The following is a 71,753-nucleotide window of genomic DNA, read 5'->3' as shown; positions in this document are numbered from 1 at the left end:
TTTTTTTTTTTTCGGTTTTTCGAGACAGGGTTTCTCTGATAGCCCTGACTGTCCTGGAACTCACTTTGTAGACCAGGCTGGCCTCGAACTCAGAAATCCACCTGCCTCTGCCTCCCGAGTGCTGGGATCAAAGGCGTGCGCCACCACGCCCGGCTTTTTTTTTTTTTTTTTTTTTTTTTTACGATGGTTATTTTTTAAGGGGACCTAAGAGCATCAAGTAAATTGTTTTCTTGTGGTATAAACAGATCCAAAGTGAACGATTAGAAGACTTGAAAAGTATGTCCCTTGGGTAGTCATTTTAAACACACCTCTCTTAGTAGGGTTTTGCTACGTGCTTTGATAGTCACTCTGGGATCCTTTAAAACATTGAGTGTGCCTTGGAATATTAGTGTTTTAAAGGAGGAAGCTGTAATTTGGATATATGTCTAACTGTGCTTCAAAACCATACATTCCCTGAGAATCACAAGGAAGCCTTTATTCATCTGTATTTCCCCATGACTTGCACAGTGTTTGAATGTGGCAGGAATAGACACGGAATAAATATTAGTCAACGAGTAAGTGGCAATTATTATTCTATCTCTGAAAGTTGATAGACCACATTGTTGAATGAGGTGGTTCTCAGATGATTCAGAGGCCAAACAAGTAGGTGGTACATCCTGTGATATCCTGTTGCAAATGACAGTGGCTCAGAGAGATGCCTCTGAGGGAGGTGGATGGGCTGCTCTGACAGGATGGAAGCGCAGTCCTTATGAGGTCACCACACTCCAGGTCAACTTTGTTGTGAGTGATACAGTCACTCGACTAGGCGTGTACATGCATGCACCCGACACACGTAATTGAGCATCTCCGTGTACGGCATCAGGGCATCAAGCTTTGTCGCTGTAGATACTTGGGTATGAAAAGAGGCTTGCTTCCTGTCCTCCAAGGGTTCTAGTCTGCTAGAGATGACAGATACTAATGAAACAGTCACCACAACAAATACCTAATTATAATCTCTGACAAGTACTGGGAAGGACAGGGACAGGAAGTAAGGTGAGCATACAACTGGAAGTCTTAACCTATCCTAGAACCGATAACAACAGAAGAAGCAGATTTTAAGTTAAGCGCTGGCAATGTAACAATGTAACCAGGAAAGTGTGCTAAAAGAGGGTCCTCACCCAAGAAGAGACAACTTATAGAAAAGCCTATGGCAGAAGGAACCCCAACCAGAAATGCTGGAGGAACCAAAGAAGTCTCAAGTGGCCCAGAGCATGATGAATTCAGAGAGATAAAGACTAGAAGTTTGTGGTTAGATTTACATGTGAAAAATCTCCTGGCTACACTATGGAGAACAGGTTGGAGGGGATGAGATAAATGTTTAAAGGAGGATATTGAAGCCAGGTGTGGTGGTCTGTAAGTCTACCACTTGGTTGGTGGAGAAAGATCGGGGCTACCCTCTGCTAGGTGGCAAGTTGGAGGCCAACCTGGACTATGAAAAGACTTGGTTTCAAAAACGAGCCCAAATCTCCTTATACCTCTCCTCATCTCTCCCTTTCCACTAATACAGACATGACCTGCAGCTATGGAGAAAAGTAGCTGTCGATGGTGAAGGGAGAGTAGGAGATGGAATCAACAGAGATCCTAGTGAGTCTCAGTGAGGAGTCGATAGTGCATCCAGAGTGGAGGTGATAGTAAGTCCCAGGGTGGAGGTGACAGTGAGTCCCAGTGTGGAGGTGACAGTGAGTCGCAGTGTGGAGGTGACAGTGAGTCCCAGTGTGGAGGTGACAGTGAGTCCCAGTGTGGAGGTGACAGTGAGTCCCAGGGTAGGGGTGACAGTGAGTCCCAGGGTAGGGGTGACAGTGAGTCCCAGTGTGGAGGTGACAGTGAGTCCCAGTGTGGAGGTGACAGTGAGTCCCAGTGTGGAGGTGAGGGGTGGCAGGGTTTACATATTCCTGATTGGCTTTCAATTTTCTCAGAGCTATTTCATGAGAAAGTTTGTATATGTGGGAGCATGCATGAGTGAGTGTGCATGTACCTGTGTGTGTGCACATGACAGTCGCAATACACACGTGGAGTCAGAGGATAGCTTGTGGAAGTCATTTCTCTTCTACCACCTGAGTCTCAGGGGGTTGTCTTGTCAGGTTTAGTGGCAGGTGCCTTTGCCCACTAAGTTATCTCACCAAGCCATTTTTCTTGAGACAGAGTCTCATTAAGTTGCCTGAACTGCCAAGCACAGTGGCTCTCCCTTGTAATCCCAGCACTTGGGGAGCTGAGGCAGGTAGGAGGCTTAGGAAATCAAGACCAGCCTCAGTTACATAGCTAGTTTGGGATCAGTCTTTACTATACGAGACTCTGATTCTAAACAAAACCAAAACTTGTCCAGGCAGGTCCTAAACCCACTCTGCAGTCTAAGTAGGGCTCGAACATATAATATTCCTATCTCTGCCTCCTGAGTATCTGGGGCTACTGTCTGATTTGTTGTCAACTTGACACAATTAGAACCATCAGAGAGGACCGAGACTCACAGTTGAGAAAAATCCCTCCATGACATCTAGCTATAAGGCATTTTTTCAGTGATCAATGGGAGAAGACCCAGCCCCGGGGGATGGGTGGGGCCGTCCCTGGGCTGGTGGTACTGGGTTCTATGAAATAGCAGGCTGAGTAAGCCAGTAAGCAAAATTCCTCTATGGCCTCTGCATCAGCTCCTGACTCGACGTTCCTTGCTTGAGCTCCTGTCCTGACTTCCCCAATGATGAACTATGATCTGGAAGTATAAGATGAATAAACTCTTTCCTCCCCAACCTGCATGTTGGTCATGGTATTTTTGTTGAAGCAATAGAAACCCTCACTAAGACAGAAGCTTAGGCCACAGGCAAAGCTGATTGCCTTTTCCTTTTGAGATTAGGCTTTGCTGTATACCCAATGCTAGCCTAGAACTCACTAACTAGGTGTGGCTAGCTTTGGACTTGAGGCAATTCTTCAGCTACAGATTCTTCAGTAGTGGAGTCACACCAGGCCCAGTTTTTTTTGAAAGCCCTTTCTTTCTCTTAAGATTTATTTATGATTAAAAAAATGCTACAAAACAAAACAAAAACAAAAAAAGATTTATTTATGAAAATGTATCCTATGTGTCCCTGTATCTGACATGTTTGTGTGGGTACTTATGGAAGCTAGAAGAGGAACCTGGGTGCTCTTAACTCCTGTGCCATCTCTCCAGGTCCCATCTATGAATGTTCTTAAGTGAATAAGATAAAATACATTTGACTATAATCAAGGGGTGGTGGCTTATGCCTATAACCCCAGCACTTGAGTCAGAAGGACCTTAAGTTTGAGGCTACACAGATAGATCAGAATATACAGATAGACCCTGTCTCAAACCAGACTGGATGTGGCAGCACACACTTGTAATCCCAGTGCTTGGGAGGTGGAGACAGGTGGACCAAGAGTTCTGGTTCATTCTCAGCTACATAATGAGCTTGAAGCCAGCCTGGGGTACATGAGACCTTGTTTCAAACATTACAAAACAATAGACTGTGAGAATGGAGGAGATGGCTCAGCTGGCAAAAATACTGCAAAAACATGAGGCTCTAAATGTGGATTCTCATCACCCACAAATGAAGCCTGATGTGGCCATCCATGAGCCAGTAACCCTAGTGCTTGAAAGGGGGGTTGGTAGAGACAGGAAAATGGCTGATATTTGCTGGCCACAAGCCTAGCTCCAAGTTCAAAGTGTATGTGCATGAACACACACATACACACATTTTTTTTTCCCAAGACCAACTTTCTCTGTGTAGCCCTGGATGTCCAGGAACTCACTCTGTAGACCAAGCTGGCCTTGAACACAGAGATCCACCTACCTCTGTCTCCCAAGTACTGGGATTAAAGGTGTGTGCCACCACCTCTGGCTAAAAATATTTTAAGATTTATTTTATTTATAGAGTACACAGTCACTGTCTTCAGACATACATACCAGAACAGGGCATCAGATCCCATTAAAGATGGTTGTGAGCCACCATGTGGTTTCTGGGAGTTGAACTCAGGATTTCTGGAAGAGCAGTCAGTGCTCTTAACCACTTCTCCAACCCTAAAAATATTTTTTTTAAAGTTAAATAAAGGGGGCTGGTGAGACGGCTCAGCGAGTAAGAGCACTGACTGCTCTTCAGAAAGTCCTGAGTTCAAATCCCAGTAACCACATGGTGGCTCACAACCACCCATATTGAGATCTGATGCCCTCTTCTGGTGTGTCTGAAGTTAGCTACAGTGAACTTATATATAATAATAAATAAATCTTTAAAAAAATTTAAATAAAGGTGTAAGCAAGGACTACATGGTAATGAAATGCAGGGAGAGTCAGAGAGGAAATACTGATTTTTAAGAGGAATCTAAAGTACTAACGATGTAATAATAAACAGCATAACTTAACTTTTTAAAAAAGATTTATTTATTTTTATTTATATAAGTACATTGCAGTTGTTTTCAGACACACCAGAACAGGGCATCAGATCCCATTACAGATGGTTGTGAGCCACCATGTTGTTGCTGAGAATTGAACTCAGCACCTCTGGAAGAGCAGTCAATGCTCTTAACCACTGAGCCATCTCTCCAGCCCAACTTAAGAACTTTTAATAGCTATACACTGAGCAAAAGACAGCTACATGCAATAAAACATTTTATAAATATATAATAAATATAATAAATACGTAAGATGGCTCAGTGAGTGAGATTGCTTGCTGTGCAAGCCTAATTGTTTGAATTTGATTTCTGGAACCCATGGAGGAAGGAGAGGATGGATTCCTAAAATTTGTCCTCTGACTTCTGCACATGACTGTGGTATGCACTGCATCATCGCTTACAGACACATCATAAACACATATGAGCTCGCACTAATACAGAGAAAGTAACAATGTAAAACAAAAGAAGTAACTGAGGAATACTTGATAAAATACAATTCAAAAGATTTATTACATTAAATTTATTTATTTTTATATTTGTTTATGTAAGTGTGTCAGTGGGCATGTTCATGTCATGTCATAGCAGGTATGTTAAAGTTAGAGGACAGTTTACAGTAGTCAATTTTCTCCTAAATAAATTCGGGTAATCAGGCCCAGTCGCAAGGGTCTTTATTTGCTGAGCCATCTCAATGGTCCAAGCCTGGGATTTCTTGTGAGACAATGGCTCTACTACTGAGCCACATACAGACTTCTATGTCATGTTTGAGGAGGGATAGAGTTAGTAAATGATGATAAATAAAAGAGAGAAAAAAAAAGCAAAAGAAAAATGCAGATTGTTGAATGTCATGGATGTTCCAGAAGCATGGAGCAAATGAATGGCAAAAGCATGGCAGCGTAATGAATGACCTGGTAGTAGTACTCCCTGTTGTCTATAGTTAAAGCCAACACTTCCCAGCACTCAGCTTGGCATAGGAGCGGAGCTTTTCTTAGGCCACCAGAGGTCACTCCATCTCCCTCTGTTACAGGGTACAGAAGCCTAGTATTGGACTAGGTGCCACAGTGCCTTGGGCCTTCCTTCTGTGGCTGCTGAGCTGTTGGGTGCCTCTTCCCTTCTGCTGCTGTTGGTGGCTGCTGGAGTAGTTTTTATCATCACTGGGGACCAAGCTCTCTCCCTTCTGCTAGATTGCCGAGTGATGTAGCTAAAACTCAGATGAAGGGACCAGGCAAGTATTCAAGCCCAGGGCAATCATAACTTGTCTGAGGGGCACTTATAAAATGAACCTAGAACTGGAGAGGTAGCTCACTGGCTGCTCTTCCAGGGGACCGGAGTTCGATTCCCAGCACATAATGGCAGCTGACAAATGTGTATAGCTCCAGTTCCAGGGGATGTGATGTTCTCCTTTGGAACCAAGCACACATATGAACCTCAAACTTACATGTAGGCAAAACACTTATACACACAAAATAATAATAACATTTGAAAAAAAACTAAAATGAGCCTGTATTATCAGTTGAGTATCAGGAATAATTGGATGGTGTATCGCAGATGGTTGGAATGACCCATAATTTGTTTCCTTATTCTGGGGTTGAACCTAGGACCTGTGCACACTGGGCACCTGCTCTACCATTGAACTGTATCCCCATCACCTCTGCTTAGGTTACAAACTGGGCAAGAATGTTTTTGCACAGTGCTGACACTAATATTTGTATAATTTTCTTTTAATTCTCACTCCCCAGCTTTTCTACACTTTTTCTTTTCTTTTTTCTTTCTTTTCTTTCTTTTTTTTTTTTTTAATTTCTTTTTCACTACACAGCCCTCTGTAGTCTGGAACTCACTATGTAGACCAGGCTGGCTTTGAACTCATAGAGCTCCAACTGCCTCTCATTCCAACTGCTAGAATTAAAAGTGTGTGCCACCCAACACATAACTGCATGCTCTTTTATGGAGGACAGAGTTCAACTTCAAGTGTTTTTCCTCAGGTGTCAGCCACCTATCTTTTTTGAAATTAATTTTTTAATTAATTAATTTCCTTTTTATATTTTATTTTATTTTATTTTTTTTTTGACAGAGTTTCTCTGTGTAGCCTTGGCTGGCTATCCTGGAACTTACTCTGTAGACCAGGCTGGCCTTCAACTCAGAAATCCACCTGACTCTGCCTCCTGAGTGCTGAGATTAAGGGTGTACACCACCATGCTTGGCTAAAAACTAATTTGTTTTATATGTATGGATGTTCTGCCCACATTTATGTCTATGCACCATGCATGTGCAGTGCCTGAGGAGACCAGAACAGGTGTCAGGGCTCCTGGGATTGGAGTTACAGGTAGTTCTCATCTGCCATGTAGGTGCTGGAATTAAGTCCTGGTCCTCTGAAAGAGCAGCAAGTGCTCTCAACTGCCACATTATCTCCACAGTCCCCACCTTGTTTTTTGAGACAGGATCTCTCACTGGCTTGGAATTTGCTAAGAAGTCAATGCCGGATGGCCAGTGAGCCCCAGGGAGCGTGTTGTTGCCCCTTTCCCAGCCCTGGGGTTACACGTGCATGCCACTACACCCACCTCACTTTTCTTAAACATGGCTTCTGGGATTGAACTCACAGTCCCATGCTTGTACATGGAACAAGCAATTCTCCCTACTGTGCTATCTCCCAGCCCCTTTCAGATGCTGCTGCTCAGCACACACACAAAAATTGCTGGCTTCTTATTGGTCACTGACTAAGTCTGCCTTGGGCTCGAAAGATGGTTCAGCGCTCTTCCAGAGGACCCATTGTCACTCCCCAGGACCCAAATGGTGTCCCACAACCTTCTATAACTCCAGGTCCAGGAAGTCTGGTACCCTCTTCAGGCCTCCATGGGTACCAGGCATGTGGTGCACATATATATGCAGGCAAACACCCATACTAAAATAAAAATGAATAACTTAAAGACTGCTTCAGTGCCTGTAGGTAACATTAAAGTGCCTCTAGGAGCCTGAGATGCCTGTATGTTGTGGGCAATGTCAGAGAAACACTAACAAGGAAGGAGCCCTAGAAACAGTTGAGTCTGAAGTAGAAACAGTTTGCACAGGGACATACAGCCAGTCAAATGCAAGGAGGCACCTGCAAGTCCACAGAAGCTCAGCGGCTTGACACATGATGATGGTGTGCAGATGGTGGAAGAGACAGGGCTCAATGGAAGGTGATTGGTCACTAAGGTCACCTCAAAAGCCTGGCTAGTGTTCCAGAAAGAAAGCTGTTGTAAACGATAAACCTGGGCCCCAAATCTTCCTCACCTCCTTTTCTTTCTTTTGAAAACTTCTTTGGATTTTCTGTGGGTTTGTTTGTTTGTTTGTTTGTTTGTTTGATTTGTTTTTGTTTTGTGAATGTACACTTGTGCACGAGGTACATACAGAAGACAGTATTGGATTCCCTGGAACTGAAGTTACAGAAGACTGTACAGTCACCACTGTGGGTGAATTGAACCCAGCTCCTCTGAAGAGCAGTGTCATGGTTTGTATATTCTTGGACCAGGGAGTGACACCATTTGGAGGTGTGGCCTTGTTGGAATAGTTGTGTCACTGAGGGTGTGGGCTTAAGACCCTCACCCTAGTTGTCAGTCTTCCACTAGCAGCCTTTGGATGAAGATGTAGAACTCTCAGCTCTGCCTGCGCCATGCCTGCCTGGATACTGCCATGCCCCTGCCTTGATGATAATGTTTTTTATAAGACTTGCCTTGGTCATGGTGTCTGTTCACAGCAGTAAAACCCCTACTAAGACAAGCAGCCAGTGTTCTTAACCACTAAGCCATCTCTCCAGCATCCCGCCCCCCCACTTCTTGTTTTAACATAAGATCTCTCCCTCTTTCATAGGTACCCACCATGACAGCACACATTTTGTGATGTAGCTAAGAAGTACTCATTAGAATACTGGTACCATTCTGTTTAACATGCAAATCTGGGGAACAAATTTTTTTTTGTTTTTATTTTCTTTTGAGACAAGGTTTCGCTGTGTAGCCCTGGCTGGCCTGGAACTCACTCTATAGACCAGGCTGGCCTTGAACTCAGAGATCTGACTGCCTCTGCCTCCTGAGTGCTGGGATTAAAGGCATGAGCCACTTCAGCCTGGAAATAAACCTCTTTTTATTATACCTTAATCAGTCTGGAGCATTTTGTTATAGCAACAACATAAACCTAGCAATATAAAAATTATCTCAACTGAAGTCCCCCCCTGCTTATTTTCTCCTCTTTGAAACAAGGCCTTATGCAGTCCAAGTCAACTGAGGATGGCCTTGAACTCTACCTTCTTTTTTAATCTTAATTTTTACTTTATATATATATATATATATATATATATATGTATGTATTTTGCTTGTATGTATGTATATACACCACATTTGCCTGGTGCCTGGGAGGCAAGAAGACATAGTTGAATCCCCTGGAACTGGAGTTAGAATGTTGTGAGTCATCACACAGGTTCTGGGAATCGAACTTGAGACTTCCAGAAGAGCAACCAGTGCCTTAACCCACTGACCTACCTCTCCAGCCCTAAATTTTACCTTCTAGAGTGTGGAGATTACAGTCTGCACTATCAGGATCAGTCTATGATTTAGGAAGGTTCTGGGAATTGAACTCAGGGCTTTGTGTGTGCTAGGCAAATACTCTATCAACTGAGCTACAGCTCCACACTATTTTTTTTTTTTTCATCATTATTACTGAGACGGGATCTTTCTTATGTAGTGCAGGCTGACTGTGAACCTGTGATCCTTCTAGATCACCCTTCTGAATGCTGGAATTATAGATATGGCATACTAAACCTTACTCTTGTTTGTTTGTTTGTGACAGGGTTTCTCTGGCTGTCCTGGAACTAGCTCCACAGACCAGACTGGCCCTGGAGTCACAGAGATCCATCTGCTTCTGCCTCCTGAGTGTTGGGATTAAAGGTGTGCTCCTCTCCCACCGAGCTGAACCTAAACCTGGCTCTTAATATTTAACATAAGCTCAGCCCTTCAAGGAAGAGTAACTGGGCCTAATTTATCCCAGGGTGTTGAATGATACATTTTAATTCCCTGCTTACTTTCTGAGTTCTATTTTGCAGATATTTTACAAACCATAAATCTAGTAAAAATCTTTGTTAGTTTAATTTTAGTATTTTTTCTTCCTTCAATTATAAGCTTGAAAGATAGCATTTATATTTTCACAACATAGAGTAGACATAGGTTGCTCTTAGTTTGTGAGCAACCTATTGATAGAGGATGAGGCCAGATCCTGCCTTCAGGGAATAACCAATTCAGAACTTAAAATAAAAAATTCTTGAACTAGATTAAGTGTGGTGGCTCATACTATAGCCTCATTACTCTTTAGGCTAATGCAGGAGTTTGAGCCTGTGAGTTCGAGGCTACCCTGGGCTATACAGTGAGTTCTACCCTGGTCTGGACTCTGATGTAAGATGCTGTCTTAGTTAGAGTTTTATAGCTTCGAAGAGACACCATGACCAAGGCAACTTTTATAAAGGACAACATTTAATTGAGGCTGGCTAACAATTTCAGAGGTTCAGTCCATTATCAACACTGTGAGAAGCATGGCAGCATCTAGGCAGACATGGTGCTGGAGAAGGAGCTGAGAGCTCTACATCTTGATCTGAAAGATGGATGTGACTGTCTTCTGCAGGCCACCAGGAGACGGCCCCTTCCACACTGGGTGGAGCTTGAGCATAGGACCACAAAGCCCACCCCACCAGTGACACATTTCCTCCACACTTAGGAAACACCTCCACACTTATTATAACAAGGCCACACTCACCTCCTAATAGTGTAGTGACACTTGGCCCTGTGGGTCAAGCATTTAAACATGTAAGTCTATGGGTGCCAAACCTATTTAAACCACGACATTTATTCAAACCACTACAGATCCTATTTCTTTCTTTCTTTTTTATTTTATTCTATGTATATAATTTTTCGAGACTGAGTCTCACCATGTAGTCTGATTGGCTTGGAACTCAATATGTAGACCAGGGTGGTCTTGAACTCACAGAGGTCTACCTGCCTCTGCCTCTTGAGTGCTGCAATTAAAAGTGTGCATCACCATGCCCAGCTGAAAACCTATTTCAAAAAGAAAAGCCAAATAATACAAGACAAAAAAAAGAGAAGGGCATGTGTGTGTGTGTGGGGGTGTGTGCCAGGGAGGGTGAGGCAGGAGGATTAAGAGTTCAGGACCGGGCTCAGGCCTGTAATCCCAGTATAAGGAGGCAGAAGCAGGAAGATTGCCCACAAATTTGATGACAACTTAATCTATGTTCCAGGCCAGCCTTTGTTGCAAAATGAGGCCCTATCTCCACCAAACAAAACATCACAAAGCAGAATAGCACAGAGCAGAACGAAGCCAAAGAGTCCAGGATGGGACTTGGGAGACATCCCAGTGCTTAAGGACATGTACAACTGTACTGGGGGACTGGAGTTCAGTTCTTAGCATCCAAAGTGGGTGGCTGCCAAAAGCCAGCAGCTCCAGCTCTGTGGGATGTCATGGCTCTTTTGACCTCCTCAGACAGCTATGTTCATGTGCAGGCACTCACCTCACAGACCTTTATGCATACACATGAGTGGAAAAAAGAAAAAAGAATACTAATAACAACAAAAAGGAGTTCAGGGCCACCCTAACCTATATTGTGAGTTCAAGATCTACCTGGGCTCCATGAGACTCCGTGTCAGAATTAGTACAACAATAACAATTCTTTTTAAAAAAATATCCATCTATCTTTATAGCTATCTATATAGATATGAAGATATCTATATAGACATATGCATGTATATATAAGAAAACTTTCAGAAATTATCACAATAGAAACCTTATCAAAAAACATCATAAAGAAGAAAAGTAGCCAGGTGTGGTGACACACGCCTTTAATCCCAGCACTCAGGAGGCAGAGGCAGGCAGATTTCTGAGTTCGAGGCCAGTCTGGGCTACAGAGTGAGTTCCAGGACAGCCAGGACTATACAGAGAAACCCTGTCTTGGAAAACCAAAAAAAGAAAAAAGAAAAAAAAGTTCATTCATACAGCAAAAGCTACAAAGTATTAGCTATAAAAAATAGCAATACTAAGTAAAAAGGAAAAGGCCAGTTAAAGGAACTGGAGAGGCGGTTGCTATGGGGACGGCCTGTGAAGGAAACACTTGGCTGAGCCTTTTCTCCACTCAGTAAGCATCCTCATCCTCAGGAGTGCTGTCCTCCTGCTTAACACACTTTACTTCTATTACTAATCCCTGGTGCATGTCTTTGTCTTGGAACCCCAAACCTGAAAATCTTAGAGGGGGTCCCCAGACGTAAAAGAGCACTTATTGCTCTTCCGTAGGACCTGGGTTCAATTCCCAATATCCATACGCAGCTAACAACTCCCTGCAAGCTCAGCCCCATGGGAGCTGATGCCCTCTTCTGACACACAACAAGAAGGCATTGCCAGTGGTGTGGGATGAGCAGCTGCCTAGCATGACATCACCTGTCAGAGGAGAGAGGTCGAACAAGTTTGGAAAGTGGCTCGTCAAACAAAGTAAACAGACTTGTTGATTCAGGCCTTCTGAGAGCCACGTGACAAGGGAGGTGTAGGATACCCAGCTTTCCCGAAAGGTTTTCAACCATGGAATCCGACGTTCAGGGATAGAGAGTTAAGAGCACTTGCTTCTCTTGCAGAGAAGTGGAGTCTGGTTCTCGGCGCCTGCTTCAGGTGGCTCGCAACCACCTCTAGCTCCAGATCCCAGAGGGCCTTCTGGCTTCTGCAGGCTCAAGGTACACACGGGCTAAATGAAAGTGGGGTAGCTCACATCTCTAATCCCAGGAGTTGGAATGCAAAGGCAGGTGGACCCTTCAACTTGGAGGCCAGTCTGGTCGACACAGACTTCCAGGTGAGCCAGGGCTACATAGCTAAACCCTGTCTTGATTTAACAATAAATAGAAAAGGTAGATGAGGTTTATCTCCAACTTCCACATATATAGGCAAACACACACACACACACACACATACATAGACTTTTTTTTTTAATTGTGAGCCTAGTCTTTAATGTCTGAGCCATGTCTCCAGCCCCGCCCCAACTTCCCAAATTAATTGGCTGTCTTTCCAAATTTTCTTTAATATGTTTTGGTGAAAATTTGTTAGATTTTTTTTCTTTTGTAGGGTCAGGCATAGAACACAAGGCCTCCAATATGCCAAAGAAGGAAGCTACCACTAAGCCACACCTCTGCCCAAAGATGCTAACTTGGGGTGGGGGTGGGGATGTCATGGGACCAGAGTTCCATGTGCTGCCTGAGCCACTTTCAGTTTCCTGAGTTTAGAGGATCCTCCCAACCTCCCCCTCCAAGTGCTGGGATTACAGGCGGTGCCACTATGCTTGGCCTTGAATATAGTAATTTTAATGTGGTTGAAATTTTCAAACTTTTCCTTAATAGTATATATGACATTGAAGTTCTCAGAAGAAGCCAAGTCTGTCTTAAAGATCCCACAGACTGTCCTTGACTGAAGAGTACGTCATGGTGATTGTGGACGGAGGAATGTTTCAGGTTGGAAGCCAAAATTACTTTGGCCAATCTGAGTGCCTCTAATAACCATTTGCTGCAGTTTCTGTAACTGGCCTCACATCCTTATGACTACGAGGAATGTATACTTCAACTCTAAAGACCTCTAGCCTTCATCAACCCTGTATCAAGAATCCTATAAAACAGCATCTGATATTATTAAACCTTATTTTAAATAATAAGGTTTATATATATATATATATATACTATAGGAAATACATATATATTTTGAAACCTATAGTTAAGAGTCTTGCATTGGTCTTGCATAGTCTGCCTACCTACTGCCTCTACCAAGGAGTTTATTGAATTTGCTTGCTTGTTGATTGAGACAGGATCTCGAACTATAGCTCAGGCTGTCCTTGAATTACTAAGGCCAAGGGTGGCCTTGTGACAACCCTCCTGTCTTATCTACCTAATGCTAGGATTACAGGCATACACCACCATACCCAGCTTTATCAAACATATTGATTTGTGGTTTTCTTTTTCTTTTGTTTTTGTTTCCCTCTAGAGACAGAGTCTCACTATGTAGACTATGTAATCCTGTCCTGGAACTCACTGTGTAGACCAGGTTGACCTAGAACTCACAGAGATTCTGCATACTGTGATTAAAGAAAGGTATGTGCCACTACACCTGGCTGATTTGTGGTTTTCTATGCTCTGTGACTACAGAAATGCAGGCTGGGGTATAGCTTAGGGGTATAGTATTTGTCAAAGACTTTGGCAGGAAGGTAGGAAAGGTTCATATAACCTTTCTGTGGCAAAATATGCCACTTAGAATAACTTGAATAGGTGTTCCTGGGTCATGGTAGTTAGTGCAATTAAACACACCTGAAGAACCAGGGACAAAAACTGATGGAAGGAACCGTGTTCATCCAAAGCTGGCCTGCAAGGGAAAGACTGGAAGTCCCACAAGAACAAGTTCTCACCACAAAGGAGATTTATTTGCCCCTAGAGGGACAGAGTGCAGGGAATAAGAGGGACAGAGATGGTAGATAGAGGTCGGAGGGGAAAGGGATATTTGTCCTTGAGAGGAACACTGGGCTGCCTCTGGATAGAGAGGAGACAGACTTGATGCATAGGAAAATGGTGGTTATAAAGGTAAAGGGAAAAAACCCTGGGTTAGGATGAGGTGTGTAATTTTAATTGGGAACGTTTGTTAGGTGAGTCAAAGGAGACTTTAACTGCTGGACTTCAGCACTGGGATAGCTGGACCTTGGTTGTCAGCCTCAGGAGGAGGAAGTGACCAAATAAGGGAATACACCTTGGAGGCCAGCTTTAGGAATGTAATCTAATGGTTTTTAGCAAGGCAGAGGGAATTGGGGAGAAGGGCAAGGCCTGCCCCAGCCATGTTTGCCAGGCTGGCTGGAGTGCCTTCACCTGCAATCCAGGTTGGCTCAGGGGCTAAGAGTGCTTGCTGTTCTAGCAGAGGACCTGGGTTTGGTCCACAGTTCCTGTGTCAGGCAGCTCATGATGACCTGTAACTTCAGCTCCAGGGGACCACTGTCCTTTCCTGGCTTCCATGGACACTGCCAGCACACACACACATATATAGAAACAAAGCCCTGAAGCAGGCTCTAAAGAAGACAGAAGATCTTAATTGCTCCCTCCTCCCTCCCCTCCCCTCCCTTCTCCTCTCTCTCCCCCTCCTACCCTCTCTCCCTCCCTCTTCCTTCCTCTTCTCTCTCTCTCTTTCTCTCTCTCTCTCTTTAAGATGCTGAAGGTCTTGATGGGGGTGAGGCAGTGGGTAGGATCTGCCTCTGGAGTGCACTTTAGATTCCCTTTGTCAGAAAGAATGCAGCTCTCAACCTCCTGGGGCCTGCATCTGCATTTTCCTTCCAGATAAACACACATTTTATTTTATTTTTTGCAAGTTAATTCCTAGGAGCCCGGGAAGGTATAGGAGAGAATTTGGTCAAGATTGAAGCGAAGACTAGGGGGAAGATGCGGAGTGAGGGCGAAAGCAGCCCAAGGCTGCTGAGCTGAGCAGTTTCTGCAACCTGAAACCGTCTTTCTCAACAGTAATTACTTATGTGTTTGACTGCCTGCATGTGCGTGCTCACGTGTGCGAATGTAGAGGCCAAAGGGCAACTTTCAGTAGTCAGTTTTCTCTTTCCACTGTGGATCCCAAGGATCAAACTTGGGTCATTAGATTTGGTGACATGGGTCTTTATCTGTTCAGACATCTTGCCATCCTTCCTACAATGGTGTGTGTGTGTGTGTGTGTGTGTGTGTGTGTGTAATAGGTAAATTTTAACTTATTTCCTTTCGGTAGATCAGACTAGCCTGACAGAGATCTGCCTGCCTCTGCCTTCCAAGTGTCGGAAACAGCCTATGTCATCATATCCAACTGTGCATAATAGCTTCTAAAGCACTAATTCTTTTACATTCCTTTATTTGTTTGATTTGTTTGTTTTTGTAGTGCTGGGGATTAAACCGGGGACTCTTATGCTGGAAGGAAAAGGCTGAGGCACTGTGCTAGCTGGAGGAATAAAGTCCCATGAGAGATTTCACACAGCTTGTCAAGCCACCTTATACCTGAGATGATGATGATGATGGTGATAGTGATGATGATGATGATGATGATGATGGTGGTGGTGATGGATCAGGGAGGGCAGGCAGTGTTTTCTTGATGTTCTTTTCCCCAGTATGGCTACATTTGCTTTCCACTATTGTTACAGGGGCAATCAGTCAGGGTCTCCTTTTAAGAATCTTAGTCCCATTGGTAAAAGAATGATAAGAATGGACTCAAATACAAGCTCAAGGACAATTTTATTACTTTTTAAAAGAAAACCCCAGAGCACATGAACCGTCAGCCACAACAGCTGCCTGGAAAGGAGAGAGATGTCCACAGGTCATGTCACGGCACTGGCAGGAGGGCAGACATAGGCTGGTCAAGCAGCCACATAGCAGGGAGGGAGGCTCTAAAGAAAGGATGATGAAGCCAGAAATGTTGGGTGGGGGAGCCTAAAGTGTTAAGGAGAACATGCTTAGAAAAGAAAGAGGAGGGGAGTCATGTCTTTTTGCATAATTTAGAAAGGGTGTCAGATTTAAGACCCTTACAGGGCTGCCCCCATCCCCCAAGCTTCTGCACTCGGGAAGGGAATCTTGGTAGGAAAAGTACAACATCTCACTGAGGAACTAGTTATCCTGTCTATCTCTGCAGCATCAGCACCGCTTAAGGTGAGCCCACTTTTTTGTCTTGTTTTGTTTTGTTTTTCTACCCTAACACTTGTCTGTTTAGTTGGCCTTTTGAGAATGAGTGGATAAATCTAGTTAGTTGGGGAGTCCAGGCTCTGACCCCAACAACCTTTGTTTTGGGGTTTGATTTTTTTTTTTTTTTTTTGAGACAGGGTTTCTCTGTGTAGCCCTGGCTGTCCTGGAACTTGCTCTGTAGACCATAGCTGGCCTCGAACTCAGAGATCTGCCTGCCTCTGCCTCCTGGGTGCTGGGATTAAAGGAGAGTGCCACCACCCCTTGGCCAGTGTTTCTAGTAGATGTCCTTAGTCAGAATTCTCAGCAGATAAGGATGTTTGTTTTAGTCTATGCTGAGTACTCAGAGTGAGCTAGCCTAGTCAACGGCACTACTCAGTTAGCTTGGACAGAGGGACACTGAGGTAGACCTGTGCCCTTTTACTAAGAGAATAATTTTTTTTTTTCCCCCAGAGCCAGGGTTTCTCTGTACAGCCCTGGCTGTCCTGGAGCTACTAAGAGAATTACTAATGCCACAGAAAGCGTTTCTAAAGGGTTCTAAAGAGAATTTGGACCCAGAAGACAAGCTGGGTTTCCTTTCTTATAAGATTTCTTGGGGAGAGGGAAGGCCTCAGTAAGTATTCCACAGTCCCTGTTTGTCATTGGGGTGGAGTAGGGTTTCAGGGTCATAGCTGGTGTTGCCTGTTATCACCACAGCAACATTTCTCTTAGTAGGGGAGCGTGGGCTTGTGGGGTGCGTAGGGAGAAGGGATGGGCGGATTCCTTCAGGGCAGCAGAGTCTGGAAGGTGTGAGGACCAGTTTTTTGTTTGGTTCATTCATTAGTGATACTAGTTGTTGTGGTGGGGGCTCATGTTTGAGTTCATTGTCTGCTTGGAGCTCTGGAAGACTCCAACTTCACTTCCTGTTCCCCTCTCTCCTCCAACAGTCTGGGTACTTGGGACCCTTATATACTCTTGGGGCAAATTTGGTTCTCAACACTTACTCCTGTTTTTCTGTTATTTCCCAGGATTCTTTATATTCCAGCAAAAATCACTCATAAGTCAAAAGAAAGTGTCTTTACATTTCACCTCTTACCCCCGCCCCCTCACCACCACCTCCTTCTATTGAGACAGGTCTCATACAGCCCAGGCTGGTTTCCAGCTCTCTATACAGTTGTTGATGACCACTATCTCCTTACTCTTCTTTTTCCATCTCCCAAATGCTGGTGTCAATGTGCCAAGTGGCCATCGGTGCCGAGATCGAATCTGAGGCTTCTTTCATACACGAGGCAGAAGGCAGATAATGTTACAGCCCCAGCAAACACTGAGCTACACTCGCTCTTCTCTTGCTTTGTTCTTTTGTACTGGATTTTCCAAGAATTGTTAGCGTATCATGCCTCATAAACATTCTGTCTTTGAATTATGTATATGTATATGTATATATATATATATATATATATATATATATATATATGATGCTACAATTTCTTTGGCAGAAATGGAGACATTCCAAAGAGACACTTGTGTCTCTCAGTTCATGAACTATTAAAACAATGCGCCTCAAGGAAATGGGAATTTCCCCAGGAATCTCATGCTGGAAGAAGGAAAGCCCCCCAGTCAAGGGGAGCTGGTTTCTCAGAGATTTCAAACAGTCCCAACAACTTGTCATATGGTCATACAAGATGCAACCGAAGCCCAGATCATTGTGGGACCATACCTTGACCAGAACTGCTTAGATGTGCACATCCATCCTTGTCTCTCCATTTCAACTTTTATCTCACTGTAGGAGTTTAAAACTTGAGGGGTTTGCTGGATCTCTTTGTCCCTCTTCCCCATGTGTTCACCCAAACCAAATACCAAACAGTGCTGACAGGAGACTTGAAACTTGGGTTTGAAACCATTCCAGCTCCCAGTGTGAACAACTCAGCAGATGGTGCTGTTTGATTTGATCTGGGGTTCAGCTGGCGGGTGGAGAAAGCTTTGCTCTTGAGAAATACATAACCCTTGACAAGGAGAGAGAATGATACAGATGTTTCAAGTCCCTTGATGGTATTATGCAGGTAGAGCGGAGTGGCCTAAGGATGTGTCTCTACTGCATCGGCTCCAGGGTTTCTGCCATTCCAGACTTGCTGCCTTCAGTTTCATCTACAACAAGAGTGCCAATTTCTGTTGTACATTCACATTTTCAGAAAAGGAAAGGGGATTGGTCAAACCTTGGTCAAATGTTCTTTCCCCTGGTCTAGTCTCTGTGAACCGTGCTGGTCATGGAGAATACACAACAGGTGTTGGTGGGGTGGGGAAAGGCAGCAGCTCTTGGAGAAAGGGTTAAGTGGGAGAACCCAGATGGGGCCAGTAAGTAGTACCTCCATCCTTCTCCGGCCTTTGACCTGCAAGCTCGTTGCTGTTGGAGGGTGGCTTTGTTAGGGTTCCTATTGCTGTGAAGAGATACCATGACCACAGCAACTCTTACAAAGGGAAACATTTCATTGGAGACTGGCTTACAGTTCAGAGACTTAGTCCATTATGGCAGGAAGCATAGTGGCCTGCAGTCAGACATGTGCTGGAGAAGGAGCTCAGAGTTCTACATCTGGATCTGCAGACAGCAGGAAGACAATGCTACAGTGGGCATAGCTTGAACATCTGAGACCTCAAAGCCCACCCAGTGACACACTTCCTCCAACAAGGCCACACCCACTCCAACAAGGCCACACCTCCTAATAGTGCCAGCCCCTAACAGCTAAGCATTCAAACACATGAATCTATGGGGGTCATTCCTATTTAAGCCATTTCAGAGGGGAAACCAGTGTGCTTTCCATCTATTTGTAGAAAACACAAAGGGGGATTTCAAATAAGAACAGGCCCTGTGGGTCTCCCTCAGTGTTGGTTGGATGAACAGGGATGGTCCGGCTATCATAGTGTTGCAGTGAAGCCTGGTTCTTTGGTTCCAAAAAGATATGATCTTGTGGAATGTACCGAAGCTCAGAATCAGCCTGTGGCTTTTACAAGCTTGGTCACACAATTCTCATTAGTGAGATTTTAAAGAAATGGATGCAGAAAGCCAGCAAGATGGCTCATCCTGAAGACACTTGCTGCTAAGCCTGATGGCTGGACTGTGATCTCTGGAATCGACAGAAGGAGGAAATCCATTCCTGGAGGTTGTCTTCTGACCTCTACACATATGTTATGCATGGTGTGTGTGTGTGTGTGTGTGTGTGTGTGTGTGACTTTTAAGAAGTGACTGGTATATAAGAGGCTGTGGAAATGGTTCAGTTGGTAAAGTTCTTGCAACAGAAGGACCTGAGTTTGGATCTCCAGCACCCACATGAAAAACCAAGCATTGGGTGCGGCCCTATAATCCCAGCACTAAGGAGCTAGAGATGTGCTGACTCCCAGGGTCACTGTTCAGCCAGTCTAGCAGAATCAGAACCATCAAGCTCAGGCTGGTGAGATAGCTCAGCGGGTAAGAGCACTGACTGCTCTTTTGAAGGTCCTGAGTTCAAGTCCCACCAACCACATGGTTGCTCAAAACCACCCGTAATGAAATCTGACGCCCTCTTCTGGTGCATCTGAAGTCAGCTACAGTGTTCTTATTACCTACCTACCTTATTACCTATTTATTTATAATAAACAAATCTTTGGGCCTGAGAGAGCAGGGCCGACCTGAGTGAGCGGGGGTTGACCAGAGAGAGCAGAGGTCCTAAAATTCAATTCCCAACAACCACATGAAGGCTCACAACCATCTGTACAGCTAGAGTGTGTACTCATATACAATAAATAAATAAATCTTTAACAAAAATCACTAAGCTCCAGGTTCAATAAGAAACACTATAAAACACAATGGAGTACTACTCAGCTATTAAAAAGAATGAATTTATGAAATTCCTAGCCAAATGGATGGACCTGGAGGGCATCATCTTGAGTGAAGTAACACAATCACAAAAGAACTCACACAATATATATTCACTGATAAGTGGATATTAGCCCAAAACTTAGGATACCCAAGATATAAGATACAATTTGATAAACGCATGAAACTCAAGAAGAATGAAGACCAAAGTGTGGACACTGTGCCCCTTCTTAGAATTGGGAACAAAACACCCAGGGAAGGAGTTACAGAGACAAAGTTCGTAGCTGTGATGAAAGGATGGACCATTTAGAGACTGCTGTATCCAGGGATCCGTCCCATAATCAGCTTCTAAACGCTGACACCATTGCATACACTAGCAAGATTTTGCTGAAAGGACCCAAATATAGCTGTCTCTTGTGAGACGATGCCGGGGCCTAGCAAACACAGGAGTGGATGTTCACAGTCAGCTATTGGATGTATCACAGGGCTCCCAATGGAGAAGCTAGAGAAAGTACCCAAGGAGCTAAAGGGATCTGCAACCCTATTGTTGGAACAACATGATGTACTAACCAGAACCCTGGAGCTCTTGTCTCTAGCTGCATATGTATCGAAAGATGGCCTAGTCGGCCATCAATGGAAAGAGAGGCCCATTGGACTTGCAAACTTTATATGCCCCAATATAGGGGAATGCCAGGGCCAAAAGAATGGGAATGGGTGGGTAGGGAAGTGGGGGGCGCTATGGGGGACTTTTGGGATAGTATTGGAAATGTAATTGAGGAAAATATGTAATAAAAATATAAAAAAAAAAAAAAAAAAAAAGAAACACTATAAAAAGCACTAAACCAGCCATGTGGTGGTGCGTGCCTTTAGTCGCCAGCAGAGGCAGGAGGATCTATGTGCTTCCGGGGCAACTAGGGCTGTTATATAAAGAAACCATGTCTTGGAAAAACAACAACAACAACAACAACAACAACAGAGTGATTGAGGAAGATGATTAACATCCATCTCTGGTTTCTTCATGCATCTGTACACATATGCATGTGAATCTACACACACAACGTTCACATGTATGCACGCATACATCACATACATAAAATTAAGTAAACAAAACGGAAACCCTAATCCTAAATGGAAATGTATTGATTTAACATGTTTACCAATGCATTATTAGCCTTTGCTTAAGTCTGTTTTGCAAACACCTTTGAATATCCCAATTCAAGCTGCATGGCCGTGGCACATACCTTTAATCCCAGTACTCAGGAGGCAGAGGCAGGCGGGATCTCTGTGAGTTTAGGGCCATCCTGGTCTACAGAGTGAGTTACAGGACAGCAGAGCTACACAGAGAAACCTTGTCTCAAAAACAAACAAACAAACAAACAAACAGACAAACAAAACACCAAACCCTCCTCCCCCCAAAAAAACCCCAAAAAACAAAAACAAAAGGAGAGGAAAGGAAAAACAGAAAGAAAGAAAATTCCAATTCAGTGACAAGTCCAGTTCTGACCAATGTGGAGAGACAAATAGAACTCAGCATTTGCTCCCTAAGGGCTCCCTGTCTTGTTTTGTTTGTTTGTTTGTTTGTTTGTTTGGTTTCTCTGTGTAGCCCTGGCTGTCCTGGAACTCACTCTGTAGAACTCAGAAATCCGCCTGCCTCTGGCTTCCAAGTGCTGGGATTAAAGGCGTGCGCCACCACTGCCCCGGCTCCCTATCTTGTGTGTGCATTGCCTGTGGAGTAGATGCCCCTCTGAAATTACACAGCTGATTCTCAACCAGGAAGTAGCCTGTTCAGCATGAAATTCTAACAAAGGCTGGTTGCAGGGTCAGGTAGCCAGGACCTCTGTGTACTAGGTTGACGAAACACCCACTGTCCGTGGTACAGTTTTCAGATCCCTTGTCTCCAGGTACCCACAGAGCTTCCGTAGCTGCTGATAGGGTGTGTGCTCCTGAAACCATTTTGCCCAGAGAGGCACTAAGGGGCTTCTCTTCCCCCTTGCTTTTGGTGAATGAGATCTTGGGATGGGTACTAAGGGGCCTTGGATAAGATTAGCGTCTGATAAGGTCACACCACATAGCTCAACGCTTGCACAGGCGGTTAAGGCACGCCTTGAATTGTATGGGCTTGTTTTCGAAATTCCTCAAAAATTGTAAGTTGACATCTGAAAAGGGAGAAAGACTACTGGGAGAAAGGCTATACAGGGAGGAAAAAGCCATACAGCGAGAGGAGAAAGGGTGTACATGCTTGAGCCTTTAGACATGCTTGAACCTTAAGCACGGTTAGTTCTTATTTGAAATGACTATAAGAAGGACTGTTATCTCTCTAGGTAGCCTTCACAGATGTTAACTGTGCTGGAATTCTTGACTCCTATGATGCTGAGGCTTGAACAAGGCTCTGGAGTAAGAATTCCTCTCCCCTCCCCTCCCTCCTCTCCTTGCCTCTCTCCAGTCTCTTTTCTATATATAGCTTCTGCCATATTTAAGAGCTCAATTCCTGGGCTGGTGAGCTGACTCAGCGGGTAAGAGCACTGACTGCTCTTCCAAAGGTTCTGAGTTCAAATCCCAGAAACCACATGGTGGCTGTAATGAGATCTGATGCCCTCGTCTGGTGTGTCTGAAGACAGCTACAGTGTACTTCTTTATAATAATAAGTAAATCTTTGGGCCAGAGCGAGCAGGGACTGAGCAAGCAGGGTTGACTGGAGCGAGCAGAGGTCCTAAAATTCAATTCCAAACAACCACGTGAAGGCTCACTACCATCTGTACAGCTACAGTGTATTCATATACATCAAATAAATAAATAAATCTAAAAAAAAAAAAAAAGAGCCCAGTTCCGAGTCCTGGGAACTGAAGGGTTAGTGGAGCCATCTTGAGTCTCAGCATGCTGTACTGACCATGGATCCCATTCCTTAAGATGGTCCCTGGATTCCTAAGCTCCTCTCTCCAAGGCACCCTGGCTCTTACACCTTGTTGCCCCTCTGACTAGGTTCTTCCCATCTTCATTACCTTGCTCACTTTTCTTACATGTTCATCTGTTTTGACTGTGAAGCTCTCTTCCAGACTTCCAGCCAGCTCTCATCCTCTAATGCCTGGCTAGCAACTTGATAGATAGATAGATAGATAGATAGATAGATAGATAGATAGATAGATAGATAGATGAAAGGGTTGAATGAAATTCCCTCATATTTAGGTATAAGAGCCACAGCCATTTATCTCTAGTAGTCAGAGCAGTCCAATCCACTCTGTGACTCAGTTCTCACCTACTTTCTTTTTTTTTTTTTTTTATGTGTCTGTGTACCACATTCATTCCAGTTACCTCCTGAGGCTCAAAGGATGTTGTATTTTCCTGGGACTGGAGTTTTAGATGCTCACCTACTTTCCTTCTGAGTCTTGCCTGCCTACACATTTCCTGCCGAACTCTGGTCTCTGGCCTCTCTTCTATTTTCCCTGGCCACAGTCATTACATGTTCCTTGTTGAATCGAATTTTAGGACCTCTGCTCGTTCCAGTCAACACCACTTGCTCCAGTTGGCCTTACTTGCTCAGGTCCAAAGATTTATTTATTATTATTCAAAAGTACACTGTAACTGTCTTCTGACATAACACAGAAGAGGGTGTCAGATCTTATTATGTGTGGTTGTGAGCCACCCCATGGTTGGTGGGATTTGAACTCAGGACCTTTGGAAGAGCAGTCAGTGCACTTACTCGCTGAGTCATCTCACCAGTCCTTTCTGTAACTCTTAAGTTTCTATTTTCTCAGCTATTTGCTGTCTCTTGAGACCCCCACCCATTCTTAGGGTGTGCTGTGTCTTGAGGAGCAGGGGCCAACAAGAGAAATGGAGACTAGGAAGGGGAGAGTAAGAAGTGGTCAGGGGGCCAGGCAGTGGTGGCACACGCCTTTAATCCCAGCACTTGGGAGGCAGAGGCAGGTGAATTTCTGAGTTCGAGGCCAGCCTGGTCTACAAAGTGAGTTCTAGGACAGCCAGGGCTACACAGAGAAACCCTGTCTCGGAAAACCAAAAAAAATAAATAAATAAATAAATAAAAAGAAGAAGAAGTGGTCAGGGTACAATTTCCCTGGTCCTGCCTACTCCATCAGTGACCATTTACCTCTGCAGCTCCCCTTACAACCTTGTCTCCAGCTCCACTGCAGTGTAAACACTGCTGTTCCACTTACTGACCCTGGAGACACAGAGGTGGTCCAGGCTTCCCACTGATGGATGCTGCTTCCTGGATCTTCAACAGCTCTTAGCTGCTCACTTTCCCTGATTTCTGTAAATAAACTTGTAAAATGATTTATCTTCTTATCAGGTATGTGTAACTGCATGAGTTTATGTGCACCATGTGCCCTCAGATGCCCTTAAAAGTCAGAGGGCATTGAACCCTTGGAACTGGAGTTATAGGTGGTTGTGTCCTGTCTGGTGTGCCAAGAAGAGACTGGTTCCCCTGCAAGAGCAGTAAACACTCTTACCCACAAGCCATTTCTCCTGCCCCTGCAATAGTCTTGTTCCCTAGTTTCCCTTCTTTCTGACTGAATGTACCCTCTCCTTCCTGTTAGGCCCCTCACGGATGCACGGGTTATCTTTTCATGGAGCAACTGCTTCCCAGACCTTTGTACTTTGTAACAGGTATTTTGGAAACCACCAGTCCAGAACGGAGTCCATTCCCTTCAGTAGTGATTTTCCCATGAGTACCATATAACACGTGCACATACAAACATACATATGTACGTACATACATACATACATACAGACTACAGGGTTATTCAGGTTGGAAATCTGTTGTATTAGTCAGGGTTCTCTAGGTAACAGAACGTATAAGATATATATATATGTGGATTTATTAAAATTATTTACAGGCAATGGTTCAGCTAACCCAACAATTACTAACTATGAACAGAAGGTCCAAGAATCCAGTAGTTGTTCAGTCCACAGGCTGGATGCCTCCACTGGTCTTCAGTATACACTGGAATCCTGAAGACATAGGCTCTAATGCCAGTGGAGGGAATGGATTTGCTAGCAAGGGGCAAGGACAAGCAGACAGAGAGAGAGGCTTCCTTCTTTCATGTCCTTTATACAGGCCTCCAGCAGAAATGACTTAGTGAAGCAAAGGTCTCTCATAGGTAACCGGAGCCATTTTTGGGTTTTAATGATATGTAGTCAAGTTGGCAACCAAAATTGACATCACACCTGGGATTCATCCTAGCAAGCCAGACTCTTCCCTTACACATTAAGTTCATCGGTGCTACAATATTATTTATTTTATGTGTATTGGTGTTTGGCCTGAATGTATGTCTGTGTACTTTGTGCACACCTGGTACCCATGAAGGCCAGAGTAAGGCGTTGAATTCTCTGAAGTGGAGTTTGTTTGTTTGTTTTTAAAGATTTATTTATTTATTTTATGTATATGAGTTGTATTAGTTAGGGTTCTCTAGAGTCACAGAACTTATGGATAGTCTCTATATAGTAAAGGAATTTTTTGATGACTTACAGTCTGCAGTCCAATTCCCAACGATGGTTCAGTAGTGGCTATGAATGGAAGTCCAAGGATCTACAAGTTACTCAGTCCCACAAGGCAAGCAGGAGAAGGAGCGAGAGCAAGACTCCCTTCTTCCAATGTCCTTATATGGTCTCCAGCAGAAGGTGTAGCCCAGATTAAAGATGTGTTCCACCACACTTTTAATCCCAGATGACCTTGAACTCGGAGATTTAATCTTCTTGAATCCATAGCCACTATGCCTCAAGATCTCCATACCAAGATCCAGATCAGAAACTTCTATCTCCCAGCCTCCAGGTAAGGGTCACTGGTGAGCTTTCCAATTCTGGATTGTAGTTCATTCCAAATATAGTCAAGTTGACAACCAGGAATAGCCACTACATGAGTACACTGTAGCTGTACAGATGATTGTGAGCCACCATGTGGGTTGCTGGGACTTGAACTCAGGTCCTCTGGAAAAACAGCCAGTGCTCTTAACCTCTGAGCCGTCTTCTCCAACCCCCAGAGCTACAATTTTAACTTTTTTTGTTGTTGTTTGCTTCTTTTCTTTTTGTTATATTGGTGTGCATTAAATACAGGGCCTCACTTGTGCTCAGCAACTGCTTTACCTCTGAGCTCTATCTCCCAGCTCCTTTTTTCTTTTGAGACAAGCTCTTATTATTTAGTCAAGGCTTGCCTCAAAATTGTTATCCTCTTGCCTCTATATCTTAAGTGTTAGGATAATAGGTGTAAAGGGCCCCAGACCTTAACACAACTGACTCCATGATGGAAATGGCGGTTGGGCCATAAAACTCAGCATGTAGCCAGCACCACTGGCCAAAAAAAAAAAAAAAAAAAAAAAAAAGACCTAGTCCATCAAAGTCCATAGTTGTGGGCAGTCTCTAAATTTTTTTTTTTTTTTTTGCTTCTGTAATTCTACTTTTAGCTTAACTGCTCTTGTTAACTGAAGTATGTCAACCCAGGATATGTTTTTATGAGCTTAACATTTCATCCTGAGAAAGGCTCATTGCTACACTGGGATCCCAAATACCCAGTGTAGTTGCTGGCCAGCTAATAAAGACTTTCCATTGGCTTAAACCCATGTCCAAGCAGTCTTCTCTGGTGGATGCCTCCCGACAATAGGCATGTGCCACCATATTCTACCTTCCTCTTCACAACATCTCTTACTCTGTGACTTCCTTTATGCACACCCTGGTCAGTTCTTTGGATTAGGCACCCATTATCCAGAGAATTTAATAGCTTCCTCCAGCCTCTGGCATTTGCAGGCACATCACACACACACACTCACACACTCACTCACACACACACACACACACACACACACACACACACACAGAGTCCATATACAGGTAAGCAGGTTCAAACCTATACTCATAAATGTCACTTGAAGTTGAGGGTATAGCTCAGTTGCAGGCCTGTGTGAGGCCATAGGTTCTATCCCCAGCACAGAAAATAAACACACTCTGAGTCTGACTTCATGTTTAAGCTCTCTCTGAGTCCTTCCATGTCTATAGTGTAAAGTCTGACTATTTCTTGGCAAGCCTTGTAAGGCCCTTCCTGGCCTGATACTCCTTGCTCAAAGTGCTGAACTTGAGTGCCTTGCTTATCCTCTATGCCATCTCCGAGATTTTTTTTTTTTCCTAGAACTCTCCTAGGCAGGGAAGTCCTCCCTGATCATGCTGCCAGGATCTTAGGCAAACCTTTAGTGGCAGACTTTATTCTTTGGCTTGCCAGGACAGGAGGGTAGGCACCAGGTTAACCTACTTTTCTGCTCTCAGGACCTGGTATACTTTGAATGGATAATCAGAGACTGGCAAACCCATTGTACAGGGGCTAAGGTACATCCAGTTTGTGTGCAGAGCCTAGGAGCTTGTGACCAACCTTCTTCTGCCCAGCGCTATCAAATTACTCAGTTGTTGTAAAGTACCAGGCCTGAGTCACACTAGAGTGTGATCCAGGACAATCCCATGCAAAGTAACCGAGACCTAGCAGAGCAGACCTTTCCCAGAGGCAGACCTGAGAACCAACACAACCCGTGTTGTGTTGTGTTGACTCAGTCACATACAGGACGGCAGGACAAGGAGGAACCATGGATATAGCCCAGGAGAAAGAGCAGGGTGTCTGTCACAGGCTCCCTGGCACAAACCCAAGTAGGAGGAGGCCAGGACTCATTCATCCAGGGCCAACCCAGGGAAGACTGCCTAGCAGGCTGGCCCAGCTTAGGCCAGGCCACCAGGGGAGGGGATTTCCTCTGGCTCCCTCCTCCTTAGGAACCTGTCTGGACAATTTTAGTTCTGGGAGGGCGGGAGGAGAGCCTGGCAGGCTGCGGCTCGGGCCTCCAGGCAGCTCCGTTGGCCGCTTGAAGTGCAAGATCCGACTGCAGTGTGGGACCACTGTGCCTCAGCCTCCCCTCCCCAGGTGAGGTGCAGGGGTGGAAGGGGGATGGGGGGAGGAAGGCGGTGGGAGGCCGAGTGCTGAAGCAGGAAGCTGGTGGCAGAAATTCTTGGTAGCTCCCTAAACCCGCTGACCATCAAAGAGGGGAAGGAAGATTAATGCTTCCAGAATCAACCTTCCGGAAAAACCTAGAATGTCTGCTTCGTGTTCTGAAACTTTTCAAAGTTGGCAGCGCTCTGGAAGTGGCAGGAGAGACGACCTGGGAGTTTAATCCTGCCACCTCGCTGCAAGGTTCAAGCAAGCCCTGCTTCATTACTTTCTCCCCAGCATCCTCAGACTCCCAGGGCTTGTTTTTATTTTTGTTTTGGGCGGGAGGAATGGTGGTGTATGTGTGTGCGTGTGAGTGTGCATGTGCATGTGCGTGTGTGTAAGACATGTCAGCCACACCTATAACTAAACTGGTAATCATCTGTATCACCATCTGAGCCAGAAACTACCTGTGCTTCCCCAGCCTCTACCTCCTCTGCCCTGGAGATTGGCAGGAAGAGGTTTCAGCTCTTCCAACAAGGCAGCTCTGCTGTGACTTCCTCCTTCCTGCTATGGGCACCTAAGGGATTTACCTCAAGCAATCGGTCATTTATTCTTGGCCATTTGTTTACTCATTAGTTGAGCACACACATCAGTTGTCTGAAGGGAGGAACATGTCCTTCCTGCTGTGAATAAAAAAGTTGAAATTTATCCACACGTATCTACAAGCTGACAGGCAGGCAGCGGGGGCATGGCAGGAGTTACAAACCTGGATTGCTGACCCCTCATTTCCTCTTTACTTCCTGGACCTCAGCATCCTCATCTGTAAGGTCCTGGATTTGTTTGTTTGTTTGTTTTTAAAGATAATAAGGAACTATGTGAATCCAGGGCAGGCTGGGTGGTTGGCTCACGGTGGAGCCTGGATGAACATCTGTGCTTTCTTCTTCTTTGCCCCTCCCTAACTGGCACCTTCCTTGCTGTAGGCTTGTAAAGATAGAGAAGACAAACCCTGGCCTTGACAGTGTCGAGGTGGCTTGTAAATTGAACTGAGTAGTGGAGGCAGGTGCTCTAGGGAGTGGGAGGCCAGAGATGTGAAGGAAGAAGACGGGCCTCTGGCTGGATGTACAAACACTGGACCAGGGCTGGGACCAGACCGTGATGCTGTTTCTGACTTGAGATCTGTCAGAGACATTATTCTCCTTCCATACTTAAAGAAAATTCTATTTTATTACTTCTTTTTGGAAGAGGGTCTCACTATGTTATCTGGGCTGGCTTGGAACTCACTGTGTAAACTAGACTAGCCTTGAACTTCCAGAGATCCTCCTGCCTCTGCCTTCCCAATATGCTATCACTCCCAGCCTTCCTTCCCCATTAAATATTTGTTTGACAATTTTGAACATTAATGAAATATATTTTAGCCAGTTTCACACACCGTATCCCCCTTCCTTCCACTGGTATTCTTGTCAGTGAATGTCCCTTTTACATCAAGTGTGTGGCTTCCTGAGTTCAGTTATTTGCTGAGTGGGGGTGGGGCTTATTTAGTGTCAAAACGACCAATTATCTGTGGCACACTACAGAAGAAAGTGACACCCCTTCCCCAACAAGTGGTGATTGCCTCTCATCCCTCGGCCCCAGTTGGATCTGGCACTCAGCCATCTTTAGTGCGTGGTCTTGGGCTTGTGCGTATCTGTAATCTCAGCATTCAGGAGGTGGATGGAGTTCAAGGCCAGTCTGGGCTGCACAGAGAGACGTTGCCTCAGATACCAAACCAACCAAACACAAAGATTCATTGCATCGAAACTCTGCTATATTACTCTCATCCCCATTGGCTTTCCCTAAGACCAATACATAATGGATCCAGGATTCAGGTTTGTGGATCAGAATTCACGCTGTCTGCTCAGTCCCTGATGTCTTTCAAAGTCTCTGTATAGAGGGCAGAGAGGGAGGCGTCATAATCACTTCTGTTCTGAGCTGTTTCACTCAGGTGGGAGGAGACATGCTTGTAGTTGTTCCTCATTCATTCATTCATTCATTCATTCATGTGCTCTATCTGTCCTAGGAAACCTAAAGGTCCCCAAAGGGGGGTTATTAGTCTGACTTGATGATTCATGCCTGTAGTTCCTGCACTGGGAGGTGGCTGCAGGCGGATTTTGTGAGTTTGAGGCTGTTTTGAGGTACATAGTAAATACTAGACCAGCTAGGGCTGCACAGCAAGACCCTGTCTCAAGTGAACAAAACCAAGTGCAGATAGTGTCTGCACTGTTACATAAACAGTGTACCTTCTATGCTCTTGCTATAAAAATGCTCCGTCAGTGAGTCTCTTGTGAGTAGATGAAGCTAAGCAATATCCAATTGTGCATTCCTTAGACTGTGCAATAAGGATGCAAAATGGCTACAACAGAAGTCTTGTACTTAAGGATGCCCACAGTCTGCAAAGAAAGCATCCCAGACACAGCAGAGGTTGGTGAGCCACATTAGAGGGCCCTTCACTTCGGCCATGCCTGTTATGTTCCCTGGTGCAGTGTGGCTCTGACACATCCACAATGAAGGAGAGATGTAAAGGGACTCAAATTGGGACAACAAATTGGGAGGGAAGATGTTCCATGGAGGGCAGAACTCACGAGGAGACCAGCTGGAGAAGGGGAACCTGGCCAGCTCTGGCTCAGTGTGGTCACAGTACAGGGTGTAGTTGAGGGAGGGGAGGGCGAGCAAGAGATGAGAGTGGCTGGAGATATAGAGCAGTTGGTAGAGTGCTTGCCTAGCATGCAGAAGGCCCTGGGTTCCACCCCTAGTGCTGCATAAACCAGGAGCGGTGATGGAGCCAGCAATCCCAACACCCAGGAGGTGGATACAAGACGATCAAAGCCAAGGCCACAGCCTCAGCTGTATACTAAGTTTGAGACCAGCTTCTGGTACACAAGACTGAGAGGCTGTGGAGAAAGTCAGTTGGCAAAGTGTAGGCTGCACACGTGTGAGATTGATCTCCCGGACTCTAAAAGCTTCATGTGATACCACATAATTGTTATCCTAACTCAGCTCTAGTGGGTGGAGACAGGAGGATCCCTGGGGCCCTCTGGGTAGCCAGATAGCTTCAGCAGTGAGTAGCCACAATGTCAGCGTCACTCACTGTTCCCGACTGGAGATTCAGTGTGATCAGGTACTTCTATCTCCTGCTGCCATGGCTTCTGGCCATGAGGGTCTGAACTCTCAGACTATGACAAGAGAAACATTTTCTCCTTTAAGTTGCTTTGCTAGGTATTTTAATCACAGCAAGTCACTAGTACAGGCAGTAAGAATCCTGTCTTAGCTAGGGTTTCTAGTGCTGCAATCAAACACCATCACCAAAAAACAAGTTGGGAAGGAAAGGGTTTATTCGGCTTATATTTCCATAAAGCTGTTCATCACTGAAGGAAGTCAGGACAGGAACTCAAACAGGGCAGGAACCTGGAGGCAGGAGCTGATGCAGAGGCCATGGAGGGGTGCTGCTAACTGGATTGCTCAGCCTGCTTTCTTATAGAACCCAGGACTACCAGCCCAGGGATGGCACCACCCACAATGAGCAGGGCCCTCCCCATCAATCACTAATTAAGGAAATGCCTTACAGCCAGATCTTATGGAGGCATTTTCTGAATTTGGGTTCCCTCCTTTCAGATAACTAGTTTGTGCCAAGTTGACATAAGACTAGCCAGCACAGGTTTGGTCTGAGTATTAAATAAGCTATTTTTCTGTGAAAAATCCTTAGAATGGTGTGCAGCTCATAATTACTATGAATGAATAGGCTTAAGTAAAATCAGTATTATAAATTTGTAGTAAGGTGTGGCCCCTTCCATCTATTCACCAAATCACTCTTGTTTATTCTTACTCGATCTGCAATTATCTCTTCCTCCCTCCCTCCCTCCCTCCTTCCCTTCCTTCCTTGCCTAGTATACACAAGCATGCACATGAAGCCCTGAGTTCAATTCCCAGCACTGCATAAACTGGGCATGGTGGTACATTTGGGGAGTGGAGGCAGGAGGATTGAAAACTCAAGTTCTTAAGAAATTTTAGGCCGGCTTGGTCTAATATGAGCTGCTTTTTAAATTTTGTCTGGAATTCTCGCCAAAGGAATGATGGTACAAAGTCAGGTTGGGTCTTCCTATCTCTATTTACTAAGCAAGAGAATCTCTTACAGGCAAGCCCAGAAGCTTGTCTTTGGTGTCTCTAGGTCCTGTCAAGTTGACAGTATCAACCATCACACAGTCCTCTTTTGGGATATGTGTGTGTGTGGGGGGGAGGGGTTGAAACAGGGTTTCTCTGTGTAACTGCACTGGCTGTCCTGGAACTTGCTCTGTAGACCAGGCTGGCATCAAACTCACAGAGATCTACCTGCCTCAGCCACCAAGTGCTGGGATTAAAGGACTGTGCTATCAATGCTCAATTTCATGTAATTCTTTTACAGATGAAGTTCCTGAAGCACCAAGAGGTTTAATGCAGGTGTGTGGGGGGGTGTAGCTCAGTGATAGGATGCTTGTCTACCATTTGAAAAGCCCTGGGTTCCATCCCTATAACTGAAAGAGAGAGAGAGAGAGAGAGAGAGATTACAAGAAAGGGCATAACATTTCAGAGTTCCTATAGGATTCAGTGACAAAACAGTTGGTAAACAGCAGACATGGGCTTTGTTTGGTGGGGGCTAGTGGGGGTTAGCTCCTGGTCTGAATTAAGAGAAGTGACTTTTCTATAGCCAAGCAGGGACTACACTGGAGCAGGAGCCAGGGTTTTCTCACTCCTTTTCCTCTCTTCATTTACTTGATTGGCCCATTCAGGGTTCACTGAGTGCCTTTTACTGTGGTAGATGCTACGGTGCAGATGGAATAGGAAATGAACAATCCCGACTTTCCTGCAACTAGAACAGACAGACAATAAATATGCCAGATATTTTTAGGTATGGTAAGTGTTTGGAGCCAGGAAGTAAGAAAATGTACTAGAGTATTGGAGTGGAGGAAGGTGTGGGCAGGGAGACTTCCTAAGGAGGTGCCAGCCCTGGGGGGGGGGTGAGGGGTGGGAGTCAGGGTTGCTGTGTTGGGGTTGGAGAGCTGGTTAGAAGAAACAGCAAGTGCAAGGACTCTGAGGCAGGAGGATGTCTGACGAGTATCACAGATAGGAAGAAGTCCCCATCGCCGCAGCATATTGTTGGGAGAGATTGAGGGAAGCTGGATTCTAGAAAAAGTCAGGAGCTAAGTCATGTAGCTGCTGTGTTTATCCTGAAGACAATGCAAACAGTAAAGGCTTTTTTTCCCCCTCCTCCTTTGGAGTGTTAGCAATGGAATCCAAGGTCTTGTACCTTAGGCAAGTGCTCTACCGGCTGGGATACACCCTAGCCTTGCCATGGCTTTTGAGCAAGTTGATATACTACAATGTATTGTTTTAAAGAGCAGGTGGAAATAGGGATGGAGGTGGAGGCTAATTTTGGAGGCTGCTTCAGTTGAGTCATCTGCAATCTACTATATAGAGGGATACAGAGATGACCAATGCCAGTGGGAAGACTCAGTGAGATGTCCTCTTGTCATCTGGTGTCTCAAGTAGCTTTTGTTACCACGCCTAAGCTCCGGGAATGGGCCGTGCTACCAGCCCCCTCCCAGATTCTCTTGAATCCATGGATAAAAACCACAGACATACACACACACACTGCTCAATTTCAACTTGCCTTATTGGCTCAATTGTTGGGCATTATTAAACTACCTCGGCTAACATGGCTAGAGTGCCCTCCCCAGTACTCTTAGCTCAACACCCTGAATCTGTTCAACTTTAGTTGCTCAGTTACCTTTAGTCCCAGCTCCACATCCCCAACCTCCCTGCCTGTAAAAGTGGCCTGTGGTTGCTCCACCTGAGATTTCACATGGCTGCTTGGCTTTATTCTCTCTAAAGCATGGTAAATTCTCCCTTCCTCTCTTTCCTACATTTGCTCATTTGCTTCCCGGCAGGGACCCGGAAGCCCCACCTATTCCTTCCACCCAGCAATTTACCCACGGCTTCTTTACTGATAGATCAGGAATCAATTGGGGAACAGGACCTTAGCATCAGAACCGCCCCTACAATCTGGCTCTGTATGTTGATAGCTAATACTGTATTACAGGTAACTCCAAAATTAAGTGTCATGAGTCAGTGGGTCAGGAATTTAGGGAGGTTGCACACTTTTTCTGTTCTCTGCCAACTCATGTCATCTCGTTGTTGTGCTCTTGGCTGGGAAGACCAAGGAGGTGTCATTATTGGTCTGGTGCCTTGTTGCTCTACATGGTCCCAGCCTCCATGCTGGAGTATGGCCTTCTGCAGAGCATGGTGGCCTAAGGGTAGTCAACACATCTCTTAAAGCCTGGTCTTCATAGTCCCCAGTACTCCTTCTGCCACAGGCACAGGGTTGGCCCTGTGACTCAAGAAGAGAAAAAACTAGTTCCATCTCCTAGTGGGAGGAATGACAACTAGTGTGCTCATCTTCAGTGTCCCACAATAGGCTCTGGAAACCGAATGGCTTGCCCCACTGTGCCCAGGCTGACCCACTTTTCATCTGAATCACTGGCTACTGCTGTGCAGCAATTCTTAGGACTTTCTATTTCCCTCTGAATAGGAGAGGAGCAGACTCTCGTTGTTGTTTGGTTGCTTTGCTTTCTTTTCTTCCTTCTTCTATGTCTTTCTAGAGTCTAACACACACCAGGCGTCTAGGGATTGTTTGCCAAAACACACACTCACCACATGAGCTTTGGTGATCACCAGAGAATGGTGGTGTATGTAAGGATACCCAGGAGGAGTGGTTAAAAACATATGCTGGCTCTCAATCTCTCTCCCTCTTCCTCCCTTCTCACCTTCCCACCTCTGCCTCTCTCTCCTCTCCCTTTTCCTCTTCCCACCCCCTCCCTCTCTACACTGTCCCCTCTCTGTTTCTCCCCTTTCCTTCTCCTCTCTCCCTCCTTTCTGTCTTCCTCTCTGTCTCTTTGATTCTCTGTGTCTCTGTCTCCGGCTCTCCTGAAAGCTGGGATTAGAGATATGCACTGCCATGCCCACTTGAGATCCGGCTCAGTGAACACTTCACCTTTTGAGCTACTTTCCCAAGCCTGAAAACAAACCTCTAAGGCAGCAGCTGCTTCCACCGCCACCTCTTCTCTCTCTGTCTCTATTTCTCTACCCCTCCTTGGTTTTGCTGTGGGGGATTCACCAGAGAAGACTGCTTGGACACGGATTTAAGCCAATAAAAGTCTTTATTAGCCAGTCAACAATTACACTCAGTGTTCAGGATTCCAATGTAGCACTGAGCCTTTCTCAGGGAGAGCTTTTAGGCATAAAATTGTCTTCTGGATTGACATATTTTGGCCGACAATAACTGTTAGCTAGAAGCAGAACTACAGAAACCAGAAAGCAAGACTAGTACATTTAGGGACTTTTCTGTAATTTACAGACTTTGATGGATTAGGCATTTGTTTTCATTTGGTAGGTGGTGCTGTCTACATGCTGAGTTTTATGGCCTGAATGGCACTTTTATCCTAGAATCAGTTTTGCTAAGGTCTGGGGCCCAGGGGCTCATCCGTTAAGAGCACCCATGTTCAGTTCCCAGAACCTACATTGGGAAGCTGCAGTTCTAGCTGCAGGAAATTTAGTGCATATGGCCTTTCTAAGACACTGCACTCATGTGCACATATCTACTCCTAACCACACTGTTGAAAATAAAAATAAATCCTTAGGGGATGGAGAGATGGCTCAGAGGTTAAGAGCACTGAGTGCTCTTCTAGAGGACCCAGGTTAGACTCTTAGCACCCACATAAGAACTGTGTAACGCTAAGATTCGACACTCACACACATATACATGTAGGCAAAACACCAATGCACATAAAATAGAAATAAACAAATTGAAAATAAAAATAAATCTTAACAAAAGAAACTGGGTGTGGTTGTCCCTAAGGGTTTGTAGGCAGCCTAGTCTACAATGTGATTTCCAGGTCAGCCAGTGCTATATAGAAAGACTTAGCCTCAAAAAAACAAAATAAAAATAAATAAATAAATCCACGAAAGGCATGTCAGTAGGATGTGGTGGTGCATGCCTGCAATCCCAGCATTTGGGAAGTGGAAACAGGAGGAACAGAGTTCAAGATCATCTTTGGCTCCACAGAGGGGAGGAGCATGATCTACATGAGATCCTGTTTTTAAGAACAGGGGGTGAGAGTGGTGGTGGTGGTGGAGAGAAATCGTAGCCCTGAGGAGGCAGACAGGAAATCCCTGGGGCTAGTTAGCCAGCCAGTCTAATCTACCATCAAGCATCCCAGTGAGAGACCCTAACCCAAAAAACCAACAAAGGTGGACAGCTCCTGGGATGGACCTCTGGTCTCCACACACAAACACATGTGTGCTCCCTGTATGTACCAGCACATACTTCAATATACATACATACACACAGGTGAAAATAGTTTGGAAGAACACTTATAGATTTTCTTTCTTTCTTTCTCTTTTCAAGACATGGTTTCTCTGTGTAGCCCTGGCTGTCTTGGAGCTTGCTCTGTAGACCAGGTTGGCCTTGGATTCAGAGGTGCCTCTCAAGTGCTGGGGTCAAAGGTATTATGCCAACGCCGGACTACAGATTTCTAACAAAAGCAACGATTTTACATTCTTACAGTACTGACATGGTATCAGGGTTCCTTTAGTCCTGGGCTCTGGAATGTGAGCTAGGTCAAGTCACTTAAATAATGTTATCTAATTTTGGAAAAAATTCTGGACTGTCTTTCTCGGTGTACATGAGACAGCTTTGAAAGCTCAGTCACGATCAATAAAAATGGTGATATGTTGAAGATAATATAAAGTCCTGTCTATAACAGTGAGTACTTTTTTTTGGGGGAGGGGGCAGGGTTTCTCTGTGTAGCCCTGGCTGTCCTGAAACTCACTTTGTAGACCAGGCTGGCCTCAAACTCAGAAATCCGCCTGTTTCTGCCTCCCAAGTTCTGGGATTAAAGGTGTGCGCCACCACAGCCTGGCTAACAGTGGGTACTTTTAAAAAAGATTCATTTAGGAGCTCAGTGGTTAAAGGCACTTGTTGTTCTCTTAGAGGACCTAGGTTTGTTTCTCAGCACCCACATGGTGGTTTATAGACATCCATCACTTTAGCTCTAGAAGATCATATGCCCTCATCAGACCATGTGGGTGCTCAGAACCAAACCCTATCTTCTGTAAGAGCAGCCAGTCCTCTTAACTGCCGAGCCATCTCCACAGCCCCTCCCTCCCTTCACCCTTTTTCTGAGACATGGTCCCTGTGCAGTCCTGGCTGACTTGAAATGCACTACGTAGGTCTGGCTGGCTTTGAACATCCGTTGACTCGCCCACCTGTGCCTCACAGGTGCTGGGATCACAGTGTGTCTCACCCACGTGCAGCTCAGCAGTGCGTGCTAGTGTCACCATCACTAATTTCCTGGGGTGTGTGCACCTACATGATGTGTTAAGTAGCTCTTGGGGGAGCAATGTGATGTAGCCTAGAGCCCCAGGGAGTTGGCTTTGCAGTCACCCGGAATGCAAGCTTTGGTGCCTCCTTTGCTTTATCTGTAAGTGGAAACAACATCTTCAGCACAGGGTGAATGGGAGCATCTCCCAAACTAACATGAGTAGGAGAGACTCTGAAGACTGGATAAGGGAGGAATTATGATAGCCTTTCAGTGGAAGTAATACAAACATACGATTGAGCACACCACCCAAGCTATGGTAATATGAACATACTATTGAGCACACCACCCAAGCTATGGTAATATGAACATACTATTGAGCACACCACCCAAGCTATGGTAATATGAACATACTATTGAGCACACCACTCAAGCTATGGTTCCTAAGCCTGAACCACAGCCAGGGTGGTGGAGTTCAAGGAAGGAGCTTTGAATGCACAGTGGAGAGGCCTGGGGAGGCAGAGCTCCTTACCTTAGCTGCCCTCTCTACGGTGGGCCAGTGGGTTTCCCCTCCAGAACGGAAACTTTTAGAGATGGGGTTTCTGAAGGCATTTTTGTTTTTTTTTTTAATCCTTTGTCTATTTATTTCAAGTTGTGTGCTCATACATGGAGCAAAAAGAAAATGGCCACAGCCACAGCCACAAACCTATAATACTGAAAAACCAGTTCTTAATTTTAGTCGCTAAAAAAGCATCCTTTCAGGCCATGGCCACAGAGAGATCCCTGCAGGCGCTGGACCAAGACATAATGATGGTTTACAGTGTGATGAAGGAGGCTGTTAATCTCTGTGGCTCAGAAGCCCAATCCCTGGCCTCACCAATTACCCAGGTTGCTTAGCAACGCCACCAAAAACCTCCCACTAGGCCCAGCTGGGCGGCAAGTGGGTGCGCTCAGTACAGACTGCTTGGCTCTCTGGCCACATCAAGGCTGGACTCAGCCCCGGGGAGGGACTTGCCTGGTACTGATGAATGGGTGGGACCAGCTGCATGGAGAAAGAAAAACAATTCAGCTGTTTGAAGCCTCCTTGTTTCACTGCAGTTAGCAAACAACATAAGCAGATGGCCAAGGTGTCTTCCATTAATGAAGAGCTGTCCAAAGGGTGCTATCCCAGCAACCCTCCTGAACTAGATGAAGAAGAGAAGGTGAGCCTGACTTAGTCTTTCCAGTTTTGAGAGAGGTGAACCCTGTTCTTGTGTGGGCACTTGTGCCCATTTGCTTTCCCCCTGGTAGCAATGGCAGTGTTAGGAATTTCCAGCTCTAGCCTGCCCTGCATGGTGACCTGAAGATCAGCTTCCATTTAGAATTCTCTGAGTTTGGGCTGGGTCTGTGAGGGAGGAAATAAGGTGAGGTGTGTGTGTGTGTGTGTGTGTGTGTGTGTACATAATCAAAATGAAGATGTGCACTTCGATAATGTGTGGTTCTTAGAAAACACAGAAGAAGGAGCTGGAGAGGTGGCTTAGTGGCTAAGAGCACTGGCTGCTCTTCTGAAGGACCTGGGTTCAATTCCCAGCACCCACATGGTGGCTCACAGCCATCTGTAGCTCCACTTCCAGGGGATCTGATGCCCTCTTCTGTCTCCCACAGGTATCAGGCATGCACATAGTATTCAGAGATAGATCCAGGCAAAACACCTGCACATATAAAATACATTTAAAAGAAAGGAAGAGAGAATGAAAGAAAGAAAAAAGAAAGAAAATATGGAGAAAGGGAAATATCCAGGAAGTTTGGAGTCAGAGGTTCCAGGCTCTCTCCCAGCCTTGCTGGGTGTAGGACCTTGATAAAGTTGTTGTGGGAGCCCAAGTTTCCTTATCCATGAGATGGGGTAAAGTGCCTCACTTTACAAGGATGCTCACAAGCTGGGCAAGGTAGCTCACATCTATAATCCCAGCATTTGGAGGCTGAGTTAGAAATGCTACTGTGAGTGCGAGGTCAGCCTCAGCAACAGAATGAGGTTCTCGTCTCAAAAACACAAAACAACACAGAAAAGCAGCCAGGGAAATAGCTCAATCCTCAAAGTGGTTGTTGAACAACCATGAAGACGTGAGTTCAGATCCCCCAGAACCTATGTAAAAAGTTTAGTGCACACCTGGAATCCCAGTGCCAGGAGGTCAGAGACAGGGATCCCTGGAGCTTACTGGCCAACCAGTCCTGCTGAGACTCCAAATAATGATAATAATAATATTAATAGCAACAATAAGAACAATAATAATAGCCAGAAAAGATACCATATGTTGACTCTTGCCTCTACATACATCTTGCTATGCATACACATCTCTCTCTCTCTCTCTCTCACACACACAGACACACACACACACACACACACACACACACACACAAAAGAGTGCTCAAAGCTAATGAAACCAAGGCTCATTGGAACTAAACACTGATGTTGGGCATATTGATGCCCTAGGCCCTCCAGCAACCATCACAGCATGGTGGCTCGCTCTATAGATCTCAGCGGACAACTCTGTCATGGCAGAGCAGTGATGGTCGGTGAGTGTGCAGAGGATATCAATATGGTGACCTAAGACAAGGCCTTTAATCCCAGCACTTGGGAGGCAGAGGCAGGCAGATTTCTGAGTTTGATGCCAGCCTGGTCTACAGAGTAAGTTCCAGGACAACCACGGATATACAGAGAAACCCCGTCTCAAAAAACAAAAAACAAAAAACAAAAAACAAAAAACAAAAAACAAAAAACAAAACAAAACAAAACAAAAACCAACCCCAAAACAAGAATACCACCTTTCATGTCTGGGAAGGCATGGCCTCAGGACCATGAGGCATTTGGTCAGTTCCTCAGTCAGAAATGGAGAATGGACAGGAAGTGGGGCCAGACTATAATTCCTCAAGACTCCCCCATCCTAAGCATGGTGGTGCATGACTTTAATCTCAATGCTTGCAGAGCAGAGGTAGTCAGATCTCTGTGAGATCAAAGCTAGCCTGGTCTCTAGAGCAACTGCCAGGCCAGTCAGAGGTAAATGGTAAGGCATTGGGTTTTTGTTTGTTTGTTTGTTTGTTTTGTTTTTGTTATTTTAAATTTAAGCAAATACAGTTGACTGCCCAAATTTAGGTCATACCTCTGCCCTAGGTAGCTAGGGCAGGGGAAATGGAGAAATCAGGCATGCCTGGCTTCTATAATAGAAGGTGGTCCCTGCTGCCCATTAAGAAGAGATTTGTGGGGCTGGAGAGATGGCTCAGTGGTAAAGAGCACTGGCTGCTCTTCCAGATGACCCAGGTTCAATCCCCAGCACCCACATGGCAGCTCACACTTGTCTGTACCTCCAGTTCCAGGGGACCTGCTGTTACAAAGACATGCATGCAGGAAAAAACACCAATGCACATAAAATAAAAATAAATTATATATATATATATATATATATCAAAAAGAGATTTGGAATTCCCCAAGAAAGTGGACAATTGGCCAGTGTTATCAAAGGAATTTACTGGCTGGAAGTCCTTGATTTTGAGAGACTGAACACTTACAGTTTGGTATTTTATTGACTATTGCCTGTTAGCCTGCACCTGTGTGAATGAATGTGAGTTGAAAGACTGGTTTTGCCGGATAAACTTTTTTGTATTATGTATTTTCTGTGATTTCAGTGGTTATAGCCTTTGCTTCTTGTTTGAGGAGCAGAAAAGACTCACAGTAGCTGGGGACACATCTTAGTTGGTGGCATGCTTAAGTAACATGCAGAGTCCCAGAGTTTGAGTCCCAGCATATCATATTCAAGGCCATCTCTGCTTACATAGGGGGTTCAGGACCAGCTTTGGCAAGGCTAGTGATAGAAAAGAAGAAAGTTAAGGAGGCCCGAGAAAGTGAGGTTTGTTTTTGGTGTTTGTTTGTTGATGCTGTTGTTGTTGTTGGTAGTGGGTTTTCTTCAGTTTCTTTTTTTTTTTTTTTTTGGTTTTGTTTTGTTTTTTCAAGACAGAGTTTCTCTGTGTAGCCCTGGCTGTCCTGAAACTCACTTTGTGGACCAGGCTGGCCTCGAACTCAGAAGTCAGCCTGCCTCTGCCTCCCGAGTGCTGGGATTAAAGGCATGGGCCACCACGCCAGGCTTTCTTCAGTCTCAAATAAAAGTTTTGGATGGAGTGGGGTGGAATGTCAAATTTAGTGATGTTTTAGATGTCTGATATTCATAGGTCCACTCTGTGTGTCTCTTAGGTATAGGAAGAGCTTCGGAAGTTGTGTCATCAAGTTTAGGAATTACTCTTCAAGAGGGAGATGGCATAGTCAGTAAAGGGCTTGCTGTACACACTAAAAAGCCGGGTGCAGTGGAGACACTTTGTACTCCCAGCATCAGGAAGGGGTAAGTTAATCTCTGCCGATCATGGCCAGCCAGGCGAGCCAAACCAGGTTCAGTGGGAGATGGTTCAGCAGGTAGAAGGGATCGCCATAACAGCCTCACCAGCTGAGTTCAGGTCCTTGGAACCCAAGAAAAGCCGGATGAGCTGGTAGGTGTCTGTAATCCCAGCAGTCTCTTGGAAGCTGGAGTTGGCTGCACAGCGGTAAACAGGAAACACTGCCTCAAAAAACAAGGTGGAAACAGAGAATCAACACTCACGGTTGTCTCCCTACCTCTGCATGCACACTATAGCATGTCACACACAAGCAAGTACACACAGAGACAGGCACACACATGGACACGCACTAAATAAAAAAATGTAAGTGCAATTTTCAAAAATGCAAATTAGTAGGATCAGGTGTGGTGGTGCGTGCCTTTAATCCCAGCATTTAGGGAGGCAGAGGCAGGCAAATCTCTGAGAGTTTGAGACCAGCCTGGTCTACATAGGGATTTCCAGAACAGCCAGAGCAGAGAAGCCACCTCAAAAACCAAAACAACAAAATTAAAAATCAGCAAGCGAAAAAGATGTCTAGAGACATAGCTCAGTGAGAGAGTACTGGTCTATGTAAAGCCCTGGAGGGAAAGAAAGGAAAAGGGAAGGAGGAGTTTCATAAGAGACCCTGGGTGTCAGCAAGGGATTTTCTTCCCTAGCCACCTTTCAGCTGCCTCAGCTCACCGTGAGTTACATAGTATCTCCTGAAGTTACAGGTTAAATTATGGCCAGAACATTTTAAGCGACTCCATTTCAGTCCCTATACGAGTAAAAGCAGAGGTAAAGTTGTTTCTGAAATAAGTTGTCTGAGAAGAATTAATACTCAGGTGTAACAATGTTCAGCAGCAATACTGCTCACCTTTCTAACCCTCAAGAGCATTAACACTCAGCAGTACTAGTAACACTCGACCGTGCTGATAGCCGCACCTGAAGTCCCAAGGGATAAAAGAAACACGTGGTTGCTTGGATATGCCTGGGTTTATCTTCTAGTAAAGTTTTATTTCCTTTTTCTATTTGTTTGTTTGAGACAAGGTGACCTTGAACTCCTGCCTGACACATAGGCAAGTGCATTTGTGGAGGTCAGAAGACAAAATTTAGAGTTGGTTCTCTCCTTCCACCCTCTGGGTTCCAAGGATTAAACTGAGTTCTTCAGGCTTGGCAGCAAGGGTAATTAGTCTGAGGAAGCCTACTGATTTTTTTTTTTTTGGTTATTGTTCTTATTTATTTTATTATTTTGTTCTATGGATCTGGGTGTTCTGCCTGCACATACATATCATGTGTTTGGTGCTGGCCTCAGAGGACACGAGAAAGTGCCAGACTGGAGCTCCAGATGCTGTGAGCCTCTCTGTGGTGCTCAGAATCAAACCTGAGTCCTTTGAAAGAGCAGCCAGTGCTCTTAAACACCGAGCCTCTCTCCGGCCTTATTTAGTTATTTATCTTTAAGGCAGCTGCTTTGGGTAAACAAGGAGAGTCCTACCTTTTCAGGGTGAGGTCCTAAAGGAAGAAAGTGCTGACCATATTTTAATTCTTTTTTAAAACATTGTTTTACTTTTGAGACAGTCTTAACAGAACATATCCCAGACATTGAAGTTGTATCCCTTCAGCCTCAGCCTCCTAAGTGCCTGGGCCACCACATCTGACTCAGGCTTCCTTCTTCTCTCCCCACCCCCCCCCCCTTTTAAGGGTGGGGTTCCAGGAATCAACCCCCCGCCCCCACCCCTCCTTAATTAGGCTTGCCCTGAAAGTGAGTTCACCCAAGGAACCATCTTGCTGGCTCTTTATTTTTGAGACAGTCTTGCTACGTAGATCAGGTTGGTCCTAGCTTTCAATCTTCCTTGTCAGCCTCCAGAGAACTGGGATTAGAGGCATTTGTTACCAGCAGTGTTTATATTTTTATTAGAGAATGTTGCTAGCTGGGAACCTTGGTGTGTGCCTATAATCCCATATTTAGAAGGCCGAGGCAGAAGATTTCCTGGAGAACAGCTCCATTGTAAACCAAAAGGCTGGAGGCATCCTAACTGCCCACCCAGCTGTTCCCATGGGCAGGCAGGGTGAGAACATTTCTCAGCAGTGCCATCCCATCCGGTTTTGATCTGTGTGTGTGTGTGTGTGTGTAGTGGGTGGGCATTTCAACAAAGTCTAGGCAGCAGAACCTGGCAGCACATTAGGAGGTGTATCATGCCGGCATGAAAGGAAATGCCAGGAACCCTCGTGATCTTTGCTTAGTGACTAATGCTACAGTCAGAGCAGTAAATATCCACTTGAGTGACGCGGTCATGGAGTGGACAGGCAACTGGATAGCTGTGGGTGCTTTTGTATCTCAGAGAAACGACAGAATGCTGAGGTCATTGCCACCTGCTTTGCCTTGAGGGCCTTGCTGGGTTTTGATTGGCCTCTGGAAATATGTTGCTCATCTAAAAGGGCCTTCCAGCTAGCTGCGGTGGCCTGTGCCCGCGATCCCTGCATTTGGGAGGCAGAGGCAAGAAGAGGGTCAGGAGTTTAAGACTAGCCTTGGATATATATCAAATTAATGGCAACAGGAGACCCTGGGCTATACGATACTTTGTCTCATAAAACCAAAGTTAACTAATTAATAATTGTGCTTCTACAAGTTGTCCAGACCCCATGGAATCTATATACAACCTGCACTCAAGCAAGGGCAAATTGAACCACTTTAGATTGGATTTGCTTTCTGAGGCCCTATATAGGGAAAAATTGATAGGATGTATGCTGTAAAACAAACAAAACCTAAAAGCCTGACATGGTATCACAAGCCTTTAATCCCAGCCCTTGGGAGGCAGAGAAGGCAGATCAAATTAGTTCAAGGCCAGCCTGGTCTACATAGTGAGTTCCAGGACAGCCAGGGCTACATAGCAGGATTCTGTCAAAAACCAAAACCATCACTACCCCCTCAAAGTTAGAGCTGTCATAAAATGCACTATCCAGGACTGGAGAAATTGCTCAGTGGTTAGAGCACTGGCTGCTGCTCTTGCAGAGGACCCAGCTTTTCTTTCCAGCACCCACACAATGGCTCACAACCATCTGTAACCCAATCCCAGAGGACCCGATGTCTTTGTCTGGCCTCTATGGGCACCAGTCACGTTTATGGTGCACATAGATATATGCAGGCAGACACTCATACTAATTCCTAAAGAAGAAAAAAAAAGAAAGCAGCATCCCCATGGGAGGACATTTGGGTTGCTTATGCCTTTTGAGTATTGTAAATACTTCTGCATTTACATCCTTGGAACAGAGTGGAATAACTCAGATAATCTTTGCTGGGTAGAATTCTAGAAGTATCTTCTTTAAAGGTTTAAAAACCAACACCAACCCAGATAAACACTCTGTAGACCAGGTTAGCCTTACAGTCACAGAGATCCACCTCCCTGACTCTCAAGTTCTGGGATTCAAAGTGTATGCCACCACACACACTTGGCTTGACTTACACTTTAATATTTTAAATCTTATGTTACCATTGTGTGTGTGCCATGATGTGCATAGGGAGGTCAGAGGACAACTCTATAAGTCAGTTCTCTCCTTTCTCCTCTGTGTGCTCTAGGGGTTGAACTCAGATAGCCAGGCTTGTGTGGGCAAACTCCTTTATCCACCAAACCTTTATCTCAATAGCTGATTTTATGTCTCAAGAGGCCACCTGATTGCCTTGCAAAGGCTGCCTCAGCTTGCACCTCACATGCTGCTTCATCTCCGTATAGCCTCCTGGGTATGGCGTTCTCAGTCTTTTTCCACAGTTGCCGATGTGGTTGCTAAGATTTCCAAGGTACTTGACCGCACTGAGAAATTCAGGCGTGGGAGAGATCAAAAGGAACAGTAAGATGGCAGAGATTCGGAAAGGACACCGGTGAGTGTCACAGGTTCAGGTGATGGAGATCAGATGAATCAGGGAGAGGCAGACAGGTAGGGAGGTCTAAGCAGGATAGCCACGAAGAGAGGTGAACACAAATGGCTTTGGTCTGTAGCTAGGATCCTGTATCAGATGTCTTCGCTGCAATGCCAGGGAAGATGGCAGACATGCATCACAGTCTTGGGTCTTCCACATGGGCTGGTATCTTTTCATCACAGGGCATAAGTACCATGCACAGTCTTGGCTCCTCCATGTGGGATGGTATCTTCTCATCACAGGGCGTACGTGTTTCTATTTCTGTGATAAAACTCCATGACCAAAAGCAAACTGGGGAGGAAAAGGTTTCTTTCAGCTTACAGCTTACAGTCCTTCATGAAGGGAAGTCAGGATAGGAACTTCAAGTCAGGACCGAAGCATAGACCATAAAGGAAACCTGCTTACTGGCCTTTTCCTCAAAGCTCATTCAACTGGCTTTTTTATACCTCCCAGGACCACCTGCCTGGGAGTGGTAACCCCCCCCATGGGCGGGGCTTACCCATGTCAGTCATCAATCAAGAAAATGCCCCCACAGACTTGCCCACAGGCTAATCTTATGGAGGCATCTTCTCTTTTGAAGTTGCTCTCCCCAGATATTCTAGCTTGTGTCAAGATGGCAGAGAATCTAATGGAAACACACATCATCTTTATTTTTCTGGCTCCTTTTATAAATGTAAAATTGCACTGTCAACAATGTGGAATTTTCTTCCCTCATTCAATGATCATCTATGGTATTTAAATTTATAATGGGGCTGCTTCCTAGTCCTAATTAAACTTGTTTGCATTGCTGGGGATCCACCCCACAACACGCACATGCGTGTAAGCACTTCACTTCCTAACCCCAAGCTTATTTAAATTCATTAATACTAGGCCCCTACTTATGGTTAAACACTGCTGTTCTCAAGTCCCTGCTGCTGTTTTGTCAGTTTTAAGAAGCAGCTGAGGCAAAAGGGCAGAAGGATTGTGAATTCAAGGCTAGCCTGGGTTACAATGATTTCAGTCTAGCCTGGCCTACCTAGCAAGACCCCCCCCCCCATCTCAGTACTTTCCCAATCTCCATCCTGCTGTTCTCAAAGTGGCAAGAATTAAAAGAAAAAATGTATCAATTTTTAAGAAAAATAATAGACCAGCTACTCCGTTTATGAATTTAGTGTCTGACTCTGGGTCATCTGTGCGAGGCTGGAGTAGGAAAGAGACTTTACTTTCAGAAAAGAAAGGTGAAAGAATTTGCTTTCTTCCTGAATTCACCAAATGTAGCACTATTGTAGCATGGAGTTGGGCTTTGAAAGATTACATCTAGAAATAAGATGGATTTGATCTGATTCCCAATAAGATGTTTGTGAAAATAGGCCCTGTGTTCAACCTTTCCACTCACCCACCCACCCATCCATCCGTCCATCCATCCACACAATGCCAGTAGTAATGAATGATTATGGAATGCCTGCTGTGTGCCAGATATTGTTCAGCTGTCTTTTATACGTTAGCCAAAATCATACCCCCAATCTTCTCTCATCATCTCTACTTCCTCAGAATGGATTCTGAGGGCCGTGTAATAAGTCAAACCTAGAATTACCTCCACTTAGCACATAGATTATATGTACCAAAGAACTAAAGACAGGTGTTCAAACAAATCCTTGTACAGGGCTGTTCCTGGCTTACTCACAATAGGTCCAAAGTGGATATAACTTACCTATCACTAGATGCCTGGATATCCCAAGTGTGAGGTACCTATACAATGCAATATATTCATTCACATAAGAAAGAAAATTGTAGTTCATGCTAAAACAGATGCACCTTGAAAACGTGGTAAAATCACAAACTGTCCAGACATTGTCCGTTCACAGAAGCAGATTAGAGGTTTCAAGAGACTAGCGTGAGACTATATGGGGGAGTGACTGCTTAGTGGGCTTGTTATTGGTGGAGGGTGACAAAAACCTTTTGGAACCAGATCCCAGATGGTGCTTAGGATTGTACAACATTGTAACCACGCTCAGTATCACCAAATTGTATGCTTTAAATGGTTAAAATAGGGCTGGAGAGATGGCTCAGCAGTTAAGAACATTGGCTGCTCTTCCAGAGGTTCTGAGTTCAATTCCCATCAACCACACAGTGGCTCACAACCATCTATGATGGGATCTGATGCCCTCTTCTGGCATGCAGGTGCATATGCAGATAGAGCACTCATACTTAAAATACAAAAAAATTGGTTAAAATAAAAGCTGGGTGGTGGAAGTGCATGCCTCTAATCCTAGCACTCCAGAGGATCTCTGTGAGTTCGAGGCCAGCTCTGTCCTACAGAGCAAGTTCCATGCCAGTCAGGGCTACACAGAAAAACCCTGTCTAGAAAAACAAAAGAAAAAATTGGTTAAAATAGGTTCATGCTACTAATTTCTCATTTATTTATTTATTTATTCATTTATTTATTTATTTATTTATTTATTTATTTATTTAGTGGGTAGTTGGGGTGGGGTGGGGTGGGGTGGGGTGGGGTGGGGTGGGGTCAATTCTCTCTTCTACTATGCTGGTTCTAGGAACTGATCTAAGGTTTTCAGGCTTGATGCTAAGCCATCATACCAGCCCACGTTTTGAGTTATTTACCACAGCTTTTTTTTTTTAAAAAAGATTTATTTATTATTATACATAAGTACACTGTAGCTGTCTTCAAACACCAGAAGAAGGCATCAGATCTCCTTATGGGTAGTTGTGAGCCACCATGTGGTTGCTGGGAGTTGAACTCAGGACCTTTGGAAGAGCAGTCAGTGCTCTTACCCGCTGAGTCATCTCTCCAGCCCTACCATAGTTTTTAAAAAGTACTTTGGGGCTCAGTGTGAACAATTTTCTCGTGGTGTCATGTATCAGCCCGTTCAGCTCCAGTGCTTTTCCCACCTCAGGCTGCTGAGTGTGAGACCTACCGGTCACGTTGCCACACAGGGCTGGGACTACACTTCTTCACTTTTGTTTTGGGACTGGTCTTGCGTATCTCAGGGTGACCTCCAGTCCACTATGGAGCAGAGAAAGAGACTGAACATCTCCTGCGACTACCATCCAAGTGCTGGGATGAAGGGCAACCACACCTAGCTTAGATGGTGTCAGGGATCAAACCCAAAGGCTTGCATGTGCTACACAAACCCTTTCCCAATTGATGTACTTCTTTATCCCCAAACTGTGTTTTAATTTTGGTTGCCCAACTTCACAGATATGCATTTTTTTAAAAATTTAAATGGATGTATTCAATTATTCATCTGCTCTGTCACTTACTTGTGTAGATAAGGTCTCTTGTAGCCCAGGCAGGCTTGGACCTCACACTACTGCTGAAGATGTCCTTGGCCTCTTGCCTCTGCCTCTCAACCACATTCAGATTATTTCTTTATTGGAAATTACATTTAAAAATTTTTATTCTCTGTGTGTTGGGTGGAAGTCAGAAGACCCCTCTCAAGAGTCAGTTATCTGCTTCTACGATGTGGGTCTAGAGGACGGAACTCGGGCCATCCAACATGGTGGCAGCAGCAGACCCCTTTACCTACTGAATTAGCTAACTGTCTCAGAGCTTCTTATTGTTGATTTTATAAAGAAAAGAACACACAGAGTTTACTACATCCCTAAGGTCTGTGAGCATTGTGGTGGCGCACACCTTTAATCCCAGCACTTGGGAGGCAGAGGCAGGCAGATTTCTGAGTTGGAGGCCAGTTTGATCTACAAAGTGAGTTCCAGGACAGCCAGAGCTATACAGAGAAACCCTGTCTCAAACAAAACAAAAAACAAAACAAAACAAAACAAAAAAAGCTAAAACAAAAAAAAAATTAATTATTTTTATTTTTTGTATAGGTGTGTACTACAATGAATGACGTGTAGGATGTGTGTGTGTGTGTGTGTGTGTGTGTGTGTGTGTGAGAGAGAGAGAGAGAGAGAGAGAGAGAGAGAGAGAGAGAGAGAGTGTCTCATCTGCCCCGAATCCCTGCATTTTAAAACAGTTAAAAAATATGGTGAAAACCCGATCCGATTTGGGGCCACATGGGAGGTTTAGGCCATTTTGGTGATCTTTCGCTGCCTCCTAGCTATAAATTGGAAGGACCAGGAAAACAAAGTTTTCCAAAGAGTCCAGGAAAGAACCACAGCCTGCAGACCAAAGACTCACCCGTCCCGCGCCCCTGCCCTCCACCCCCCACATTCACATTCATGTCTGTTTTAGGCGGAGGGAGGACCCGGACAATGGCTGTTGCTCACGAGATGGAAATGGAGAGTGTGAATCTGAACATGGAGAGAGAGGGAAAGGAAGAACTGGAGGAGGAGAAAATGAAAGGGAATGGGGAAGGCAACGACTTCCCCAGGAGCAGAAAGGTCCACAAGATCGTCTCCAAGTGGATGCTTCCTGAGCCAGTCCGAAGAACATACTTAGAGAGAGCCAACTGCCTCCCGCCGCCCCTGTTCATTATCCTCATCAGTCTGGCTGAGGTAAACGCCGCCCTGCTGAGGGGCCTCACATCACTTCAGCCTGGAGGCTGCGAAGTCGGGACAAAACATACCTAGAGAAGAAACCGTGTAGGAAGAGAGCACAGAGGGACGGGAGTTGCGCATATGAAGCCTCCACCCCCTCCCAGCTCCTGAGCTGATTTGCCCAGTCACTGCCCACCCAGGGGTTGGTTTCATCCACATCGAAAATCCACTGCCAGGGTTGACTTAGGGAGCTTCATTTCGTTTTAGCTAGTGCGGTCTTTAGAAACCTTGGGCCTGATAATTAGCCTTTTTATTTTTAATTTATTTTATTCTTTTGAGATGGGATTTGACATTATCACCCAGGCTGACCTCTCACTCACTATGTAGCTCAGGCTGGCCACACACTCACTATAATCCTTTCGTCATAATCACCTGGGTGTTGCGATTCTAGGCATGCACCACCACGTTCAGCTTGCAAATTGACTTTATCTCATGAAACAAAATAGACTGGTTGGTCAGGTCAGTCTGGGGTATATATTTAGAACAGTCACCAGCTGCCTGAGCGTTCAGAGGGAAAATGTGGCATTTGCTGTGGGTGTCTACTTTGGGTGGATGGGATATATTCTCAGACTATGACCTGCTTAGCTTTCTTGGTTTCCTGAAGGAGGGCAAAGCTCAGAGAGGTGGGATGAGTCACCCAAGGGTGCGTCTCTGTGACTGGGAAGGGCCAGGTTCCTCCTGTGCTTTGTGATACGAAGGTTTTTCTTGGAGACTGCTGTCTTAGGAGAGATTGCTGCCTGGAGGGCATGACTTCAGGGGCATTAGGATGTCCCTAGTACAATCAAGCCTCTTAATTCTCTCTAATGCCTGGCTTTGGTGTCAGGGACTGCAGTAGTTGGAGCTCCCCAGCAGAATAGAATCAATTGGCTGAGGGAGGTTTCAGCTCCACAGTCTTCAGGGTAAGCTGGAGACCCCCCCCCCTCCATGTGATGAGTTCAAGGTCGCTTACTAGTATAATTCTTTTCCTCATCAAAGGCAGTCTTTTTCTATTAAGGCTTTCGCCTGATTGGATGGAACTCAGCCACGAGATGGAAAGTGGTGCCAACTTAAATGTCATCCTCACTTCAACAAATGATCTCAGATGAGCATGGTGGCATGGCCTTGTCATCTCAGAACTTGGAAACTGAAGCAGGAGGATCTTGAGTTTAAGGGAGCCTGGACTACAGTAAATTTGAGGCTAGCCTAGGCTATATAGTGAGATGCTATAACTAAGTAATTTACTAACTAGTGAATAACCAACTAACTTACTTACTTAGTAGATAGGCAATATACAAAAAGCAAAGAAAATGTTCATAGAAACATGTGGAATAATGCTCGGAGATATATTCAAGTCTATCTGAACCTTGACAAATTAAACATAAAACTAACTTTTGTAGGAACCAAACATTTTATGGCAAATGTGCAAGCATTTCTAGAAGATTATTTTGTCAAGTCTGATTGGGTTTGAAGAACATAGCTCTCCACTTTTTTTTTTTTTTTTAATGGGGCTCTACGGCACGACTGGGAAGCATTAGGCTGTGTCTGGAGTCACTGTATATCTGGATTACCTGGATACTGGTACATCTGGATATACCATTCTGAGTATATGTGAGAAAGAGGGAGACACTGGAGAATACTGGGAGATGTTCACATGTTTAAGAATAAGGCAGCACAGCTCTGACAGCTGTAAATTCTGTGAGCTTTGAGAGCACAGTACCCCACAGTGAGGTCCTGGAGCAGGTGCCAGGGTAGCTGGCTCTTACAGGAGGACCATTTGTAGACATTGCCTTGTTGATAGAGGGCTTGCCCAGCACACTCACTCTCCAAGGTCTTGTAAAACCAGGCACAGTGGGACACACCTGTAATCCCAGCACTTGAAAAATGGAGATAGGAGAAGTTCAAGAAGAGTCACCCTCACCTGAATAGCAAGTTCAAGGCTAGCCTGGGATTCATGAAACTATGTTAAAAAAAAAAAAGTAAGAAGAAAGAAAGAAAGAATGAAAGAAAGAAAGGAAGGAAGGAAGAAAGAAAGAGAGAAAGAAAAGACAAAGAAAAGAAAGAAAAGAAAAGAAAAGAACAGAAAGGTTGCAAAAAAATAGAATAGAATCCCCAATTCTTCCATTGTTAATATTACCTAGCTCCAAAGTACCTTAGTTAGATCTGAAACACTGATGTTGATATATCACTGGCTGAGGAACCCTTAACAGAAATGCTCACATCAGAAGTGGTTCGTGTTTCTGAATATTTCTTTTTTTTTCCTTTTTTATATTTATTATTTAATTGTGTGTAAGTGCAGGTGCCTGCAGAAGCCTGAGTTATTGGATCCCTCCTGGAGCTGAAGTTACAAATGGTTGTGAGCTACCTGATATGTGTACTGAACTCTGGTCCTTTGGAAGAGCAGTGCATGTTTTTATTCACTGAGTCATCTCTTCAGCATCCATGTTTCAGAATATTTCTGAGTTGCTTTTTAATTATGTGTATGTGTGTGTGGGAATGGGGGCGGGTTGGGCATGTGAGTGCAAGTACCCTTGGGTGTCAGAAGAGGGCGCTGGATTCCCTGGAGCTGGAGTTAAGCAGTTGTAAGCTGTATGATGTAGATGCCAGGAACTGAACTCAGGCCCTTCCCAGTTGCAGTGTATGTACCCTTGATGGCTTAGCCATATTTCCAGTTCCAATTTTGGAATATTTGTATAGACTTTAGCGCTCCCAAATCTAAAATGTTAGGTGTAAGGAGATAGTTCAGTCAGTAAAGTACTTCTCATGCAGGCATGTGGACACGAAGTCGATCCTCAGAGCCCATGTAAAGGAGCCAGGAGTGGTGGTTCGTGCTTGAATCCTAGCACTGGGGAGGTGGGGACAGGTGGATAGACCCCCGAGGCTTGCTAGCTAGCCAGCCTAGCCTACTGTTTGAACTTCAGGTCACTGAGAGTCTCTGTCTCCAAAAGCAAAGTGTGTGGCACCCGAGGAAGGACACCTGAGGTTGACCTCTGGGTTCCACATGTATGTGCACACACATGAGCACTGGCACACACACACGAACTAAAACTTGCTTTTAACATTTTTATTTTTTTATGTATATGGTGTTTTGCCTGCATATACAGAGCTATGCACCACGTGTGTGCCTCATGCCCTCAGAGGCCAGAAGAAGGCCATAGAGTCATTGTCACTGGAGTTAGAGATGGTTGTGAGCCACTGTGTCGGTGCTGGGAATCAAACCTGGAAGGTCAGCCAGTGCTCTTAACCCTGAGCCATCTCTCTAGATTTCTAAAACTTTTTGAAGTGTCATGTTGATGCTCAAACACTGAAAAATTTGGAGCATTTGGATATCATATTTTGTACCCAGGAGGCTGAAGTTGCACTCTTAACTGAACTCCAGACTTAGATTTGATCCTTTTTCTCACTAATGTCCTCTCTCTCGTCCTCTGGTCATTTCCAATACAGGGTTTCACACTGCGTTAAGTTGTCCTGCCTCCTCAGGCTCCTATGATTCATGGCAACTTCTCAGTGGTCTATGAAGACCCTGATAAAGATGAAGTATATTGGCCAGGTACCTTGTAGAGTGTCCTCATCTGGGGTTGTCTGAGGTTTTTTTTCTTTTCATGCTTAGAATAGAGTTGGGAGTGTAGAGGAAGAAAGGCACAGGTAAGGTGCTTTTCCATGACATCATGAGGTAAATGACGTCACTGGGATGCTAGTCATCATCACTGTAGTAAGCCAGACTCTGTCTGCCAGGCTTCTGGGCTGTGAAGATAAAGTGAAGGAAGGTGAGGGACAGGGGCTATGTAATTAGGGAGGGCGCTAGGGAGCACAGTGACAGACAGCAAAGTGTCAGAGAAGCCAGGAGAAGAGGACTCAGAAAGTCATCATTACCATCCGGTCTATCTCCTGCTCATCATGAGGACATATGACCACGGTGGGCATGGTGGAGAGATCCAGTTTCAACATCTTCTGAGCCCACAAAGAGCTAACCATTCAGACACAATTACTGTTTGTGGGTTTTAATGGGGCCCAGCTTCTGAGAGAGCTTGGTTAACATGCATGATCGCTCCTCCCTGACAGCTGGCTGTGTTTATTTATTATGCGGTGTGGAAGCCACAGAAGCAGTGGATCACCCTGGACACAGGGATCTTGGAAAGTCCCTTGACGTACTGCCCTGAGAAGAGGGAGGAAGCCTGGAGGTTTATCTCATACATGCTGGTCCATGCCGGGTAAGGAATGATGGCCCAGTCAATGCTGTCTAAAGAGTTCCTAAGTAATAGGCTGGTCAAGGTGGTGCATGCCTGACATTCCGCACTAGGGAGCCAGAGAGAGATCATGGCAAACTTGAGGTCAACATGACCTAGATATAGAATTTCAGGCCAGCCAACCACATAGCCGGATTCTGTCTTAAAACATAAACAAAAACAGGGTGTGTGTAAGAGATGACTCAGAGGGTAAAGACACCGTCCAGACCCAACAGCTTGAGTTCGAGCCCCAGAGCTCATATAGAGGAAGGAGAGAGCTGAATCCTGCAAGTCGTCTTTTGACATTTACACACACACACACACACACACACACACACACACACACACACACGATTTTAAAATTAAAAGAAAAAAAGAACACAGCAGAGAGAAGTGGGGCACTTCTTGAATCCCAGCACTGTGGAGGCAGAGGCTGGTGGATCTCTGAATTGAAGGCTAGCCTGATTTACACAGAATTCCAGGTCAGCCATGTCTACCTAGTGAAACGCTGTCAGGGGACAGGGGAATGAAGGAAGAAACCCAAGTCACCACTAATCTGTTTGGAACTTTTGTTATGATTATTATTATTTTTATTTGTGTGTCTGCCACATGTGCAATGGTCCCCTTGGAAGCTAGACATGCTGTGCTCTGCATAACCGTCTAATTCTGGTATGGATATATGAATATTAATGAGACAAGACCAGATCACTATCAAACCAAGAGTTATCAAACCCTACTTATTGGATGTTGTCCAGTGCTCCATTTAGGTGATGAATGAGTTGAACTGAATCACCAGACTGCCTCTCCCAGATATATTCTGTAAAAAATTAACCTGTGAGCACTTGGACTGATGTATGGGACTTGCTGTGTATCAGTTAAATAGCAGCATATGGAGGTATGTACAGGATAGAGAAGCAGTACAGGTGGAGCTGGAGAGAAGGCACAGGGAAGTGTGCCCACCCTGTGGGCATGGTCTCAAGTGTCTGCAGCCCCAGCACTGAACAAGTGGAGACAGGAAGAAGGCTGTGCTTGCCAGCTGCTACAACACCTGCACATGCAACACACACACACACACACACACACACACACACACACACACACACAATCACAAAAACAGGAAGGGAGCGAAGTAAGAAAAATAAGTAACGAACAGGAGAGGCTATTGTTGCCCTTCCAATTTTCTTTACTTTTTTTTCAAGACTGGGTTTCTCTGTGTAGCCCTGGGTGTCCTGGAACTCACTCTGTAGACCAGGCTAGCCTTGAATTCACAGGGACCCGACTCCCTTTGCCTCCTGAGTGCTGGGACTAAACATGTGTCCTACTACCTTCCGGCTTTGTTTCCAGCTTCCCAAAAGTGAGAGCCTTTTCGGACCTTGCTTAGCACCAGTTTGGTGGTAGCTATCTTCAGTCTCAGTATGTGGGAGGTAGGCTCAGGAGTTCAAGGCCAGCATAGATTGTGAGCCTCGAAAGTCAGTCGGCATCTGTGACCCCTCCATGTCCACTGTGGTCGGTAAACAGCTTGTGGCTATCTCACTTCTTTGGGGGGAGCCCTGTGGTATCAGGTGAGTTGAGCTTCACCTGTGTGACTCACTCCACCCAGGGTAAATCACATTTTTGGTCAGTGGATAATTAGACGTTCAGGACAGCGTGCAAGGACTTGGTGCTGAGCACAGAACTCAGAGCGTCATGTGTACTAAGCCACCAAGGCCTATGCCTTCCTTCTGATCTTTCATCCCCAGCCCAAGTTCTTTATTATTATTATTATTATTATTATTATTATTATTTTAAAGAGTGTGTTTTTGAGACAGAGTTTTACTATATAGCCTAGGTAGCCTGGAACTAAGTATGTAGACCAGGCTGGCTTCAAACTCACAGAAATTCATCTGCCTCTGCTTCCCAGGAAATGGGATTAAAGTTGTGCACCACCACACCTGACTTCATTCTTTGTTTTTTTTTTTTTTTTTTTTTCGAGACAGGGTTTCTCTGTATAGCTCTGGCTGTCCTGGAACTCACTCTGTAGACCAGGCTGGCCTCGAACTCAGAAATCCGCCTGCCTCTGCCTCCCGAGTGCTGGGATTAAAGGCGTGCGCCACCACGCCCGGCCTGACTTCATTCTTTAAATCAGCTTTGCTGGTCTTTGTTCATGTTGTAATCACTGTTGTAAAGTAGAAATTACAGCACACATTTCTTTCTTCCTTCCTTCCTTCCTTCCTTCCTTTCTTTCTTTCTTTCTTTCTTTCTTTCTTTCTTTCTTTCTTTCTTTCTTTCTCTTTCTTTCTTTCTTTCTTTCTTTCTTTCTTTCTTTCTTTCTTTCTTTCTTTCTTTCTTTCAATAGCAAAATAGATAAAAGAGTCGCCTTCTTTGAAAAACTAGAATATAGGAGTTGGAGAGATAGCTCCATGGTTAGGAGTGCTTGCTGCTCAATCCTGAGGACTGCAGCTTTGATCCTAAGACTCACACAGAGTGACTTGCAGCTCTAAAGGCTCCCATAGGGGCATTCTCTCCCCTCTCCCCTCCCCCTCTCCCTCTCTCCCTCCCTCCCCACTCCCTAACAAATAAATTTTTAGCAAGTTTCTAACCAGAGATATCAAGTTGACATGCAAGTCTTCCATGACAACTGCTTGCTGCTTAGATATTTGACCTGTGTTTGTCTCTGCAGAGTCCAGCACATCGTGGGGAATCTTTTTATGCAGATCGTCCTGGGTATTCCTTTGGAAATGGTCCACAAAGGCCTCCGAGTGGGGCTGGTGTACCTGGCAGGAGTGCTTGCAGGTCAGTGTTCTGAGGGTAACACGGAACAAACACTTTTGGGCTCTTAGGATGGAAACCAAAGGTAACAGATGTTTGTTGTGTTAGAATGGTGGCTCGTTGGACAGATCATACCAGGCCAACACAGTTCCATGGGAGAGGTTTATTGGGGTGGGGTGGGGATGGATGAAGGAGAGCGACAAAGAAGAATAAGGAAAAGAGAGAGAAGGTTAAGGGGCTCTGCCTCTTTTTTGGGGGTGGGGAGGCTGTGATATAACTGCACTCGAAGGTGAGGGCAGGTGGACACTGGGAATGTATGGCGATTGCCATGGCAACAGGAACCCAAAGAACCCAGAGGCAGAGCTGATGCAGAGGCCATGGAGGGTGCTGCTTACTGACTTGCTCATCATGGCTTTCTCAGCCTGCTTTCTTATAACAGCCCAGGGATGGCCCAACCCACAATGGCTGGGCCCTTCTAAATCGATCACTAAGGAAATGCCCTACATGGTTACCTACAGCCCAACCCTAGGGAACATTTTCTTAACTGAGGCTCCCTCTTCTCAGGTGATTTTAACTTGTGTCAAGTTGACATAAAATTATCCAACACAGGCCACCACATCTGACGCTGACATTCCTTTCCTGTGAAGCCTTATTTTCAAACAAGATCTCCTGATTTCAAATATTGTTCCCGGGAATTGGATGTCAACATGTATGTGGTTTAGGGATTACAGTTCAACTCAATTATGTTTACTCTTCTTCCTCCTCCTCCTCTTCTTTTCCTCTTGTTCTTGTTTGTTCTTGTTTTTCTTGTCCTTCCTTCCTTCCTTCCTTCCTTCCTTCCTTCCTTCCTTCCTTCCTTCCTTCCTTCCTTCCTTCCTTCCTCCTCCTCCTCCTCCTCCTTCTTCTTCTTCTTCTTCTTCTTCTTCTTCTTCTTCTCTCTCTCTCTCTCTCTCTCTCTCTCTCTCTCTCTCTCTCTCTCTCTCTCTCTCTCTCTCTCTCCTTCTCTCTTTCTCTCTCTTTTTCCTGGCTGGCTGATGGGAGGTATTTGTCAGCTACTGTCTGAGAGAATTCCTGGAGGGCCTGGTTTGTAGGGTGCAGTGGCAGTAGTGTGGACAGCAGGGAGCAGTCTTGAGCTACAGGAAACAGGGCTTTGAAAGGGCTTAGTGACAAAGCTTAGTTCCTTATTAGACACCTACCTACTGTTTGGGATCCCATTTCTCCATCTTCTCTGTTTCTTTGTGCATCTTTTTGTCCTGCTCATGAATGCAGAGGTGTGGACTTGCATGCCTCCTGCATCAATTACACATTCGCCCTCTGCTCACAGCTTGATGTCAGTGTGTGGCCTCAGCTCTGGCCAGCACCAGAGCAGAAGCCCTGAGGGAGAGAATGTGAACAATTGGTTCGCATCCTCTAGTGATTTCGGACAGCGCTTTTTGGCAGCTTTCTCTTACTATTCAGGTCGATGCTTCCCACTGCTGTTGGGATCATCTTCAGCAAACAGACTAGTTCCTAGCAATTCACAGTGGTCAAAAGAAAGCCAAGACCCCAAGAAGGCTGAAACCCTTGTCTATCTGGCAGTGTTGCCTTCCCTGGTTTGCCTTTTCTCTCTACTCTTCCGTAGGCAATGTCACCCTACGGTTCTTAACTCTGGCCACCTGTGAGGTGTGCCCACTGACCCACAGTGTCAGCATCAGAAGAAACTGCTCAGACAGGGTGTTGGAGCCAGACCAGATCTGACCATTAGAATTCTTTTTATAAATTCACAGGAGCACATGAAAGACCAAGATGTCTGCTCCAGATCAGCATCCCAAAGCTGACTGGTGCTCAGAATCTCCCGGAGAGCTCAGGACACCTCAAGCCTCTCACCAGACCTTCTGACCCAGAGTTTCTGCGGACATGGCCCTGGAATCTACATTATGTAGGGCATAGGACAGTAAAAGCAGAGCATTTTGTGTCCTCTGCTCTTTCATAGACTCGTAGTTTAGCATAGCTGGTCAGTCTTCCTTGTAGTACCCTGCCTAGCAATGACTCTGGGTTAAATGTGCAGTCCTAGTAGTGGCTCCCTCCTGCCATTATATTGTTTCTACTAAAGGTTTGTTTAAATCACCTGCTCACTTACATTTTTGGTTCACTTTTGGTTTTTCAAGACAGGGTTTCTCTGTGTAGCCCTGGCTGTCCTGGAACTCACTTTGTAGACCAGGCTGGCCTTGAACTCAGAAATCTGCCTGCCTCTGCCTCCCGAGTGCTGGGATTAAAGGTGCGCCACCATGCCCGGCCTTGGTTCACATTCTTAATTGAATGTACCTATATAAGACATGCAGGTATTTCCTCCCTCTGTGTATCTGGCCTTTCATTCTCTTCTTGGCTTTTGGTTTAGTGGGGACTGGGCCACTACATACATGTGTGCTGGGCAAGACTGTCCAGCTGAGCTGCGCCCGAGCTCCCTGCCCCCACCCCCCATCTCTCTCTTCCTATTAATTTATTTCATCTCTCTGTATAATTTCTCTATTTTGATTTGTGATGTAGAGAATGACATTGACTGACTTTCCAGTGCAGGGAGGACACTTGGTCACGGTCTATTATGATTTTAACAGATGATTAGATTAGATTTGTTAAATTTTTAAAAAAGATTTATTTATTTTAATTATATGAGCACACTGTAGCTGTCTTCAGGCACACAGAAGAGGGCATCAGATCCCATTACAGATGGTTGTGAGTCACCATGTGGTTGCTGGGAATTGAACTCAGGATCTCTGGAAGAGCAGTCAGTGCTCTAACTGCTGAGCCATCTCTCCAACCCGATTTGTTAAAAATTTAAAAGATTTGTTTTTAATTTTTCATATGTGTGCTGGAATGCACATGAGTGCAGTACCAGCCATGGTGGCCAGAAACGTGGTTCTCTCTCCTTTTCCTCTTCCTTTTCCTCTTCCTCTTCCTTCTTTCCCATTTCCATTCTTCCCTCCATCCCTCTTTCTCTCCTTCCCTTCCTCCATCCCTCCTTCTCTCTCTCTCTCTCTCTCCCTCCCTCCCTCCCTCCCTCCCTCCCTCCCTCCCTCCCTCCCTCCCTCCTACCCACCCTTCCTTCCTTTGCTGGAGATTGAACCCAGGGCATTCATCAGCTTGCTCTCTCCCATTGAGTCACATAGTCATAGAGGGAGGTTCTCTATAACTCTAAGGTCTTTGCTCATTTAACACTAAGGTGGCGCTCTCCCCTCATACAGCAAGTAGGAAAGGGTCTTAGTCCTGTCAGGTTTATGGCAAGGATTAGGCAGAATTGTTATCACTTGGAAGGAGGCAGCAGTGCTGGGAATCAAACAGCCTTGCACACAGTAGGCAGCCACTCTACATGAGCCACATGCTCAGCCCTGGCTATTACTTCTGATTTAGATGACTGTTAGGATCCAGCAGTGAAGCAGGGTGTATGCTGCTTATAATCCTAACACTCAGGAGATGGGGCAAGAGGATCAGGAGTTCAGGGCCATCCTCTACTCCACAGCAGGCTTGTAAATAGTTTGTTCTATGTGAGATACTGAGTCAAAAACCAAAACTAAAACAAACAAACACCCCAGCGATAAAGCCATCATAGCCTGTTATTTGCTTTGTGGAAAGATTTTAAACTTTAATTCAATTTTAAAAATAGTTATCAGGAAGAGCACAACTTCAGTCCCAATAACTCAGGGGCCGGAGGCAGGCAGATCTATGGGTGGCTGTGAGCCACTGTGTCCATGCTGGGAACCAAACTTCGGTTCTCTGGAAGAGTAGCCCATGTTTGTAATAGCTGAGCCATCTCTCCAGACCCAAGACATTTTCTTTTTACACATAATAAAGACTGTATCACATCCTAAGGAATGAAAAGTCATGAGAGGAAGATACCATGTAGGAATAGTAAGAAGTTTTGAGGAGACCTCTTAAAATGCTTAAGGTGTGTTCTTTGGCTCAGGTATCTATCACTGGGTTAAGAAATGAATTTCATAGCCGGGCGTGGTGGCACACGCCTTTAATCCCAGCACTTGGGAGGCAGAGGCAGGTGAATTTCTGAGTTCTAGGCCAGCCTGATCTACAGAGTGAGTTCCAGGACAGCCAGGGCTACACAGAGAAACCCTGTCTCGAAAAACAAAACAAACAAACAAACAAAAAGAAATGAATTTCATTTTGCTTCCAGAATGTGATTGGACTTTGTGCTAAGAAGGATTCTGAGGCTACTTCCAGACCATGGGATAGCTCAGTAGTGCATCAGTTCTTTTACTTCCCCTCTTAGTCTATTGGGAACTGCTTAGTTAATATTTCCACGTTACAGACAAGGGAGGTTAATTAAATAGTGTCCAAAAGTCACTCTTAGGGATTCTGGCTCCAGGATCTGAGCTTCTGTCTCTGTTTTATTGCTTTACTTTCTCCTCTTCTTCCTCTTCCTCCTCTTCTTCTTCCTCTTTCTCTTCCTCCTCTTCTTTTCCGTTCCCCCCCCCCCCCCCCCGAGACAGGGTTTCTTTGGGTAGTCCTGGCTGTCCTAGGACTAACTAGCCCTGTAGTCCAGGCTGCCCTTGAACTCACAGAGATCCACTTGCTTTGGCCTCCTGAGTGTTGGGATTAAAGGCATGCACCACTACTGCCTGGCTTTTACTGCATTTCTAATAAACATTTAATGTTTCAGAGATATGCGTGCAGTTAACCTACATGCCTGAATCTACACAGCACACAGGGCAAGGTGGAGTTGTTGCTTGCTAATATGAAAATGGTCAAAACTTCCCATGTGTTTACTTTAGATGTGTTTTTTTTTTTTTAAAATCCTACTTCATTCATAAATCTTACAGCTCTGTCTGATCGTTTGTATTTTATGTTTCCAGGTTCCCTGGCCAGCTCCATCTTTGATCCCCTCAAGTCTCTTGTAGGAGCTTCAGGAGGAGTCTATGCATTGATGGGAGGATATTTTATGAATGTTATAGTGGTAAGAATTTGAGGAATAGAAGTTTTAAAGATAGGCCTCTCATGTAGCCCAGGCTAGCCTGGGACCTAATAAATAGCAGAGGATGGCCTTGACTGTATCCTCACCTGGATTTGGATCTTCGTCCCTGTACCTTCCCAAATTACAAGCGTGCACCACTATTTCCCATTTCTGGACTTAAAAAAAATTTTTTTTTTTGGTTTTTCAAGAGAGGGTTTCTCTGTATAGCCCTGGCTGTCCTGGAACTCACTCTGTAGACCAGGCTGGAGGCTGGCCTCGAACTCAGAAATCTGCCTGTCTCTGCCTCCCGAGTGCTGGGATTAAAGGCATGCGCCACCATGCCCGGCTATGTTTGTTTATTTTATGTGAGCATTTTCTGCATGTGCATATATATGTGTATCATTGGCCTGCCTGGAGTCTGTGGCAGTAAAAAAAAAAGGGGGGGGAGGGGTGTCAAATCCCCTGGAACTAGAGTTATAGATGTTTGTGAGCCATTGTGTGGGTGTTAGACTCAAACCCAGATCCTCTGGAGCTACCTCTTTAGCTCCTAAACTTTTTTTGTTCTTGTTTTCTGATTTATCAACATTTACTGAGTTCTTATGAATTAAGAATTTTTTGGTCACTGGAAAAAGAAAACCCTCCACCCAGCTGTCATAACCTCTTTGTGCCATGATGTGACCAGGATACTGTGTAGTCAGTCTGCATTTCCATTCCCACCTCTTTCAATCAATAAAATTTCTTCCCAGGGAACTAAAGTCTGATTAAAAATAACATCCTAGAGCTCCAGAGATGGCTCAGCGGTTAAGAGCACTGACTGCTCTTCCAGAGGTCCTGAGTTCAATTCCCAGCAACCACATGGTGGCTCACAACCATCTGTAATGGGATCCAATGCCCTCTTCTGATGTGTCTGAAGACAGTGACAGTGTGTACACACACACCCACACCCACACCCACACACACACACACACACATACATACATGTTTGTGTGTGTATCATCCTAAACATATATATATGTATATATATAAATAAATATAAAATCATATATATATATATATATATATATATATGATATATATATAAAATCATCCTAAAGCCAGTGAGATGACTCAACAGCTCTTGCCACTAACCCTGAACATGAGTTCAATCTCCTGGACCCACATGGTGGAAGGAGAGAAACTTTCCTATGATTTCCACATGCAAGGAATGTGCCCACACACACAGATGCACACACATGCATGCAAGCATGTATATACATACAGAATACTACAATTATGAAAATATAATTTAAAAATAATAGACTGTTCCTGGCATTTCCAGTTATTGTAGAAAATGGAAGAGATGCTCAGACATTAGTTAAATCTTTCTGAACTACTACTGGGAAAGAGAATGAAATATCAAGAGAATATTAACCAGAAAGGCTTAGATGAATTTTACAGACTTACTTCCTCATTTATTGACATGTTAGATGTTGATTTTTATATTACTTGTATTTAATTACTGGCAAATGAAATTGTGTCATTAATAAAATGAAACACTACGTTTTATTTTGTGGTCCAAAGTAGAGCAGCAATGGCCTTCCCTGATGCATTTTAAAAGTTGGCTGTTGCATCTATGGTTTACTTTGTAAATATCTGGCACATTAACATTGCTTTAAACTGGGAGTCTTTAATCCCAGCACTCAGGAGGCAGAGGCGGACAGATCTCTGTGAGTTTGAGGCCAGCCTGGTCTACAGAGTGAGTTCTAGGATAGCTGGGGCTACAGAGAAACCTAGTCTTGAAAAATAAAACAAACAAAAAACCCAAAACCAAACAACAACAACAACAACAGAAAGAAAGAAAGAAAGAAAGAAAGAAAGAAAGAAAGAAAGAAAGAAAGAAAGAAAGGGAGGAAGGGAGGGAGGGAGGGAAGGAGGGAGGGAGGGAGGGAAGGAGGGAGGGAGGGAGGGAGGGAGGGAGGAAGGAAGGAAGGAAGGAAGGAAGGAAGGAAGGAAGGAAGGAAGGAAAAAGAAAAAAGAAAGGAAGAAAGGAAAAGCCTACAGCTTGTATTCTTCTTCTTATCACTTTCCCAGAACTTTCGAGAAATGATTCCTGCCTTTGGAATCGTCAGACTACTCGTTATCATTCTGATAGGTAAGTGCACTTTTCAAACATTTTACACCCTCAGTCTTATCTTCAGCCTTCACCAGAAGGGATGCTGGATAGTCTAGCCTTGGGAAGAACTGTCCGCTGGTAGAGGTACCTCAGTGACGTGCCAGGACAAGTTCTGGATGTGCTTGCTCTGTGCGTCTTGCCTCTCACAATAGCTTCACTTAAGTTTTCTGTTCCAGTCTCTTGTTTCACATGTCGGGCCATATATGACTTCTGTCTGCAAATGAACAGCTTAAAAACTGCTAAGATAATCTATCTTTTTCCTAAAGTTCTCGATTTTCAACTCTTGGGGTAGTGCTCCTGCCCCACCTCCTGAGCACTAAGATAACAGACTTGTGCTCTCATACCTATACCTGGTTTTGTACAGTGCCAGCAATCTAACCCAGGGTTCCTCACACTGCAGGCCAGCGTCCACTGATTGAGTTATAGCCACAATCTCTGTCCCGGTTTCCTTGTGCATAAGGTGGTACCATTATTCTCACTTGGCTTGCTAAGGCAGCCCTCTATCGGGTCTCTGTTCCTGTTCTTGCTTCCTCTTTCCTCCTAACCAGAATGATTCTTCCCCAGCACCATAAAAGCAAAGCAACCCCAAAATCTCATCAGATTCATGTCATCCAGGCCCCAAACCCCCAAAGCCTTCCTGTCACCCAGATGCCAAAACGCCTGGGTGAGAAGGCCTCTGAGTATCGATCACTCCCTAGCTCCTTGCCTGGTCCTACCAGAATTGCTGGAAGTCTCTTTTAAACAGGAGGCTCACCCTTGGCCTTTATTTTTTAACAAGTTCCTGGTGCCAAGTATCATGGTTCCTGCCTATAATTCCAGTACTCCAGAGGCCAAGGCAGGAAGGTGCCCTCAAGTTTGGGCCCACTTGGGTTAGATAATAAGTTTAAGACTAGCCTGAGATGTATAGTGAAACCTCATCTCAAGCAAAATAAAACAGACATTCCTAAGTGCTTTTGATATTGCTGGTTTGAGGGGGATGTTTCTGCCTCAGGGACTTCATGCTTGTTTCCCTTTACATATCAGCATGGCTTGCTCCATCTAGTGAAGGATTCTTAGAGAGCTCCCCAATCCTCCTATTAAAAACAGTAGCTTAGCTGATAAAACTTCTTAGTTGGTAAAAGTGCCCGACGCCAAGCCAGGTCCCAGGTCCCACATGGTAGAAGCAGAGGAGTGACTTCTGCAAGCTGTCCTCCTATCTCCACACAGGCACTGTGGCACGTAAACACACACACACACACACACACACACACACACACACACACACACACACGAGAGAGAGAGAGAGAACTAATTAAAAATAGTATTTTAAAGGATAGTCTATTCTCAACACCCCCAATTCTTTGTATTTTCATTGTGGTACTCAGCACAACGAGGACACTATTGTCTTTTGTTTGTTTGTTTGATTGGTTTTTTAAACTGTGTGTGTGTGTGGGTCTCACTCTGTAGCCCTGGCTGGCCTGGAACTTGGTAGTGAACGAGGTTGGCCTCGAACTAACAGAGATCTGCCTGCCTCTACTTTTTGAGTTCTGGGATTACAGGCATCAGCCAACAAACCTGGCAATGCACACACTCCCTCTTCCACCAGGACAGTAACCTCCATAAGTCAGGGCCATGTCTGGTCTGCTCTTTGCTTTATGTCTACCATGAGGGTAGCGCTGTTGCTTGTTTGACTGATACATCCATAAACAGGTTACTGATAATGTCCACTTCATTAAGCTCTTATGAGAACTAATGAATCGATGGAGGGAAAACTCGGAGACCAGCAACTGGTACAGCAACAGAGTAAAGCAAGACATGGTTAAAGGGAACAAAACTCTGCTCACTTGGGAGATCCTGAGCTTCATTGGGTGTCTTCTCTTCTAGTTGCGTCAGACATGGGATTTGCTCTCTACAGAAGATTCTTTGTCCCTGCAAATGGGTCTCCGGTGAGTTTACTTTCTTTCCCCTCCCCTCCTTCTTTCTGTATTTGTCTCTGTGTGTTTGTGTATATTTGCGTGCTCTCACATGTGCATGCACACATAAGTTCATGCTGTGGAGGGCAGAAGACAACTTGCAGAATAGGTTTCTGCCTTTCATCCTGTCTCTGCCTCCAGTCTCATTATAGAAATTCTGGAATTGCAGATATCCATTCCTGTATCCAGCTTCCTTACATGGGTTCCAGGCTCAGTCGTAGGTTATCAGGCTTTTGAGGCAAGAACTTTTACCTGCTGAGACATCTCTCCAGCCTCAATCCCGCCCCCCCACAACTCTTTTCTTTTTTAAAAAAGAAAAACATATTTTTTCCATCAAAAAGAGTCATCATGTAATCTCCGCATTCAGGAGGCTGATGTAGAAGGATCTGGTGCTCTGGGCCATCCTCGGCTACATAGCAAGTTCAAGGGTAGCCCAGGCTAAATGAGACTGTTTCAAAACAGCAACAACAATAACAATAGAATAAAACAAACAAACAAAAAAAAGGGGGATATCAAATAGAGATTACAACTCCAATCTAATTAAAGTGCTCAAATTTCCCTTTGGAAGTTAAAAAAAAAAAACAAAACAAAACAATTCCTAAGATAGATCTGGGGAGATGCCTCAATGGATGCAAATTCCTAACACTCAGTCCATGATGGACAGCCTGGAGTCCCAGCCCTTGATAAGTGGAGACTGGGATCCCCAGGGCAAGTTGGCCAGCTAGGCAACCCAAATCACTGAGCTTTTATTCCAGCACTGCGAGGCAGAAGCAGGAAGATCTCTGTGAGCTACATAGTGAGTTTCAGAACTAAGTATCTCTCTCTCTCTCTCTCTCTCTCTCTCTCTCTCTCTCTCTCTCTCTCTCTCTCTCTATCTCATCTATATCTCTATCTCTATCTCTATCTCATCTATATCTACCTACCTACCTATCTATCTGTATATAGAGAGACCTACCTCAATATATAATAAAGTGGATGGATGGAGAGCCATTTGAGAACAGTTAGCCTCTGGCCTCCACATACATACATGCACATGCACTTGCACATTCATGTGTACCCATGGACATCCAAACACACATATGCACGACCACAACCAAAACAAACAATAAAAAAATTTAAAAGTTCTGAGGAAATCAGAGTTCAGATTGCCATTTGGCTCTCATACTTGTCTGCCATGCTGGTAGCTATTCAAAAGTAGGTGATGAAGGCTTCCCCTGCCCACAGAGAATTTAACGTATAGTGGTAAACTGAATGTAGTGGTGCGTGCCTATAATCTCAGCACTTGTGAGGACTGAAGATCATCCTCAACTGCTTTCATCATTAGTTCAGGGCCATAATGAGACATATGAGGTTCTGTCTTTAAAAACAGCAACAACAAAAACACGGATCAGAATATAGCAATGAGCTGGGCAGGCGCTTGTGACTTCAAGGCCAGCCTGGTCTACAGAGCAAGTTCCAGGACAACCCGTGCTACACAGAGAAACTCTGTCTAGGGGTGGGAAGGAGGATATAGCATTTTGTCCAAGTGCTAAAATTTTGTGTCCAAGTATACTATAAAATAAACTGACAAAAGTAATTTTCAGGTTTTTCTGGGGTTAGTCTTTGAATGTGATAGTTTGTTTTTAATTGTTATTTAGTGTTATTTAATTCTGCATCTCACTTCAATGGTTTAATGGTTTTTGACAACAGAGATACCTCATGGCTAGCCCCATTGTGGTCTCTTGGCTAACTTTGTGTAGAGAGAGAGACATCAGAAATGCAAAGCTGACCAAGAGGATAAGACTAACAGTGGTTCTGTCTTGTGTGCTTAGCGTGGGTGGGTAACATATTTTATATTAGGGTTGGTTGTACACACCTATAATCCTACCACTGAGGAGACTGAGGCAGGAGACTTTCTGTGAGTTCCAGTCCAGCCAGGGTTATATAGTAAGACCTTGTCTCAACGGAAAGAAAGAACGGAAGGAAGGTAGGAAGGGAGGGAGGGAGGGAGGGAAAGGAAGGAAAGGAAAGAAAAGAAAAAAGAAAAGGAAGGAAGGGAGGGGGGAAGAAAAAGAGGAGAAAGAGAAGAGAGGGGAAGAAAAAGAGAGAAAGACTTGGGTTGGTGAAGTGGCTCAAGTGTCCAGCACTTCCCCTGCAAGCCTGGAAACCTGTGTTCAGTCCTGGAAGCCATGTGTGGGTGGAAGGAGAGACTTGACCTCACAGTTACCCTCTGCCTTGCACATGTGCTTGGTGGCACGTGTACCCTATATAACACATATACACAATAATAACAAGTTACATAAACAGAAAAGAAAAGGATTGTTTTGTTTTTTGAGACAAGGTCTCTTTGTGTAACCCTGGCTGTCATGGAACTTACTCTGTAGTCCAGACTGGCCTTGAACTCACGGAGATCTGCCTGCCTCTGAGTGCTGGGGCTAAAGGCATGCGCCACCCACCACACATGGCCACAGTTTTTGAGCTTTATGTGATTTACAACATCATCTTGTCTCAAGGGACAAAGGAGTTTGTGTCTCCTCCATCTTAGCCTCAAGACCCAGACTTTAAGATGACGATGATATTTGCGCTGGAGTAGGAGATCCACAGCTAAAATATACAATTAGCATTTTCTCCATCCATTTCTAATTTTTTCCCTTTCTCCAAGGTGTCCTTTGCTGCTCACATTGCAGGCGGATTTGCTGGGATGTCCATAGGTTACACTGTGTTCAGCTGCTTTGACAAGACCCTGCTCAAAGACCCCAGGTTCTGGATCGCAATTGCTGCATATGTAGCTTGTCTCTTATTTGCTGTGTTTTTTAACATCTTTCTGTCCCCAGCAAACTGACTTGCCTCTATGATAAGCCAGTTAATATAAAAGTGTCACGTGGGACCGGGTGTGGTGGCGCACGTCTTTAATCCCAGCACTCGTGAGGCAGAGGCAGGCGGATTTCTGAGCTTGAGGCCAGACTGGTCTATAAAGTGAGTTCCAGGACAGCCAGGGCTACACAGAAAAACCCTGTCTCAAAAAACAAAAAACAAAAAACAAAAAAAAGTGTCACATGGGGGGAAATTGTAGACTCTGATATTCCAGCAAATGCTAAGAACATTATAAAGAAGACAGGACAGCGACTGAGCTTCCAATAGGAAGCAAGAAGATAAGAAGCAAAGACCGGGTCGTTCATGCACAGAACATGTGTGTATTATCCTGTGAAGGAGACTTGATATCCTTGGGGGATGTAACTTGGAGGTTGTTTATAGGCTCCGTGAGAACTGTACTATAATAATAAACATTTTTTTTTCACATCTGTGCTGGACTCTTGCTTCCTGTTGCGTTGAGGCAAAGCCTTGTGTATCATAGAGTGGCTAAGAACTTTGCTGAATCCAAGGAAGTCCTTCTTGATCTCTGCTTATATCTCTGCAGCTGGAATGACAGGCTTGTGTGATACCAACCTGGGGTCTCCATCCTTTAAGGCTGGCTCTGCTGAGCTACGCTTCCCATGTAAAACTCTCGACAATCACTTTTCAGTAGACAGAGCACAACTGCTGTTGTTGTCTAAAGATTTATGTGTTTGGTTTTTGAGACAGGGATTCTCTGTGTAACAGCCCTGGCTGTTGTGGAACTTGCTTTGTAGACCAAGATGGCCCTGAAATCACAGAGGTCCTTGTGCTTCTGCCTCAGGAGTGCCGGGATTAGGCATGGGCCACTATGACTGGCAAGACTTACTTTACTCCTATGTGTATGAATGTTTTGCCTGTGTGCATGTGTGTGTACCGTATGCATGTACTGGATCCCCTGGAACTGGAGTTACAAATGGCTGTGAGCTACCATAACGGGTGTTAGGAATCAAACCTGGGTCCTCTTCAGTAGCAACAAGAACTTCCAAACACTGAGCCATTTGTTGAGCCCCAAGCAAGACTGTTGTGTTTTGTATATATAGCTGCTAATTTTTTTCAACTCAGAAATGTAGATAATTAAATATTATTCTGTATCTTAGAGATGAGAATATGGGAATGCCTAAAACACCAAAGTACAATTGCATACTTGTGGGTTTACAGCCACAGATTCAACTGACCTAGACTACAAATATTTTAAAATAATACATCTGTACTGAATACTTACAGATGTGCACATGCGTGCATGCGCACGTGCATGTATGTGCACGTGTGTGTGTGTGTGTGTTTGTATGTGTGTATGTGTAGGCATGTGCACCATAGCATACAAGTAAAGTAAGTGGAGGTCAGAGGGCAGCCTTTAGAAGGGAATCAGTTGTCTTATTATTATTATTATTATTATTATTATTATTATTATTACTATTGGACATTTTCTTTATTTACATTTCAAATGTTATCCCCTCTCCCAGTTTTCCCCCCTCCCAGAAACCCCCTATCCCATCCACCCTCCCCCTGCTTCTCTAAGGGTGTTCCTCCACTCACTCACCCACTCCCACCTCCCTACCCTCAATTCCCCTACACTGGGGCATCTATCAAGCCTTCATAGGACCAAAGACCTCTCCTATTCCATCTTGGGACCAGCTTCCATCTTAAAGAAAAAAAGCCTGAGAACTTGACCTGCAGCAGAACTCAACCTGCACCCAGTTACCAGGAAGGACCCCATGGCTTGTCCGTAGCTACTTCCTAGCAACAGTCAATCAAAGATTAGTCTGTTTCAGATGAACTTTCAGACTGTATGTGATTGTATACGGCCTTGCTTCAGAGCACCCGTCGGCTTATAGTTATCCTATTAGATGCTTGCCAGACTGGACACCCCTCCCTCACCCCATCACTTGCTCCCATTTTCCTATAAAAACTTGTCCTGCCGAGGGATCGAAGCTGCTCCACCTTCCCTTCCCGTCCTGCTGTGTCAGGGTTGGGTTGGAGGAGAGCCCAAGCCTGAGCTTGTAATGAAGAGAGCCTAATGCTATTGCACCAGAAACAGCTCCTTGCTGGTCTTTTGGGGTTCACAAACTCTTCCTGGCACAACACTTCCACCACGTGGGCCCCAGGGATCAAACATACATTACCAAGCTTACCAGGGAGCACCATTACCCACTGGGACATTTTGCCAGCTCATCTACCTTTATTTTTTTATTTTATTTTTACAGAGGATATAATTTATTTTTGCTTACAGTTGCACAGGGGTAAAAGTCCATTATGGTGGCTTCTCAGTGGTGCTTTGTGTTGTAAAAAGTATGGTTTTGTTTTACTTTCCAAAGACTCTTGGTTATGCTCATCCTTTTCAACCCCAACATTGCTTCCTGTATTTCATTTAGTTCATTGGATATAATATATATTCTTTTATCTTTAATATTTTACAGTCTAATCGTTGTTCCCTCTCTGTCTGCCCACTGACAGTTCCTCCTCCCATTCCTCCTCTGCCCCCCCCCACGTGCCCCCCAGTCCTGGTCTCAAAGAGGATGTCCCCACCTCTCACCCCCCATCCCACCATTCCCTGGGGGTTAGGTGCATCTTCTCTCACTGAGGTCAGACCAGGCAGTCCTCTGCTGTATATGTGTCGGGAGGGCCTCATATGACATGGTGTACGCTGCCTGGTTCATGGCTCAGTGAAAGATCTCGGGGCTCCAGGTTAGTTGAGACTGTTGGTCTTTCTTTGGGGTCGCCCTTCTCCTCAGCTTCTTCCATCCTTTCCCTAATTCAACCACAGGGGTCCCCGGCTTCTGTCCATTACTTTTTTTTTTTTTGA

General features: G+C 44.9%; 1 protein-coding gene across 3 annotated transcripts; it reads left to right on the top strand.

Moving 5' to 3' along the window:
• The first annotated feature begins 27,795 nt into the window (after positions 1–27,795).
• Positions 27,796–69,322, top strand: Rhbdl2 (rhomboid like 2). 3 transcript variants are annotated; one of them, XM_085838396.1, is made up of 8 exons: positions 27,796–27,904; positions 49,779–50,041; positions 54,122–54,270; positions 56,945–57,057; positions 61,875–61,975; positions 64,043–64,103; positions 65,988–66,049; positions 68,718–69,322. In XM_085838396.1, the coding sequence occupies exons 2-8, from the start codon at positions 49,799–49,801 to the stop codon at positions 68,895–68,897; spliced, it is 909 nt and encodes a 302-aa protein (XP_085694522.1). In that variant the 5' UTR covers positions 27,796–27,904; positions 49,779–49,798; the 3' UTR covers positions 68,898–69,322. The 3 variants fall into 3 exon arrangements, with proteins under 3 accessions (XP_085694522.1, XP_021017247.1, XP_029332520.1); XM_021161588.3 differs by lacking the exon at positions 27,796–27,904 and adding an exon at positions 38,316–38,498; XM_029476660.2 differs by lacking the exons at positions 27,796–27,904; positions 49,779–50,041 and adding an exon at positions 53,462–53,609.
• The last annotated feature ends 2,431 nt before the right edge of the window (positions 69,323–71,753 follow it).

This window comes from Mus caroli, unplaced genomic scaffold (assembly GCF_978045245.1).
Source record: "Mus caroli unplaced genomic scaffold, Mus_caroli_1 scaffold_6, whole genome shotgun sequence".
NCBI lineage: Eukaryota > Metazoa > Chordata > Mammalia > Rodentia > Muridae > Mus > Mus caroli.
This window is presented reverse-complemented; position numbering and strand designations above follow the sequence as displayed.

What these genes read in the sequence shown, in the direction of transcription:
- Rhbdl2 (XM_085838396.1), top strand. Translation starts at nt 49,799, where the DNA reads ATGGCTGTTGCTCACGAGATGGAAATGGAGAGTGTGAATCTGAACATG. An exon ending in CCTGGCAGGAGTGCTTGCAG is followed by an intron (nt 57,058 to 61,874) that starts GTCAGTGTTCTG and finishes TTATGTTTCCAG; the next exon opens with GTTCCCTGGCCAGCTCCATC. An exon ending in TCCCTGCAAATGGGTCTCCG is followed by an intron (nt 66,050 to 68,717) that starts GTGAGTTTACTT and finishes CCTTTCTCCAAG; the next exon opens with GTGTCCTTTGCTGCTCACAT.